Here is a 72,089-nt window from a genome sequence, read left to right as displayed (position 1 = left end):
TTAGTGCAGAATAATACTATTCTGAGGCAAGATATAGTCTCAGCTTTATCTGGATTGGCTTCTGTGGTCGTGAAGTTGGACTCCAGAGTGGAAGAAGTTGCAGACAAAGTAGATTTCCTTGAGTATAAATTCCAAGATACGGAAAAAAAGATGGAAACCTCACAAGATGATATTCTTATGTCTCAGTACAGACAAATGGAATATGCTTTGAGAATCAGGGGTCTTAAAGAAGATATGAATCAAGATCTGATGGAGATGGTGATGAATGATTTAGCTGTCGTTTTGAATACAGATAAAGATGAATTACGTAGAGAAGTGGAAAAAATTTACAGAGTTAACTCCTGGATTGCGAAACAAAAGAATCTGCCAAGAGATGTGGTGATTTACTTCACTAAGAGGTCTCTGCGTAATGAGATTATACAAGCTTTTTATAACAAGAGATTCCAGATTGCTGCCCAAGATGTCATCATTTTAAAGGAAATCCCATCTAAAATTTTAAGAAGTAGAAAAGATTTTGCTTTTTTAGCTAATGAACTTAAAACAAGATTGATGCCATTCAGATGGGAGATTCCGATGGGTATTATTTTGAGCCATGCGGGGACACGTTATAGACTTAATACGGTTGCTAAAGCTAAAGAATTTTATAATACGGTCCTGGGAGCAGACTCATCTTCTTCTATGACTCAGAAAGCTTTGAGTGGCAAAGAGGTGGAACAGCAGTCTGAAGGATTAGGTTTGATGGCTGTTGGACAGGTGGAATGGCTGCGTCAAGCAGAGGTCAAAGAGCAGAGAATGACCCGTGCAGCACATAAACGTAAGGAAAAGGAACAACAGAAGAAAGAAGCTAAAGAATCTTCTCATAAGAGCGTTTCAATGCCGGTGGGAGGAGCAAGACCCAAGAGTTCTGCAATACATTCTTCAGTGGCAGATCTTCAGGCAGTCTTCTCCAGGCTCCTGGTTGAGGGAGATGGCAAAGTTCCTGACCTGGAATGCTAACGGTCTTAATTCCCCGCAGAAAAGAAAGAAAATCTTTCATTATTTAAAGCAACATAATAATGATATAATTTGCTTGCAGGAAACTCATATTTTACCTAAAGATCAAAAATATTTAGTTAATGCTCACTTGGGATCTCATTTTGTATCTCTTGCCCCTGGGAAAAAAGGGGGTGTGGTTATTTATGTCAAGCAAAGTCTACCAGCTTGTCTGGTAGAATCAGATCCTCAAGGAAGATATGTTATGATTGAACTTGGCTTATATGGTAAGAAAATACTTATAGTGGGATTGTACACACCAAACCAGCAACAGGAACAATTTTATAGGTTGTTACATCAGAAAATAACTTTGTTGGACTATAGGTCTGTGATATTAATGGGAGACTGGAATGGTGTTTTAGATACACAAAAAGACAAAAAAGGTTCTTCTACTTTTTTTAAACAGGCTAAATTACCTAAAGCATTTTTTGATTTGAAAGAGGACTGGGAGTTGAGAGACTATTGGCGTGAACGTAATCAAGAGGAAAGAGATTTCACCTTTTTTTCAGATAGACACCAATCTTTTTCAAGGATTGATTTCTTTTTGATTACAACTGATCTATATAACAGGGTGAAGAATGTTAAATTTTTTCCTAGGTCATTGACGGATCACAGTCCAGTCTGGATGGAATTGGCTGCTGAAAAAGAGGAGAGGAGATCTTGGAGGGTGAACGAGAATTTATTTAAACAAGAAAAAAATGTTCAAAAATTAAAGGAATGTTTAAAGGATTATTTTGTTTTAAATATGTATAAGGGAACATCAACGTCAATGGTTTGGGATGCAGGTAAAGCCTTTATGCGTGGGATTTTGATAAAAATGAATAATGTTCATAGACAAAAGCAGACTCAGAAACGTAAAGAATTGGAAGATGAGATTAAACTAAAAGAGAAGTCTTTGATTTCAAACCCTTCAGATGAAAAGGTTAAAGAAGCTATAAAGTTGTTAAAAACACAATTTAATATGTTGATGGCTGATCAAGCTGCAACTAACTTAATGTTTATGAAACAAAATACATTTTGTAATGCTAATAAACCAGGGAGATGGTTGGCTTATCAGTTAAGAAAGAAACAGAGACAGAGAATTATAGATAAAATAAACTATAATGGTAAATTAGTCTATCAGAAAGAATTGATTAAGAAATCTTTTTTAGATTATTATCAGAAATTATATAAGAGTACTAATGTACAAACTATAGATATAAACAACTACTTAAGTAATATTACATGTTGTATTTACCAAATTCTTATTTTTTAAAAAAATATACAGGTATGTTCACCATAGGTTTTATGCTATAAAATAATACAGTATACATATGATCATTTCTACAATATATTTAAAAGAACAAAACATTGCTTCTGCAAAAGATAACTAATGTTAAATGTAAAAATAGGAAATAAATAATAGTGAATGAAATGATTCCTAATAAAGATTGAAGTTGAATGCATCTGAAAAAATCGTAACATCAATAATGAATTTTTAAAGTCCCATTTATGGAGAAATGAATAACTCTTACTGCCCCCTCCTTCTGTCTTTTAATAGATTTGTATGCTTGTCCATATTCCATATAACTGCATACCACAGCTGAAGGAGAATTCATCACCATTTATAGCAGTCAAGTATTTGCTTTTTAATCAATTGCTTTTCTTTGGCCAAGACTCTAACATCAACAATAAAAGAAAACAATAGCAACAACAGAAAAGAACTTAATAATGATTAGTACAATTATGCAGGAGATAGTTTTATCAACATTTTGAAAGGGTCAATAAACATCAAACAATAGAAGCACCCAAGAAAAAATGTATATGTAGCAACAAAGGGAGACCTGTCTGACAGAAAGAGCATAGCTTTATCTACCCGACAGAAACAAAGGTGAAATATGCTTATGAATGTACAAACACACATTTTGTTCTAATAGGAATGCTACAAAAGCCTTTGAGATAAGTGAACCTTATTTGTAGCCGCTCTAAGGATTATTTGAAACTTTGGTTTTGTTATGCATGGAGCTACAAAATTAATTTTCAAGATGCAAAATACATCACTCCTTAAATTATGCATGTTTTGCTCTCCTGCATAAATACATTGCTATTATAGCAAAGACAAGATGTTTCTAAGTGAACCCACAGATTGGCCAGCCAGTATTGCTCAGCCTAATCACACTTCCTTGCCAGGAAGAGAAAATACTGTTGAAACAATGGGATTGAAATTGATCATCAGAACAACCTGATACCCTTTATTGAAATATAATGCAACTAATTTATTCTGGGTGTGGTGGATTTTTCTCCTGCTAGTATGTTAAATATGCATAATAAACTTAGGATGACTGTAATAGTGCCAATTATGCCTGTGATAAAGAGTCATTATTCTTATGAGTCACAAATCTCTTGGAATGCTTTGATTTCATAGTCTTTTAGACTTATTGTTTTGGGGAAAGATCTCTTTGTCTATATAACACTTGCAGTCTGTAATTTTTTTCATTTGATGAAACAGCATTAGACTGTGAAAGCTTGTGTGACAATAAATCTTCAAAAGCACATTCTTCTTTTAATTTTTATTGATTAATTGCTGCAGCAGACTAGTACATATCCCCCTGGCATGTGAGAACATATATTCAGAGGTTTCTTTTAAGCCATATTGGAATCAAAATTTGATGTATGATAAAATAAATGCAAACTCAGAAAAAAAAAACCAGCTCAATAAAAAGGAATGGGGATTTTCCAGCAATGACACCATCTGTGGAAAATACTATTCAGGACCAACTTAAGCAAACATGGCATCGCCAAGACACACAGAACCTTTGAGCCCTGTCAAATGTCATGACATAGATTCATGGGAAAATGCCTTCTAACTCCTGGGAAGTCTAGAACAGGCAAATCTTTTGACCATATCAAGTCCATGTCCCACTAGCATCTGTACTGCATGATAGAATTCATAAGGCATAAAATATCAATCAAAATCTAGGGAATACCTGAGGTATTTAGCCAAGTTTATTTTAAAAATAAAAATTTTGGATAACATTATTGCATGCATTTTAGAAGTCTAAACAGAATGGTTTGCTTTTGTATACTACATCACTTCTTATTTAAATTCCTGAGAAACAAGAAATGTAATCCATTGCAAGGCAAAGGTCTTGAAAGACCTCATCCTGAGGAAAAGCTAATACTAGATCAGTATCAAAGCAATATCAGTATTATAGAGTAAAGTAAGGAAGGACAGGAAGTATCATTAGTTAAATATCCCTTTAAATAAACTACAATAAACTGAAAACAAGTTTTTGTTTTCCTAAAAGCCCATCATTATCAGGATCAGACTTGCCACAGCAGCAAGAAACATTTCTAAATATTGCAAATAATGGGAAGAGAAGGCAGAAATTCTCAATGAAATTTGATTGTTATTGTAGTTGAGGTGAACTTAACATCAGTTAATTAATGGCTCTAACAAGAGACTTTGGAATGGGCAGAAGAACAGAGTCAAGCAACAGGCTAAGATTGGGAGAAAGAAACTAAACAGAGCAAATAAAAAGGAAAATGTCACCTGGAGCAAAGGAAAGAAGGAGCTTTATGTTGTTAATTTTTCATATATTTTATATGGTTATATTGTGTTAAATTATGATGTTAAATGAAAAGAGATAAGAACAAGTTAGGTTATTTGGATACGGCCTTTATGTGAATTTTAGTCCCCAAAAGATATGCATTTTTAATCTGTGAGACTCTGCTTCAAATTATCAATATGACCAATCATTTAAATAATTATGTGTCTAAAATGGAGAGTCAGCTTTCTGGCTGGAATCGAGGGTTGTCTGGCACTGCTTGAGAATTCTGTGACCTCTCAAAAGTCTGTTTATTCCCTACTAAGACCTACATTTTGAAAAGATTCTTTCTGTCCCCATCTGTCTCTCTTTCTATATGTAAGCATGTGGGCACAGACACATACAATATGTACACATTCACAAACACATATACTGCTGATGATAGTTAATGTAGGTTGAATAAGTCCTCAGACTTTGGGCTTTGACAGACCAAATATAATTTTAAAGGCTACAGAATAAAGAATAGAATAGAATAGAATAGAATAGAATAGAATAGAATAGAATAGAATAGAATAGAATAGAATAGAATAGAATAGAATAGCTTTATTTGGCCAAGTGTGATTAAATACACAAGGAATTTGTCTCCAGTGCAGAAGCTCTCAGTGTATATGCAAAGTAACATAATAATGATAATCCTCCTCCTCCTCAACCTCCTCCTCCTCACCATCATCATCATATCAACAAGAGGGGGTAGTAAAAATAATAAGAAGGATAATGATAATACTACATCCATATTACATGAGTAAATATATATAGACATTAGAAGATTAGGTGTTCAGCAGAGCAATGGCATGAAGGAAAAAAACTGTCCTGTGTCTAGTTGTTTTGGCATGAATGCCCTATAGTGGAGATCTGAGGAGAGGAGTTGAAACAGCTTATGTCCAGGATGTGAGAGGTCTTCAGATATTTTCTCAGCCCTCCTTCTGACCCACACAATATACAGTTTTATGGAATTATTATAGAATTATTATGAAATATTCCATGGAATATGAGATTCATCCTAGATTTATCACTGTAAAAGCTATTTTCTCACAATCCTGTTTCACAATCCACAATCCAGGCTGGCTTGGTCACTCAACAGTGAGACACTTGTGAAGAGGGCACAGCAGCACCTACATTTTCTGTGTTGCATGAGAAAAGTACATTCTCTTTCCCCTGTCCTTACCACTTTCTACAGAGGGACGATCGAGAGCATCCTATCATAGTGCATTACAGTCTGGTTTGGAAGCATCACTGCTTCAGACAGGAAGGCGGTGCAGAGAGTGGTAAGGATGGCAGAAAAGATTATTGGCAGTTCCCTCCCTTCCATCCAGGACATGGCACATAAGCTTTGCTTGAGCAGGGTTCGCAAGATTGTCTGGAGCACTACACATCCGCTTCACAACATATTTTCCTTGTTACCTTCTGGAAGGAGGCTCCATGGTATCAGAAGCAGAACATCCAGATTCAGTCACAGTTTTATCCCATACATTGAACTTGTGAACTCTCAAGCTTCCTCGTCCCTTTATGTATTCAAGATAGACAGTGATTAATATTTATATGTTATTTATATGTAAGGGTGTGGGTTTATACATATGTTGTATATAGCATGTTTAAATGTGTGTTATGTTGAGAGCAAGCAACTAAATTTCATTTTTAATGTGTGCCGATGTGCCCACAGTAAAAAATGACAATAAAGTTTATCTATCTCTCTTGTATATTCAATATTCTTTACTGTAAAAGAGGGATCTCGTTTGTTTAATGGCTTCAGTAGCCTTTGTGAGTCACTGACACTATTAGCCTTTTTCTGAATTTACAGTAGCTGCTTTGAAAAAGTTCTAGTGAAAAGTTCTAGATACCACCATCTGAAGAACACTTGGCAGTGAAGTTAAGAATATGAGTCCTCCTGATGTTTTGGTTCCCAGCTAGCAATCAGGTTACCAAAGAAGGGGAATGTTTATGTATGCCTTCAGAGTTCATTTATCAAGAATTGGGGAGTTTTCCTGGCTGTTTGACAAGGACCTACAACACAGTAGCTGCCCAACTAGTCATGCATTCCTGCACTGAGAGGCAGAAGCATCACACTGAGCATGCATACTGCTCAGATGAAAAAGAAGTTCCTCCATCAAGTTAGACTTGACTCTTGATGATGTCAAGGGTATGATTGTGCCAGATTGTTTTGTTTGTTCTCTGGTAAAGTATGGAGATGATTTGCCACTGACTGCTTCCAGGTTAATAAGCATTAAAATGATGATAATGAATGCTTTGTCTGAAAGTTCCTAGTTTTTACTCTTGTATATTTAGTTGCAATACAGAACTGTAGTCTTCCAGTTTTGTTTTGTTTTTTTTTTTTAAAAAAATAAAAACTTTGAATCGAGTCAGATTTTTTTTTTTATCATGGTCACCAATTAAGCTCAGCATACATGAACATTATTGTTATTTTTTCTTTTTGGGATAAGCAAATTTTTGCACGGTATACAGAAGAAATCCAAATAAATAAAGGTATGAAAAGAAAAGGAAATTTGGCTACATCTTTTATGAGTGTATATAAAAGTTAGTAATGGCTGCATGCTATGCTCCGGTGAATGGTAATAATGAAGCAGCACTGCATTTGGTGGAAAAATTAGGCAACCTGTAAATTGAATTTCTGGGGGAGGGAAAGATTCCTTCAGGCAACAAAACACAGCAAAATAAGATGTTCACAGGCAAGGGGTGAGTTTTTGACAAGTTATTTCTCAGTACGGTCCAAAGGGAATGTTCACACTGAGTATGTTACACTGAGTCTCCACCCTGTGCACAGCAGTTAAGACTCATCAAACAGTAGTCTCTTGTTAGCACTCCCATGCTTTCTTGGACCAATTCTCTTTCTGTAAAAAATCAGCTCTCTGATTCTCGTTTTTTTATTAAATCTCTGCCTAGGACTCAGGGGCTGAATTTTATCAGTGGATGTAGGGACAGGATCTTGTGAACTTGAGGGATCTGTCAGAAAGGAGTCACTGGCTGAAACTCTCTTGCAACAGTATAGCAGCCACTGGATCCTTCTGGGTTTACTTCATCTCCCTCTTCCTCATCTGAAGATACATCCATGAGCAGTGCTGTAACAAGTTCTGGCAAGACATTGTTCCACACATCCTGATATTTTGTTGCCAAGATTGAGAAACACTGCTGTAGAGGATAGATATGTAAAGAAAAAAGCAATGACTGGGCTTTTCAACAATACATTAACCAAAAAAGATTGATCAATTTTTCCTCTTCACTGATAAAAGATCTGTTCGTGGATAGAGAAGATACACATCATTGGCCCAAGTGCATGTAGCAGAGTCCTTCCAATGAAGTAAAACAATCTTTTTAGTTATAGTCCATGCTCAGTAAATCTGGAGTTCTTCACACCGTATATGCATAAGTTCTATATTTCTGGTTTATAGTTCAACATAATTTAATGTATTAAAGTATTCCTTATTTCTCTTCCCAGCCCCATTCCTAATAAATTTAAGAATATAAAACCCAAATGGTACATTTCCAACATATTCAACATAATATCCAGCCTTTATTCATCTGACATATCTAGTAGCCTTGAGAGAAACTCTTTGTAGAACTCAATGCTTCTTAAGATCAAAAGGTACATATTTCACATTTAAAAAAAAACTTTAGTCTATTCCTCCTCATTTCATTTTTCTTGCAACATCACCAGTATCAATCTTCATAATGCTCTTCAATTATCTATAACAATAAATCTCGAGTTTAGAATCTTTCAAAATTCTTTCCAATTATAATAATAATTTAGGCATTTAACATCTGTTAACATCTCTGATGCAAATTGTGTAATCTGCACATGTTTTTACTGAATATTTTGTTAGTCAATAATTTGTATATACTCCAAGTTCCTTCTGCAATGCCACAAACGTTTTAAAAAGACTGAGAAAAAACTGTTTCTAAATTATCAATATTCTTTTTTCTCACTTTAAGGGGTTCAGAACATTGGTTTACCACCATTGATTCTTTCTACACAATCAAGTTACTTCAAAAAATGAATTCCAGGTTGATAACACATTTTTGTTTTCAGTTTAATTCATTCAGCATCCATCTTATATTTGCTCAATGTCCCTTTTCATGCTCTTTCATTCATAACTTTGCCAATCGCTTGTTTAGACACACTTACCAATCCAATCCCCTTGTAGTTTTTGCATTTATTCTTGTTACGTCCTTTGTGTAGATCTCCCAGGCATCGGGAACAGATGTAATCTTCACACCCACACAGCTGTTCCATATGCAAACCACATCCATATTTTGGCATTTCTCCAATTACAATATCTAAACTATCACCTATTTGCGTTCAGTATACTCTTGCAGCATTTTTTATCACTTTCTCACTGAGCAGTAACATTTATAGCATTTGCTTCAATTTTACTGTTTGGCATACAGTATTACTATCATTCTCACACAAAACTCTAAAATATTCCTTATAGCATTCTCTCAGTTCAGTTTCCCCCCCAAACCAATTTCAAAGCTATTATTTTTTAATTCCATTCATTCCACTGGAGGCTCTCTGTTTAGCTCTTTTCACTCGCTTCCTAATCATTTTTCCATCCAAATGGGATTTTTTTCCGGAACCTTTCAATCTTAACTATTCCTTGCTCTTTAACTATATCCCTTGCAACAATCTATCTACACACATTCTACAATATCGTTCTCTGTTCCTCATTTTTGAAGAAACTATTCACTTGCATGCATTATCTTTTTTCTTATTCACAACCTCTCATTTCATCATTCCATCACACATCGTATTTACTGTTTTATATTTCTCTCTTCTAATACCCTTTCCTAGAAGATTTTCTTCCTTTAGTTATTCAATTTTATTTGGGTCTTTCACTTCCATGTCAGTTTTCTCCCCCAAAAATCCATGCTTTCCTTCACTAAAAATGGTCTGACAACTTCTCATCACCCATATCCTTCGTTAATTCCTTTCATTTTTCTTCATAAACACATCAAATCAGTCCTTCTATTTGCCATGTGTGCTTATTCTTTCAGTTTCATAAGATGCCAGCCTACCCATTATTCTTTCATACATTTCATTAGTTCATTCATGCTTTTTTATCACCTACTCTTATTTATTGATTGGTTCTATTAATTTGTCAAATTTAGAGACCACCGATCTCACTCTCAGAGTAACTCTGGGCAGTGTACAATTAATAACATAAAAAAACATATAAAAGTATTATATCCCAATAAAAGGAGGCAGGTGAACCAAGGACAGAATAAATTAAAAGGTAAAAAGGCAGGGGGAGACTCTTCCAGGCGCTAACCAGACCCAAAGTTGCATACTCCTCTGTGAGCCCTATGCAAGACAGCAGAGTCTGGTCTTCAAACTCTTCCGAAAGGCCAGGAGAGTGAAAGCTTGCCTCACCTCTAGGAGAAGGATGTTTCAAAGGGCAGGAGCACTATCAGAGAAGGATCTCTTTCTGGACCCTGCCAGTCAAAATTCTTTAGGTGACAGGGTCCATAACATACCTTCTCTGCCTGGGCCACAGCAGTCAGCAGCAGAACCAATAGTTTTAAGTCTCCCATGCCCATCGTGGCTTTGGTTAATCATGGCTTTCAGTGTTGAGCTGGCAGATGATTAATTGGGGGCCAAAAGTCCACGTGTGAAATGCTAGCTCCCCAAAAGGGCAATTTGATTTTATACTCTTCTGTTTGTCATGGCTGTGAGGCCCAGGAGGGCAGTATGGCTGCATCTGATTGCTGTTACCCATTTAGCACCACCCAGGGAGCATGTGTAGCTTAAGGATTGCTACGGACATGGGCAACTTTTACTTTTACCTCTCTTTTGGCATCATAAGCTCAATAATAGTGGCATTCAATGAGAGAAGAGAAGGTATCAACTAAGTTATAGGTGCAGTTAGAAATGTATTAGGTAGATATGCCATCCTGAGTTTACAAAAAAAATAATAATAATGGTAAGATGAAAGTAAAAAAAAAACAAACAAGCAAAGAGCTAGGTAAATAAATAAGCAGTATTTCTTCCCAATGAAAAGACAATACCAAATCATTACCAAGAATAAAAGATAAATAGACATTATTAGCAAAGCAGCAGCTTACAAAAGTGTTGGGACTTTAACTACACTGCTGCACCTGTCATCTTGCCTCTTGTAACTCCACTCCCATGGATGCTGTGGCAACAAGCCATAAGGGAAAATTGTAATGAAAACTATTCATGAATTTGTAAAATTAAAATATAATGAAAGGAAATTTTTGGCCATTCCCAAAGTAATTTCATCACATTGATCAGAAGGAAAGTAAGAAACGGTATAGACCAGGGGTAGGCAACCCAAAACACTTAAAGAGCCACTTGGACCCGTTTCCCACCAAAAACAAAACACTGGGAGCCGCAAAACCCTTTTGATATCTAAAATGAAGATAACACTGCATATATCCTTTTTTACCTTTATTATAGGTGTGTGTTTGTGTGTGTGTTTGTGTGTGTGTGTGTTTGTGTGTATGTATATATATATGTATATGTATATATGTATGTGTATACACACACACACACACACACACACACACAGGTAAAAAAAAGGATATATGCAGTGTTATCTTCATTTTAGATGTCAAAAGGGTCTCTCTCTCTCTCTCTCTCCCTCCCTCTCTATCTGCCCTTGGTCTGCCACTCCTCTTCCCCCGCTCTCTTTCTCTCTCTCTCTCTCTCTCTCTCTTTCCTCTCTCTCTCCCTCCCTCTCTCTCTCTCTCTCTCTCTCTTTCCCCCCCCCTCCTATCTGCTGCTCACCTGGCAAGCTTCAAGCTGTTGTCCAATAAGCAACCTCGTCTCTTTTATGACTCATGGACTTCAACTCCCAGAATTCCTGAGTCAGCCTAGCTGGGCTAGCTAGCTCTCTCCTGCCCTTCCTGCTTCCTGCTTCCTGCAGAGATGCAGCAAAGGGAGAAGCTCCGCCCAGTAAGCTTTTCAGCTCCTCGGAGAATACTGTGAGTGCACTCTCTTTTACACAGACACACAGACACACACACACACACACACAGAGAGAGAGAGAGAGAGAGAGAAGCAGGGAAGCACAATTGCCTCTCTCTGTCTCTGTCTCTCTGCAAAGGCAGAGGAGGCTGGGAGCCACGGGGGAAGGCTCAAAGAGCCGCATGCGGCTCCGGAGCCGCAGGTTGCCGACCTGTGGTATAGACCAACCTTGATAGAAGGAGATAGCCAAATCTCTTCCTAAGGGTCACAATACAATACAAGATGGACTGTTATCTTAAGTCTCATGTGAATAGCCTCTTTGGATATGTAATCTTCCTCTACTTTCCCTAGGATAGTGGTTCTCAACCTGTGGGTTGGGACCCCATTTGGAGTCGAACGACCATTTCACGGGGTCGTCAAACAACACAGTCCGCCAATTTTTTTCCCCTTTTCCTTTTCTTGAATAGAGTCTAATTCTATTGACTTTCAAAAACCAATAGGAATTATCCAGGCTGTCTCTGCCCTGCTGAGCCCGCCAAAAGTCCCATTCTGCAAACGATGCTGCACCAGTTGAGTAGTCCTCGACTTACGACTGGTTGAGTAGTCCCCGACTTACGACCAGTTGGGGGTCACGGCATTAAAAAGGTTGAGAACCACTGCCCTAGGAAATTGCCAGAGTGAATTCAAACAAGCTAATGACATCATCCTGTGATATTTCAGCAAAGGGAGCAGATATACTATAAATGCTCAGCTGACCTACTACTGCAAATGTCCCAAAGGTGCTTTTTCAGGAGGCAACTGGACTTTCTTGTTTTTCTTTGAAGATGTTTCACTTCTTGTCCAAGAAGCTTCTTCAGTTCTGAATGGATGGTGGGGAATGGCAGGATTTATACTCCTTGCAGAGAGCTGGCCATTTGCATTCTTTTAGAGAGTTGTTGAGGCCATGCAAATGACCAGCCTGTCTAAAAGGAATATAAATCTTTCCATTCCCCATCATCCAGTCAATGCTGAAGAAGCTTCTTGGATGAGAAGTGAAACATCTTCAAAGAAAAACAATTAAGTCCAGTTGCCTCCTGAAAAAGCACCTTTGGGGCAACCATAACCTGAATGACTGAGAATCTCCACAGACATTTACTACTGCAAATCTATATATTTGCTGTCTGGATAGAGAGAGAATGGAAGTAATACAGACTAAATCCAACTGTTCTTTGGTTAACAGAACTCCATAACCCCAACTGTTTTAAACCACAGGCTGCAATGGCCCAAAAGCTACTATTAATTGACACAACTCCCTTGGCATATACAATGAATGGTACTAAAGCAGATTGATCTCCTTATTGTGCTCTGAGCAGTCTGATCAATAATGAATGCGATTCCTTTGTCTAATTTCCAGGTCTGCATTGTCGTTTTGCTGGAGACATCTAAAGAAAAGCCATTCATAAGCAGATCTTCCTCCAAAAGTTGCCTCAAACCACAAGATGGGCTAAACAAACAAACAAGCAAGCAAATAAATAAATAAATAAATTTTCCAGAACAAGGACAATCCCAAAAGTAAGGGTATTAAGCCATGAAGGCAGAAATTTCACTTTATTGAATTATTATGTTATGTATGGAATTATTGTGTTATTGAACTGATTCCAGTTGAGAGACATTTGATACAGTCTCTATTGTGCATAAAATCGAGCTTTAAAAAGTCTTTCACTACTACAATATGAGCTTGCAGTAGTGAAATCTTGCTGGATGGTAGATCACTTCCATTTCCCATTTTAGTGACAAAAAAATTGGGTGCACATCCCAATAAACATCCTGCACACTCATCCGTTTCTTAGTTCGACACTGCAGTCCAGTGAAAGAGAGCTGAAGATACAGTATAATAGAATAGAATTCCTTATTGGCTAAGTGTGGTTGGACACACAAGGAATTTGTCACCATACAAGTAATAGTGATAATCATGATCATAAACAACATGAAATATATTCATCATAAATCATAAAATATAACACTTCATCATAAATCATAAGATGCAGCACTTAGTGATAGTCATAGAATACTAGCTAAGCAAACAACATAAATCATACTAGGATACTAAAAACAATTTAAATTGTAAGATACAAGAAACAAAGTTATAGTCATACGAGAATGATAGGTAGGAACGATGAGGAGTATCATAGTAATACAGCTTTACTAAGTAGTTTGACAGTGTTATAGGAATTAGTTGTTCAGCAGAGTTCAAGGACTAAATCAGATGTCATTGAAAAGGAACTTAAAGTTTGCATTTGAGTTTTTATACTGTCCAGTTGTATTGTTGGCTTGCAGATGTCTCAAAGATGTTTTTTCCAAAAGGCAACTGAAGCATCCTCAGTTTTAAATAAAGTTTTTGGATGAGAAGTGAAACATTTTCAACGGGGAAAAAAAACAAAACAAAAAAGTCCACTTGCCTTTTGGAAAAAGTACTTTTGGGACAACTATGACCTGGATGATTGAGAATCTCTGTAGACATTTAGATCACATGTTACCCACACCTATAACATGTATTCTGGCATAACTAATCTTCAATAAATGTATTTTAAAAATCTAGCTAAGGTGATTTCTTCCTCCCTTCCTTCCTTCCTTCCTTCCTTCCTTCCTTCCTTCCTTCCTTCTTTCCTTCCTTCCCTTCCTTTCTTCCTTTCTTCATATAACACATAAATCTGAGAGATAAAAAGGCTGTATTTTGTCTGTGTATAAGAGATATCATCACTGATTCATTTTTTTGTGGGAAATGGGCGTGGTCTGGAATATGCCAGCTGGACAGAATTCTTTCCAACATAAGTGCCAAGCAACAGAGGCCAAAGTCATGACTGTTAAACATTGAAGTCCTCCTCGTCTACTTCCCACCCTGGCCAGCCACATAAGGTCAAATATCCCTATTGTTCTGTTTGACTCTGCAAAAAGAAAGTTTAAAATGTCAAATATGTCTAATTCATGTAAAAAAAAACAACAAAAAATATTATTTTAAAGTCTAGATTACTCTTGACTCGCCCAGCAAATCCTTCTTTTTAAATATTTAATGTATCCATACTCTAAATTTAGACAGGGGCATTTTTATTTAACATGTGATGTGTACAGGTAACTCGCCATTCAAATGCATGAAGCCAAAAGCTCCTTTTAATGTAGGTACCTTAGCTGAAGCACCTAAAATATTATGCCATTTTCTCTGTTGTGCAAGCCTTGATTATTTTAACTGGATAATAGTGGCATGTCTTCACTATTCTTTAATATGGTGGTCATAGAACAGTGGTGGCGAACTTATGGCATGCGTGCCAGAGGCGGCACTCAGAACCCACTCTGTGGGCACCTGCACCATGCCCCGGAGATGGCAACCGTCCTCTTCAACCAGCCGCCCGCTAACTCGACAAGGTCCCACATGGCCGGATGCATTCCAGCACCCATGCGCTTGCTGGCCTCTGTGTGCAGGGGCTGATGGTGCCAGGCCTCTGCCTCGCCCTGAGACAATGGCACCCCCACCCTGCCTCGCCTTGCCTCACCTCACCCTGCAGGACCAGCCTCCTGCCCACTGCCCCACCCACCAGAGACCCCTTGGATCTCCCCCAACCCTGCCCGGCCCGCACAGGTGTCCCTCCTCAGGAGAACATCGAGTTGGCCACGCCCACCCATCTGCCATGACCACTGTAGCCACACCCACCCAGCGGCCATGCCCACCCAGCACCTGGCGATACCTAAGTGGGTTTTGGGTTGACGTTTGGGCACTCGGTCTCTAAAAGTTTCACCATCACTGTCATAGAAGCCTAATTAGGAACTTGGGGCCGGGGCTGAATATTACATTTCTTCTAGACTTTGAGGAGGGGGGAAACAACAGCAAACCGAATGATAACCAGGAAAGAAGGACAGGACTTAATCAGATAGGATCAGCCAGGAAGAAGGTAGGATACTTTGTAGTTTATTCAAAAGAAGCAGGGAGCTCTTTTTAAGCCAAAGACCTTTGGGTAGCATGCTGGGGGCTGCTGTCCCAAAAGCAGATAGGAATTGGCAAAAAAGTGGCCAGAGCCAAAAAAACAAAACAAAAAAAAAACAGATTTCATTTATATTTAATTAAATGTAATTAAAGTGAAGATGAGAATCAGTCTGATGTAATCATTAAGGCTAGAAACTGGGAGGCCATGAGTTCTAGTCCCACCTTAGGCCTTGGGTCAGCCACTCCCTCTCAACCCTAGGAAGGAGGTAAGGGCAAACCACTTCTGAAAAACCTTGCCAAGAAAACTGCAAGGACTTGCCCAGGCAGTCTCTGAGACTCAGACATAATTGGATGGAAGGGGAAAAAAAAGACTTAATGAAGTTTTCTTTGTGCTAAACTTGCATCTTAGTGACTTTATGAACACCACAATTCCATCTCCCTGGCAACAGTAAAGTAGTGGCCTTTACCAATCCCTTCATCTAGAACAGTGTTTCTCAAACTTGGCAACTTTAAGATATATGGATTTCAACTCCCAGAATATCCCAACCAGCATGCTGCCTTCCATCACTTAATGTTTGATCTAGGCCACCTCAGATTTTGTGGAGATCTCCCATCCATCCACCTGAAGCCTTGTTATACAAGGTCTGGCTGGGGTTTAAGGAAATGGTTCAGGTTAGGATCTGTTTGGAAGCTTTAGAGCAGGCATGTCAAACTTGCGACGTCACGTGATGTCACGCAACGTATCGGGCCGGTTTTGACATTGCCAGCAATGGGGTGGGCGCGGCTTCCAAGTGATGCATCCGACCCATGGGCCAGCAGTTTGACACCCCTGCTTTAGAGACTTAAAAGGGTTTTAGAAAAAGATGTTTTTCTTTTTCTTTCTGGAAAGGAAAGATAGATACATTTCCCAAAAGAATATTTTCCCCGTATAAGTCAACAATCCTTTAGCTTCCACATCTGAAAAAGCAGGGAAGAAAGAGGGCAGGTTGATGCCAAGCTTAAAAATGAAGAGGTACTTGGAAAATTTCAGCCATCCCAAACTGATTAAATCATATTAAGTTAAAGGGGGAGACCACAAAAAAGAAGACATGCACAACATCCTTGCTTGAGCGTGTTTCTATGTGTGTTTGAAATACTCAAAATAAAATCGCCATTCCCCATGAGACTTTTAATATATGTATATATTAGGGCACATCAAAAAGGAAATGAAGAATTTGGCACATGGGAATTGCTACATCCTTCTCTCTAACTCACAAACAGCTCTACCACATGTACTGGGCAAAGAAACAGGAACAAGTTGGAACGCACAACTTGAACTTCTTGTCTTCAGTGAGTCAGGAACGTTGTCTGTGATGGTGATGGAAATCCTCCTCTCTTCCTGCAGGGCAGGAAGTACCTGTAAACATCTTGGGGGGAAATTCATCTCGGCGGACATTAAACAAGACGATGTCATCTTCCACAAGTGATGCCTTGTAAGGCTAAAGCTTCAAAGTAACCTTGAATTCAACTTGGGGGAAGACATGGAGGAGGAACTGACTCATAACCAGAAAACGGGGACAGGATTTAACAAAAACCAACTAAGATCAAACAGGAAGACTGAAAGAAGGAAGACCGCAAGAACGTCACAACTGGAAATCAATTCAGGGTAGCAATAAACTACCAAGCCAATATCCCATCAGGGATGGTAACCAGCCCAGATATAAATAGGGAAGAGTAATTTTGTCTGTTTCCCCAGCTCTTGAAAAAAAAAAAAGTTATTTGGTATTTTCAACACAGTCCTGCCTTGGTTTGCTGATAATTGATGCCAATGTCATTATCTGCTAAATATGGGGACAAACAATGAAGTGCAACCACTTGGCTAAGAATGAAGAACAGGAACATATAAGAGGAAAATTACTCATATTGATGATCACTAGCTGCTCAGACCCCTTGGGGGTGTGAGACAATATTCCGGGGGAGGGGGGGGGTTGCGAAAACTTGGGTTTAGAAGTTTCAAAATTATAATGTATATGTATAATTCATTTTGAACTTCTGTAAGGGGTGTGAGAATATATCAGAAGTGTTCTAGGGATGTGGGGTATAGAAAAGGTTGGGACCCTGGCTTTATGGATAATTTAATTTCCCTCAGCACTCCTTCTGCTTCACAATTATTAATACATTGTACTAGAATGTACAATCAAGGACAACACTTTTAAGCTACTGTAAGATTCTTCCATTTCTGTCTTTCAGCCCTAGGAAGGAGGCCATGGAAACGCACTTCTGAAATATTGCCAAAAAAATTGCAGGGACACATCCAGGCAGTCACCAGGAGTCAATACTGACACAAAGGCACCCCCCCCCCAAAAGTCCATCACTACTTAGCATCAAATATAAATTATCATGATTTTTTTAAAAAAATGATTTAATAAAAAGGCCCTGCAGCCATGGAACTCAATGGAAAGTTTCTTGGAATTTGGTACTTTCTAGGGCAGGGGTAGGCAACCTTGGCTCTTTTATGACTCGTGGACTTCAACTCCCAGAATTCCTGAGCCAGCATGGCTCAGCTTGGAAACCTCTTCCTTTCCCCTCTGCATGGCTGGCTCAGGAATTCTGGGAGTTGAAGTCCACAGGTCATAAAAGAGCGAAGGTTGCCTACCCGTTCTAGGGGTAGGTTGAATGCAATCTGCCTTCTGTTTATACCTGCCATCAGATAAAGATGCTCTGAGGCAGCTGGTTTAAGTGGAGGAGGCTTCAGTGCCTAGAAAAGAATATGCTGTTATTTACATATTAGAAGAGTTTTCCCACTAATCTACAAAAAGGCTGTGGTCTACTCTTAAGGCACTTTACAATAATGGAACTAGCAACTATTTTATTTTCGCTTTAGGAATTGGAGTTTCTTTTTATCAAAAAGAAAAATAACTAAAAAAAAGTGTCTACACACAAATTATTCCTCTCTTGGTACTTTGCTTGACATCTGTCAGAGAGTCACTTGGCTTTGCTCTGAGTTGGATTCAAGCTTTACAGACAGGTCTTATGCAGGTAATTGAGCTCAGTCTAGTTTGCTTATCTGGAAAGAATTTGACTGTCATTTCAAATCAGGTGGGCAGGGTTATCAAGACTTGCATATTGGACCCATTTTCCTCCTGGTTGGCCAAATCTTCTTGGGAGGTGACCTGAATTTGGGTTTTAGTCGTGGTGAATTCTTCCTTGAGAGAACAGGTGCTCCAATCATTGCTGAAGGAAGCATGCTGGAAAATTGTCAGCCAGTTACCAACCTTCATTTCTAAGGAATAGGTTATTGAGAAGATGGTCATGCAACAATTCCAAAAAATATCTGGACTCCTTCCAATCTGGTTTCAGATCTGACCATGACCCTGAAATAACATTGATCACACTTGTCATTGGCCTTTGGTGGGAGCAGGATCAGAGTGGCTCATCCATCCTGGCTCTCCTTGATCTGTCAGCAGCTTTTAATACTATTGATCATGGCAGAAAAGTCTAGTTACACATGCAAAGATGGTCCACACAGACCCTAGGAATAATTTAAAGTAATACAGAAAAAAGTGAAGGCATCATTCAGAGAATTTTAAAAATCAGATTTGAAATGAAAGCACAATCCTTCTTTATTAGCCATAATTCCAGAACACATCAATTATAAATATCATAATTTCTTAAAATCCACATTCATGACTACAAAGACAAAGTTTGTACAACACTGGAAGAAAGACAGTATCAATGATACCTCACTGGGAAATTCGGAGGATATGCAACAATGACAAAACTAACAATTTATATACATCATAGATGTTTAACTAAATTAAGCAAGAATGAATCCCATGTATACTACATATCACGCACAAGGCAAATACAATTAGAGTATGTTTTCTAAAGTTTATGTTAAAAAAATAATATAAATCAGTTGGAGCACAAAGGGAAAGTAATCACTTTATTGATATATTTAGAAACCTGAGAATGGATTTCTTGGTGAGTTTTAGAATATATTGCATATCAGATATACATTTTGGGCTAATTTAATTTTCTACAGATTGGAGAACATTATGAATAAAAATCTTCAACAACTATGGATTCACAATTGTCACCAATTTTTATAGGAGACTTTGAGAAGAAAGCTTTAGAAGTCTTTGTTGTCTTAAATACATTGATCTGTTTTCATTATCTGGTAGCTTGGAAAAGAGAGTTTTGAAGGTAATGATAGGTATCTAAGCCATGACGTGTATAGAAAGATTACACATATATCTACATCTGTCAGAGAGTCACTTGGCTTTGCTCTGAGTTGGATTCAAGCTTTACAGGCAGGTCTTATGCAGATAATTGAGCTCAGTCTAGCTTGCTTATCTGGAAAGAGTTTGACTGTCATTTCAAATCAAGTGAGCAGGGTTATCAGGACTTGCATATTGGACCCATTTTCCTCCTGGTTGGCCAAATCTTCTTGGGAGGTGACCTGAATATGAGTTTTAATCATGGTGAATTCCTCCTTGAGAGAATAGGTGTTCCCACCATTGCTGAAGGAAGCATGCTGGAAAATTGTCAGCCAGTTACCAACTTTCATTTTTAAGGGGTAGTTGTTGAGAAGGTGGTTGTGTCAATGCTGTATCACATCTTCATCTTCAACAAAAAAAGGTCAGTTATTATGAATAAAGCTGAAAAAATAATGCAGCTAGCTAACCAAAGGAAACTTGACATCTACATGTGAGCCTCTGAGCAATAGATATATTATAAAGGATATAATTATAGGGAGAAAAATAGCAGAATTACAAAAGAGGAAAAGTAAACAAACCTTCCTTTATATCTCCAATGTGACTGATAAGATGAGAAACATATTGGGGGAAAAAAGAATATGGAAGTAAGCTTTGAAATGTGGGCACGATACAATTGTTAGTAGGGGTAAATTAATAAAACTATGAAGTGAAGGAATGTGTGAAATTGTCAATGTAGAATCAGTCAAAATGTTCCATAGAATGCAAAATTAAAAAAAATATGAAAGGAAAATGAGGATGAAAAGCATAGCACATTCAACATTGGCTGAACACCGATCATAAGGGCCAAATCACAAAAGAGACCTGGAGAGTGTTAATATCTCGCCAGATGTAACAGAATTTATGAAATAGGCAATAGAAATTTATAAACTTCCAAATCATTTAAAGAGAGAGGAAGATTGTCAACTGTTGTCCATCTGGCAGTTACTATTTCACTGCAGGCATTTTGCTCCACTGAACCATGGTAGAAATAAAGTAGATGGAAGATCTGTGGCCGAACAAAATTTCAGACTTGCTTTGATGAAGCCAGCAAAATGTCACTCACCTTCACTGTCTCACACAGCTTTATCTGGAAGTTATTTCACCAATTCAAGAGTTACTTATGATAATGTTTTGGTTAAAAATAATAATTTAGATGTTGCACAGAAATGCATTCTTACTGAATCCTGACACTGATTCTATAGAATAGAATATGGTAAGTCTGTCTGCTGTAAGGTAACTGTGTGCTGGGTTCTGTTACCCATGATCTTTTTTAAGGTGACAATTTATTGTCCATAGAGGTTAGTCTGAAGGAAAATGTCCACTGTGAAAAGGTATGGTTTCAAACAATTGCTCTGCCAGATTTAAGTACTGGTATCTTCCATTGAAGCACATCTCATCAATTTTCATGTTTCTGCTGTCTTTGCTTCCTCCACCAAAACAACAACAAAATCTGCTAAAAAGGAAAAAAAATGAATGTCTTACAATTGTTAAAGTATCCCAGATTTGAAATTAATCAGACCCAATGAATGAGCTTCTACCAGGCCCTTTTCACTCTCTCATCTTATGGTCCTTGAACAAGACAGAACTTCAAAAAGTGAAATTCTCTGTGAAGTAGCACAAATGACAAAAGCAGTCAGGAGACATTTATTGAAACTGAAATTGTATTTATTTACTGTCAGTGACCAGCAAAGACATTTATCGTGTCTTGATCCTTTAAAAAAAAATCTTTAAAATTGTACAGAATGTATCCTTTACTTCTCAGTGGCTCAGCAAAATAATCATAATAATAATTCAGCAGAAAAGTTATTATCTATCCTGTCAAATGTTGTTAAGAAATGTATGAAAGATGTGTGGCTATGGAAATCTTCTTACACCATGCTATAACTAAAACATGATTACATCTACTTTTGAAGAGAGATTCCAGGATCTTGAGAGGTGGATTTTGTAGATAAACAACTAGTGTATGAAATCCTGAAAAGAAAATAAACATTCACTCCTTTTACTTGTCCCCCTTGGAATAACATGATTTGATCTTCAACATTCTTCTTCTTTTTGGTCAAAACCACAGGCTTGTTATATATATGCTTGTGGCTTGCTTTAGAAAGATGATTAAGCCTGTAACAGTTTTTAAGCAGGTGAATGAATAATCAGATTAATGAATGCATATGCTATTATAGCTAGAAGCTTGTTGTATCAGGCCATGTTGTATTAGGACCCAAATTCCTTTCATATTTGTACTTACAGTTAGAATGCAGTTAATGACTTAATTGCCCCTTTCCTCCTTTTCTCTTCCCTGTCCCAATGTTCCTCAGGCATTATAGAAACAGCCCACGCAATTCTCAACAGTGTGGGTCTCTATAACTACTCTACCCATTCTCCATTTATCTGTCTTTCCTAAGAAGCCCTATAAAGATTTCTGTCACTTTCAAATTAATCAGAACCCTTGCTCGAGCATCACACTCCAATCTCTAACAGAATTTGTGGTCAGAAAGAAAACTTCACATCTGATCAATCAATCGCTATAATACGAACACACAGAGAGACACAAACACACACAGATTATTTGTCTCCTGAAATTACTTCTATGCACTGAATGTCTTTGTCTGGTGAAATAGCAGGGGAAAGGGTGTTCCATTTTTTTTCCTATACTGTACCTTCTTGTATTTTATCCCAAAAATGGGCTACATGAGGAAGGAAACAAGAATATTCTAATATATGAATGGATATCTGCTTATATACTGTTGGCTTTCTAAATGAGAGAGTTCATTAATAATCGACAATGCAATCTTTCTGGTATTGTCATGATTTGCTGTGAATGCGGCTATGAAGATTAAGGATAAAAATAATACTGGAAGAAGTCCCAGAAAACTAAAAGCTTTTCTCTCAATCACACCACAGTGCATGTCTACGCTATATCATCTGAAGACCTTCCAGACGCATGGATTTTACTGCTTCAGTATCCAGGGAATTCTGGAAGTTAGCTCACATATCCAGAAGAATTTCAGATTGAAGAAGGCTGTTCCAAAACATCTAAAGTCATTTTAATCCCAGCCGCAAGCTAGAAGTCAGATTTTGGAATGATACTATAAAAAGCTTCCCAAAGTTAAAAATCAAGGATCCAGTCAAGTGTCTTGCCTGCAAAAGTTGCTTAAAGACTGAATGGTCATTTTGCAAAGATACAGATCTTAACTCTTAACTGTTTTAATAGTAACTTTATTATTATTTCCTTTCAAAGTTGAAGGACTGTCTCATTTTATGCACATTCCTAAAGGTAGCTGAGTCTTGACTCATTTTAAAAGTAGGATGGATAACAATCCAATAAGCCATGACTGATCTAATATCCTTCATGTTTCTATATTTTAAAAACTGAAATACATCAGAAGATGCTTCTCCTATGGAATCATTGCCAAAACCACAGTATTTTAGTCAGATCCAGCAGTTTTATCTGCAAAGCAGAATATACATCTTTTATGCACAGTTCCCTCATGTTGCTCCATTCTGTTGTAAAAACCTGAAAATTCAAATAGGTTTTTGCCTTGAAAGAGGTATAATTTAAAGCATTAAACTATATTTTACCATAGTGGTCAGGAAATCCTAAACAACCTTGGACTGGGAGGATTCAGAGTAAATTTTGATGGTCCAGGATAAAAGGCCTAATGAATTTTACCATTTTTCCAAAAACCAAGCAGAAATGTTAGGTTAGGTTAATACTCAGGGATAATTCAACTTGTGTCTCCAGTCATGAAGGCTGGGGCCAGACATGCAGATTTGTCTGCCCATTTTCTCATCTGACCAGAAAATGGAATCCTAATTAATCACAGCTACTCCTCCTTCCCAGCTTTCAAGCAGTGATTGGTGACAATTTATACCCTAGGGATATAACTGAGAGAGGTTCATGCCTTCCTCCTGCCAAGTCTCTCTTATATATAACAACTTAGCTAGTCCATCCTGGACTAGATCATTAATAGTTTCTTTTCACTAAGTGAACTTTAATTCTCATCCCCCCACACACACACACACCCCTCTTCCTCTGTTTTGCTGAAACTCAGAGGACACTTGTTCAAAGATATATTTGACTTTCTGAAATAATTGTTATCGTATGGATAATAATTATTAGATATAAATAAGGATAGGGATAGGAATATAGAAATGGATATGCATGTATAATCAACCTTACATTGAATTCTGTTTGGTATTTGGTAAAAGAGGGCTGTTGTTTGGAGAAGAAAGTAACCAGTCTTTATTGTGTTCTGAGCTGACATACTTCATGGTGAATACAGGAAGTGGTACAGACTGAAATATTCCCTTATGTTATTTGTAAAAACTTGGCACTGATCCAAACCTGCAGTATTTAATCATACAACACTTTCATTGACTAAAGACTTGGCCCCTAATGTTTCACCTAAATTCCGTGGATGTTTCATATAAATTTTGGCAGGGGAATAAGGTGTGATTACAATGTGTATGTTTCTTGGATGGATGGATGGATGGATGGATGGATGGATGGATGGATGGATGAGTGGGTAGGTGGGTGGGTGAGATAAATGATTGATTGATTAGTGATAGAGATAGTTGATAACTACATAGCGAGCAAGAGAGAGAGAGAGAGAGAGAATAAATGGTTGATTAATGGGTTAGAGATATATAAATGATAAATGATTGGTTGATAGGATGAGATAGATTAGAAAGATAAGATAAGATAAGATAAGATAAGATAAGATAAGATAAGATAAGATAAGACAAGATAAGATAAGATACGATAAGATAAGATAAGATAAGATAAGATAGCAAACACATTTGGTTATGTGTGTTTGTGTCATGAGAGATCTATTTCTCTGTTGATGGAGATTATTTTCATAATCAAAGTTCTGACCACAACACTTTGTAAAAGTTATACCGTATACCTGCAGATGGAAGCACCTAACTGGCCTTGTCTGAACTTGGAAACTAAAGAAGGTGGGGCTGATAGAGCGCTTGGGTGGGAAAACACCAAGGAATACCAAGACTGTAGGCTAAACTGTGAAATAAAAAACAAATCCTGGAAGAGGCTATTGGCAAACCATTTCCATATTGCTGCTAAGAAAACAACATTAAGGTCAACCTTGACTCAAAAGATTTATTTTAAATTAAAGTCCACAAAGTCATCTAAAACAGCGAAATCCTAATAGACAGAAAGGCTACCTAAAATATAAGGATGAGGAGGATTACAAGGATTCTGTAAAGAATTATCTGGGTTCTATTTCACAAAACCGAATGACTGAAATATTGAGCAAACAAAGAAATGTTGGCAGGGAGCCTAGAACAATAATAACAAAGTAAGCCTGAGAAGAGAATTTTACAAACTCTAAGTCGTTCCATTTGTTTAAACTCTGGGAACAGGGACACACAACACGCTTGCACAGGAGAAGGCCATTTCTCAGAAAGAAACACTTAATACGCATTGTGCTTATGAGAATATTGCATAAAAGATTCCAAAAGAGGGAGAAGTTGTAAACCCATAAATATTCAGATGTGCTTTATAGATTTAAACAATGGAACAAACATAATACAGGCATTAAAGGTGGTATAAAGGCAAATTCCTACATGTATATCCTGACTATACTTAGGGCTATTATTATAACTCTGAAGGCTTACTAGACAAAAGTTCAATTGCATGCTTAAGATCTGGGGCTTTAAAATGATATATTTAACTGAGAAATAAGTATGATTACAGTAAATGTGATTGTACCCTTAAGCATATGCATTTAGGTATATTTAAAAAGATAATTATTTTGAAGATAGGGAAGCCAGGTTGCGGATGCATAAAATCTCAGTAAGGATCCACTGGTGAGAGGTTATTGTATCCCCTGTTATAGGAGAACAACTGTTCTTATGCTGCAGGATTGTTCTGTACTTAGCAAGTTTGATGTACTCTGCTGTAGTATCATTAAAATGGACCGGCACTATCTAATATAAAACACATCTTATAGCAATAGCACTTAGACTTATATACCGCTTCACAGTGCTTTACAGCCTTCTCTAAGCAGTTTACAGAGTCAGCCTATTGCCCCCAACAATCTGAGTCCTCATTTTACTGATCTTGGAAGGTTGGAAGGCTGAGTCAACCTTCCATCAGGATCAAACTCCTGGCTCTGGGCAGAGTTAGCCTGCAGTACTGCATTCTAACCACCACAACACTACGGCTCTTATATCTTAATCTGTCTATGCTAGAGTACTATATGATTGAAATGGAAGATTCTGTCGACTTGCTTTGGAATTAATCCAGTGGTAAGATTCAAATATGTGAACAACGGTTCTCTGTGTGGATGCCACTTCCGGAAGTCTGTCAAGGCCTGGGCAACAAAAAATTAGCTACTGGTTCTGCCGAAGTGGTGCGAACCAGCTGAATCCCACTACTGAATCAATCCCACGACTGAATCAATATATTCATGAGCTTTCTTAGGGCACCTTTGTAGGAAAAACAAACTTATTGTCTCCCAGCTAGTAATGGAAAAACATCCTCTGAAACAGAATCGCTGCTCAATTCTGTCAAGATATTGCAATGGAATTTGGGCTGAACAAATGTGCCATGCTCACCATCAAATGGGGAACAATAGTTAAAACTGAAGGAATCAAGATGCCATATGGAAATAACAGAGTCTGGATGAAGACAGTCACTATCCATCCCTGTGCATCCTTCATTCAAGCTGACAATATCACACACACTGAATTCAAGAAAAGCACTTGAGCAATTCCAATCATTAGATACACAGCTGGAAGAATGGACTGGATTGAAGCAGAGCTAAAACCCCTGGATAGGAAGAGCAGAAACACAATAAAGAATTATGCTCTTCATCCATGCAGTAATCTTGACAGACTCATCAAAGAAAATAGAATGTTGCAAGCATAAGTATTACATGGCCAATACATTTTTTAAAAATAATAGGCAGTCATAGAACAGAACAGAACAGAATAGAATAGAGCTGGAAGGGACCTTGGAGGTCTTCTAGTCTGTCCGCCTGCTCAAGCAGGAGGTCCTATACGATCTCAGTCAGATAATTGTCCAGTTTTTAAAAAAACTTCCAGTGATGGAGCGCCCACGATTTCTGGGGGTAAGCTGTAAGCTGGTTGATAGTTTCTCCTTAATTCCAGGTTGCTTCTCTCCTTGATCAGCTTCCAACCATTATTTCTTGTCCTTCCCTTTGGTGCTCTGGTGAACAACCTGTCCCCCTCTGCCTTGTGGCAGCCCCTCAGATACTGTAATACTGCTATACCCAAGTTCCGCAGCCATTCTTCATACGTTTTAGTCTCCAGGCCTTTGATCATCTTAGTTGCTCTTCTCTGAATTTTTTCCAGTCTCTCAACATCTTCTTTGTAATATGGTGACCAAAATTGGCTGAAATATTCAAGGTGTGGTCTTACTAGGGCTTTATAAAGTGGTACTAATACTTCGCATGATCTTGATTCTATAATAACAAGATCAAGTTGTATAAAATGACAGAGGGGCTAATTCTGCCAGCACAAGACCAAGCTTTAATAACAAAGTCAGAATTGAGAAGATAGCAACAGACAAAAAGTGCCACCGCTGCAAAGAAGCTGAAGAAACAGTGGACCACCTGGTTAACTATTGCAAGAAGATCACACAGAATGACTACAAACAATGGCATGACAAAGTAGCAACAATGGTGCATTGGAAGATCTTCAAGAAATACTATTTGCCTGCAAGCAAGAATTGATGGGACCATAAAATAGACAAAGTCATAAAAATGAATAAGCTAAAGTACTCTGGGACTTTAGAATTCAAACTGACAGACACCTGTCACATAACACCCAAGATTTAACAATTGTCAATAAAAAAAGACAAAAAAAGTCTGGATAGTGAACATGGCAGTATCTGGAGACAGTAGAACAGAAGAGAAAGAACTGGAGAACATTACAAAATAGAAAGACTTGCAAATAGAAGTAGAATGATTGTGGCTAAAGAAAGCCAAGATAGGACCAATAATAGTAGAAACTTTAGGTTCCATCCCCAAACATCTGAAGTATCACTTGAACACCAGCAGCATTGACAAAATCAATTGCAAAAGACAGCTTTACTTGGAACCATTCTCATTTTGCAATGGTTCATTTAACAACATCAAACATAATCAAGTGCCTACCCTAGGTTCTTGGGAAAGGCTCCATAGTTGGATAAAAATGCCAAATCCAGTCTGAACATCTGATTGACTGTGCGAAGAAGCATAGTAATAATTTACTAAAGGTGTATGTCACCTGACTTTTAATGACACTAGGTGACTCACAATAGTGAAAAAAGTAATCACAATAAAATCAGTAAAACATAAAAAATAAAGGTAAAATGACAAACATGATGAAGCGAGGAGGGTCCCACTCCCTCACCAAAAACAAAGTCTTTCTCCCTTATTATCAGGAAACTTGAGGATTTCTCTTGTTTTTGATTTTCATTCTTGGAGGTACAAGGGACGACTATTAAAATGTTTTATTTCTGATATACATTTTTCCATCACTCTGAAGTCTCCCTAGCCACCCACACTTCATAAGCTTAAAAACCACAGGAGGAATACCCTTCTCCTGAAATTCAACTGAAGCATGGTAAGCATAACAAATGACATATACTCCTTGGCCAACGTGTAGCTAAGTAAGTTCAAGAATATAGCATTCCACCACATTTGCAACTTCCTTCTTATTCTTCTTTGAAAGAATTTCTAAAACAACTTCACTTTCATCAAATTGAATGAGAACTGGTATAAAAAATGCAGCATCATTTCTCTGCAAGGCATCGATTCTATCACGATAAAAACTTTATACGAGTTTTATACCACAACAATGGAGAATCCAACAACTGAGAATTTAGCAGGCAAGAGCTACTGGTTTGTGATTCAAATTCTACCCCTTGGGAAGATTTGAGTGGGCTTGTTCTTCAGTGAGATTTCTAAATAGCAAGTGGTTTGGAATTTCATTCCTGGATGACATTTTTAACATTTGGAACATAGTGGCTTGCTAAACGTCTTAGGGTCAGAAGGCATGTTAAACATACATGCTTAACATATTCATTATCAATTATTGTCGGATCAAAAATACAAAGTTTGGCTCCAATGATAGACATTGCTCATGGCCAAACTTTCAAATAAATCCACTTGTTTTTTTTAAGGCACTGTACTGCAATTCAGGTAGGGGATTTTCATGCTGTCAAACCCTCTTTTCCTTGGCAACCCACAGTGTTACTCATGCTAGGTATTATTTCCTTTGTCCTCTCTCCAGTCTGCATCTTGCTTTCTGCAGGACTGAGTCACAGCATCTTCCTTTGTCAGGAAAAAAATGGACCTTCCTTTTCAGGTGTCACCAGGAAATACAAAATAAAAATAACGCTAGGAAAACCACAAGCTGCAAGGTTTTTCGCCACTTCTGTGAGATTTTTGAACAACCTTCTGGAATTTTGTTTTTTAAAAAAGAGGTTTTCATCCATTCAGTGCATAATAATTCTTAGCCCCGTCTGCACTGCCTGCAGGATTTTAGAAAGCCCTAGGAAAGATAGTTCATTTGACCTCTCTACAGTGCAATTTATTTAGAAATAAGCCTTATTAAGTTCAGTGGGGACTTATTCTCAGGTAAAGGATTGCAGCTTTCATCTGCTGTCAAATACCAGCCCTGTCCAAACCTTCTAAGAATATATGTATCAAGTAAAATATTGACAACCTCTGTCTCAAGATATCTGTTTTATACTCAGTAAAAATGCAGAGAGACAGCTGCTTGAATTACACAAAGTTAGGATCTTATACTCTATGGCAAATATTTGTTTTATTTTATATTCAAATGGGAAAATTCTTGTCAATTAGTTCTGTGAATCATATCCTAAAGAAACATAAAACTATGAATCACATACAGTGTCTTTTGGTAATACATTTATGGTTGTAGTTGAATAGGAAGATAACCTTGAAGAAAGTATGTAGCAGCTATTAGGAAAACATCAGCTTAGTCCATAAATACAGGAAGAGGTGAGACGGAAAATCAAGTTTATCCCACCTTGACTCTCTTTGGTGTAAGAGGGAGGAAAATGAGAAACTTTGTCAGGCTTTCAAGATTCTATTATTATACCTAAGGTGACCAACTTTTTTACAATGAAAAGGAGGACACAAATAAATTGAAGAAAAAAATATTGTAAATAAAAGAAACATTTTATTCATTGCAACAATAATACAGAATACACTACAATATGATAAATGCATAATAAAAGCATTTGTAACAATAACATTTTGTACTGTAATTATGCTTACATGTTACGCCCCCGCCCGCAGCCACCCCAACAGCACTGCTGCCCCATGTGTAGAGCGGGCCCCACGGCTCCCAAAGCACCAGCTGCCCTGCCCACAGCAGCCCCGCCATCCCTGCCTCTTGTGCCCACAGCCATTATTGCCCTAGCAGGACCGAAGATCAAGAGAAAGTTACTGTGGCGTCGCCGCTCCAGTCTCCTCCAGCTATCTTCGGGACTAACTAGGAGATGGTGTAGTTGGGTAGCCGGGAGGGGTGCAAAATTCCTGCCAATTCGCCTTCACTGCAGACAACTTACATGTGCAAAGTTTGCCGGCCGGGTGTTTTGGCGCACTCAGCAGAAATTCCTATTGGCTTTCAAAAGCCAATAGGGGGAGTAGCACAGCTCATGCAAAAGTTGAAAAAAAAATCAAAAAAAGTGCCAGAACGCCGTTCTGAGCGTTCTATGAGAAAAAAAAGCCCTGCAGATTAGTCTTCAAATATCTAAAAGGAGGATATGTAGGAGGGCACTTTTCGAGGGAGGACAGAACTCACAAAAGGAGGACTGTCCTCCCTAAAGGAGGACAGTTGGTCACCTTATTATACCTTATAACAAGAATTGTAGCTGTTCTTATTTCATCTGTACCTTAACTTTGAACAGCTGACAACAGTGAGCATTAACAAGCTAATTGTTTATGGAGATTCTCAGGTGTGGTTTTTTTCCAAAGAGGCAACTGGACTTTCTTTGTTTTTTCTTAAAGATGTTTCACTTCTCATCAAAGAAACATCTTCTGTTCTGACAGTCCAGTTGCCTCTTGGAAAAAAGCACCTTTGAGTCAGCAAGCTAAACAGGATGCTTTGCAAATTCAGGCAAACCATTGCTACCATCTGGTCTATTTTTTTTCCTAATCTGACCCTCACTCCCCACACCACCACTCAGGGCATGTACTAAAGTTAAGGCTCACCTGGAATTTGGGAGGTCCTATCATTATCTATTAGATTGACCTCTCTCACAGTGCCTTTTTCTGGCAGTCTCTACAAAATGTAATTTGAGTGTGCCTACCACATTACCTGTAGTCCCGTAATATCACCACACTACTGCTGTTCAACTCAGTAAGAGAAAGTCTGCCTTCATTTTCCCTTGTACCTGTCTACTCCAGGGCAAGGGATTTTCTTCTTTCTGCCAATCACTAATGCTTCATGCCTCACTAATGGAGACAGGAAAATATCCAGCAGGCTGAACAATACAGAGCTGCTGCTATTGTGAGCTCATCCTGAAGTTGTCCAATTAGAAAGACTGGCCATTGTGAACTCATTCCTTGCCTGAAAGAGAAACAGGCCATTGTGATGTCATGCAATGCAGAGAATCCACCTCTTTTAATCTCAGATCAATGTTATAGCTAAGGAAAGAAGAACTAGCTGTTGTACCATCTGTCATCTGATGTTCAACTGAAGAAAAACACCAGACTCTCCTTGGTCGGCAACCATTTTCATACTAAAGGTCTGTTTTGAACTCTGGAACTGATTCAGATTTTGATCCTCTCATCCTCTCAAATATTAATTGTTGTTCTCAGATAGATAGGAAAGCCAGTCCCACTGTTTATCCTTTTTTGAACATTTATCCTTGAGGGCAACCAGAAAAGGTGTCACCAGTCTCCTTTTCATCTGATAATAAATATTTCAGGATGTGACATCTGACATAAATTATCAGAATAATGTCATACAGAAACCATATAGAAATTCAAGATTTTTAGTGCTGATAGATAACATAAGTGATCCCAAGAACAAACCCTTTCCCTCAGGTACTTGGAAAAGAACATCTTGCTTTGTAAATTTTCGAAAGTAAACCCTATAAAAAGATCTGCAATGGGTGCCCATATGATGCAGAGTGGACCAAAAGGCATTGACTTGAATCTGTCTGACCCAAAGCCCTCCAAGATGGATTTTGGAAATAAACCTTGGAGATAGAGAAAGACCTGAGTTAGCCCAGAAACTGGTGTTACATATTCTTTCCTGCTGACATCAATTGAAAAAATGTACATAACAAAATATTAATATTTAACCTCTTCCATTTCCTATGCCACTAGCATTAGCTAAAACACATGACAAGGTTGTTCCTCTGACTTGCTTTTTCTTTCTTTCTTTCACCTGTCCCATAATGACAAAAAATAAGAAAAGTTTTTTTTAAAAAGGGGGCATTTGACAATCTTAGTACAACTATTCAAATATATTCATCATGGAATGCTCGTTTTCACTGAAAAGATTCCTCAGCAATTCTTTAGTAAAAGAGATTCTAAGGCAGTTACAATTTCTGGAACAAAATTAATCATGTCACTGTCAATAAAGTACATTAATACGTCAATGACAGCAAAGAAGAGGCTGATGAAATTACTGAAACTTCAGTAGTTTAAAGTAATCTCTTAAAATGTGGAGGAGGAGGAAGAGGAGGAGAAGGAGGAGGAGGAGGAGGAGGAAGAAGAAGAAGAAGAAGAAGAAGAAGAAGAAGAAGAAGAAGAAGAAGAAGAAGAAGAAGATGACGACGTAGTAGTAGTAGTAGTAGTAGTAGTAGTAGTAGTAGTAGTAGTAGTAGTAGTAGTAGTCTAGTGGCATCTTTTCAAATTATCAAGTTTCATTAAAAACTTTTGTGAGCCACTCTGATGAAATCATTTGCAACAAATTAAATTTATTAGTCAGAAAAGGTGTTTCGGGGCTCCTATTATTTTTTTTTATCTATCATAGACTAATACAGGTCTTGTTTCCTTTGTAAAAACTTAATGTAATACAAGGTAAATCACTGGTCAAGTTGACTTTGATTCCTGAAGACTTCACAAATAAAGCAAGGTAGTTATGGGCAACAGAACATCATCTTTGTCAAACATATTTTCTGAATTTCCCTGTCTAGCCTCCATACTGGTCTTTCACAAGGGACTGACATCCAAATATTAACCAGGTCTGATGTTGCATAGCTTTTCAAGATCATCTATAGTGGTTCTGGGTGCCACTGCCTAACAGAGTCTTCTCTAGAAAAACAGTTAAAAGTACCTTGCTATCTCTCTGAATTGAATCTCAAAGCACACTGCAAGTTGGCACGATATGAATACATTTAACAGCATCCAAATTCTGGTGGCTGACTTGGCACTAATTGAAGTTGCATCCAAAGATAGCTCCATGTATTATACATTACAGCAGTTCAGATGAAAATTTATCAGAGCATGGTGAATGTAAAAGAGCAATTTAGGAGAGAATAATTAATTTCATCTGTTCAGGACAATTTCCCTAAATTCCTTTCCTTTCAATAATGATGGTTTCAGATACCCAACCAACCAAATCAATAAAATAATTTTAAGCTCTCAAGGCCAACTGGACATTCAGAGACATCACTGCATTAAAAACATTCTTTCTTATATCAAACCCACCCTTTAAATGCCATCTTATCCAGAAACAGTTGAATATTTATTCCATAGATATGGGAATCAGTTCCCCAGGATTATACCTGTGGGATCTTACAGAATCATGAAACTATTAGTAGGCCCTGAAGTTAAATACCAACCACTTTATAGTTCATTGCTGTAAAATAGAGATGAACATTGTATTTCTCACTTTCTGTCTTAAGCCATCATACATACTCAATCACATATAATTAATATCATCAACAATTTTACATTATTTGTGAATCATAATAGCATTTTTTTTAAAAAATGTCCAAATGAAGAGAAAAAAATGTTTCCAAAGAATAACTCATATCCAACAGAATATTATCAAATACTTGTAAAAGGAAAAGCCAGAACAAATAAAAATATAAAAACTGTAGTGGTGAATTAGGTAAAAAAAAAAAGCTTGCATTATGTAAGAAGAGGTAAAATGGCAACTCTCACCTGACTATTTGACAGTACAATACAGATGGGTAATCAAAATATCACTTCTTTTATCAGCTTCAGCAACAACCTAACAGTGGCAGGAATGGTACAATAAGGTTGTTAGGGACTTGCTGTCATTAACACTGTGATTGTGTGAACTCAGTCTCACCTCAGGACAAGATATCAGTGACATCTTTTCAATGATCCCGACTCTGTCAGAATAAGTAGAGGAAAAATAAAAGTTTCTTTATAAGGAAATTTATATGAACATGTGTGTCATCAATTTTTCTTCTTACACATTACAAAATAATTCAAATATAAAGTAGATTGTCTTACTTTTTTTTCTAATTCCCACCACCTGTACTATAATTTTGCCTAATCTTCTTGTGTTTATTACAGTTAGGACTGACCCTTCTTGGGATTTGCAGAACTAGATGTCTTTGTTCCTAGCTTTGGACTTAGATTACTGTGCATATTGAATAGGAGATCAGAATCAGGACCAAACTGAAGTATTGCTTCACAGTGCAGAAATCAGAATATGTTACATTAATACTCATGAATAAAATGCCAAACTTCTGAATATTTTCAAATGCTCACAAGAATTAACAGTATAGTTTTTTAAAAAATGTTTTAAAATTAGAGACATTTTTTACCTAATGAAAGGGAGGGGAGAAACTAGAGTCTTCCTTCCTTCCTTCCTTCCTTCCTTCCTTCCTTCCTTCCTTCCTTCCTTCCTTCCTTCCTTCCTTCCTTCCTTCCTTCCTTCCTTCCTTCCTTCCTGTCTCTCTCTTTCTCCTTCTGTCCCCTTTTTAGGTAACACTTATTAAAGATGCTAAAAAAAGAATATAAAAACTGAAATTTGCATTCACTGTGGAATGCGTTCCATTCTAAATTGGAGAAAATAATAATAGTTTCATCTCACAGCCAGAGCAAGTAGTTAAGTAAAATCACACTTGGTATGACTATGAGATGCTTTGATTCAAAGATACAGTTCAAAGGCCATTTAAATTGAATAGTCACATTGATTTGAGCCTTTCTATGGGCCCAGCAAGTTTTTTGTTTTACTTTATTTAAATTGAATATTGGAATTGGAATTGATAGTTGGAATTGATAGTTCGACTGAATTAATTCTGAAAACAAATCACACATTCAAATGGAATCATCACTTTGGGCTGCATCTTGCCTCATTTGCACATTCCTATTTTATCAGGCACAAATTGTTCCAAAATACGAAATAACAGTTTATGGAGTCTGTGCTTTGCTCCGAGCAAGGCAGTGTTGTCTAATCCAACCTTTCTGAGGGAGTTATATAGTGACAAATCTAAGCATTCATCTAACCAGGAAGTTACCAGCTATTGATTCTGCAGAAAATAGCTGCTTATTTAACAAGCTTAAGCATGACTACTTTAATGACTTTAAAAGACATTTCAGCTTGATGCATTGGCAGTTTTCAGCAGGATCAGATTCAAATAAAAGCAGCAATTTTCAGGAGGAGGGGGTAAGAGTGAAGAAGAGAAATTAGTCTGAGGTATTATTAATTTTAAAAAGCATCATTCTCCTACATATTCAGAGTGGGAAATAAGGCCAAATGGAAGATGGGAGAAGGAGCTTGTTTGTTTTCCTACATAAAAATTTATTTCAATTTTGCATCTCTGTGCTCTGTGCTTGTGTGTGTGTGTGTGTGCTCTATGCTTGTGTGTGTGTGTGTGTGTGTGTGTGTGTGTGTGTGTGTGTGTGTGAGAGAGAGAGAGAGAGAGAGAGAGAGAGAGAGAGAGAGAGAGAGAGAGAGAGAGAGAGAGAGAGAGAGAGAGAGAGAGAATGTGTGTTTTCATGATTTTTCCCAAGTCTCCACAATGCCTATAGGAATCTCCATAGTTGAAAGGTCTCTGAATTCTTGGAAGTGGTTGGCAGTGACTCAAAACAGCCCAGCTGGCGTTTAGCCCAAGGCAGGATTAGATCACACAGTCGCCTGGTTTCAAGATCATTGCCTTTAACACCTTACTAATTTAGTTTTCACTATCACTGATAAGAGTTGCCAAATTCTTACCTGCAGTGATTTCTGTAAAATGGTATAAAACATCCTAACCTTGGAATGTTGACAAAGTGAAGTGTTCTGTTTTGTCCTGTCCTGTTCTGTGTTTTACTTTGCTTTAATTAATCATTCTCTTTTTAAGTTTTAACTTTTAATACCATATCTGACTGATTACACAGCATGTGTTGTATTTGGCCAATGCTTGTGTGTATTTATCTTGTTGGCTATTTTTAACTATAATTAAAAAATAATAACAACGGTTGTATAGATAAGCCCATCTCCTATTGTATATTTTATTGTTCTGTCACCTGCTTTTCCCCCCCAAAGATATTTTTTTACTAGTAAACAATTAAATAGCACCAACAATATGTTATGCTGCTAACTCTAGATGAATTTTTCAGCAGGCTCCATTGCAATGTATGTGGCTGATACATGAGGCTTATTATACCCAAGCGCATCTGCCATTCATTTAAGTAGTTTGGACTGCACAACTTTATTTATTAATCCCATTTATATGACTGCCCATTTCACTGAAATGATTCTGGGTGGCATACACCAATCAGTAAAAACAGCAAATACATTAAAACATCCATTATAGAAATATAGAGTAATTATAAAAAATGCAAAGACACTATAAAAAATTAAAATATTCAAACCACACGGAGAGAGTAAAAGATCACCCACAATGGAGCCATCTAAGAATATTCCAATTCCCTGAGACACCCCCCCCCAAGGTCTGGTGACATAAGAACTTCCTGTAAGACTTTATCATGTATGTATGTATGATATATGGTACAAATAAAATACGAACACCAGGAGAGTATAAATATAAAAATATACTTTACTAAAAGCTGCCAAGCTTTCGTTTGGAAACTCCAAACATCATCAGGGCTAAGGAGCCAGTAAACAATGATGACTTAAATGGGTTTTGCCGGCATCTGCACCCGGCTCATGGACCACGTCACCGGTCCCGGCCAGTTAATTAGTGTCCCAGATGTTTCTTTATTACTCTCCTTACGCTTCCTTCTATGGTTCTTCCGGATCGTTCCTTCCACTATCTCATTACTGGCATTCATCTCCTCCACCACCCCTTTATTCTTATTTCCTTCCATAGTACTGACCCTCTTCCCCTTTTTGTTTTCATTTTCCACCCTGGGGGCATCTGTTTCTCCTCTATCAGTGTTACAAGCTTCCCTGGGCTCACAGACGCTCCCCCCCACACACACTTTTCTCAATCCCTACTCCACACCCTTTCTTCTCACTCCTCCACTGTCATGAGTAACTTTCATACGGGTGTTGCATATTTGGGGGTCTATGCCCTCCTCCTCCATCCTGGCAATCTTCGTGTCGACAGTTCTCCACCGTTCCATTTGTTTGCTGCGTGATCGGGTGCTTACTCCGTCTCTCAATTCATCATCCCCCATCCTCCCTATCGCATGCTCTTCCCCATTGCTGATAGGAACGGTATTCAGGCGGACACCAGGTCTCCAGATCTCTGCATTCTGATTCCCCACATTCTCACTCTCCTCTCCTGTGCTCGTCTTTGGGGGGACTTCAAAGTGTTCGTCCCGGGGGGGCAGTATTGTTGGTGGGGGTATTCCTTGTCTGCAGAGGGTCCAGGCAGAACACCATGTCTCTCCCTTTCACCGTATGCCTAGGCAATTGAGCCGTGCTTTTGTTCTTCTTCTCCCCCCCCCCTTTTTTTTTTTTTGATCTCTGTCGACGTTCCCCACAGCGTCAGGCTGCAGACTCCTCATTCTGGATCTTCCACACTCTCCACAGTTGTTGTTAAGTATATATATCCTAGATAGATAATGTCATGGCAAGGAAGACAGCAGCTTTGTGTATTCATCAGATGTTCTCCATATGTCCTGCCATGTAGCTATTTTTATCAGAGTTTATGGGACTGGGGTTTAAAAACTTATCAAGGGCCTCATTTTTCCTATACTGTCATGTGGCCATCTGAAAGAAATCCCAGATGCTATCCTTCACCATCATTACATCACTCTAAGACAGGGGTGTCAAACTGCTAGCCCACGGGCCAGATGCGTCACCTACCCCAGCTCCAGCAAGGGGAAAAAAGTCACAATACATCGCGACACATCACGTGACATGGTGAGTTTGACACTCCTGCTCTAAGACATCAACTAATGGCAGAGGGGAGGACACTTAGCATGTTGTCTAAAGACAATTGTCCTACTTTGTAAATTACAGTTTAGGAAATATGATGTTATCAGTACCCAATCAATTGTGATTTATTCCAGCAATCATGGCTGGGTAAAGTTAGACTGTGAACAGTTTCTGCTTCTCTCTCTATCTCCCTCTTCCATCTCTCTTGCATACCGGAAAAAAAAACAATAACTCTTATCCCAAAACCAACTTGCTTCCTTTTTTTCTGCAATCAAAGGCTGCTAAATCATGTTTTTTTGAGGTCAAACCTGTTAGAACTTTGGAATGAATGAGACACATGTCTGATTCTTTTGCCCTCACTTTTTTTTAAAAAAAAAAGCAAGTTGGTAAGTTGGCTCCAATGGGATAATTGGTTTTAGGTGCATTATCTAGCAGTACCTTGGAACCAACAGCACAATTTTACGTCTCTTATTTAAGCATAATTGTCATGGAAGAAAATAAATGAGATTTAGTTCTAGAATGTATAGATTGTGGCCTGGATATTCATTCCTCTTTGATTGTTATTCATTTTTCTTACCATGTCAGTTTGGTTTGTAAGGCACTGATAAATGACTTTCAGTGTATTCAAGTCAGGACTATGTATGACCAGAGTTCATAGGAGCTAACTGAAAGAGGGAGAGAAGGCACACAGCTTTCCAGTGTTGTTGTTGTTTTCCATTTAAAAATCAGTAGGAAGCCATTTCAGCCAATCTTTATCAGAACAATTAAGTACTTTCTAACTGTTTTATATTATTTTGTAAGCAGTTCTTACCTGCAGTGCAGGTAAAATGCAGCAAAAGCACCAAATGAGCAATATTTTCTCTGAACTCTCCATTCTAATTCATTTTAAACATGAATTACTTAGCAAATTATAGTATGAAGTTACAACATGAAAAGATATGCAGCTATCTATGTTACTAAACGCTAACATGATTTCTAGCCAGATAGGTTAAAAAAAAACATAGTATGTATTAACAATTTTTCATGTCTGATGAGCAGTCCATTGACCTGGTTCCAAGTAGTGAACCTCTTTGATCTTCTACCTTCTGTCACCCCACCATGGCATCTATGTGCTCCATTGTGCTTTTATTCTTCACTGAATCTTTTTCAGGTCCCACCCTCAAGTTCTTCACTGACTTCCCTCTACCAAGAAACAGAAAAGCCTTCAACAACATTTTGTGATTACTAGGCACTCTTCTTCTGAATTAAAACCACCAAACCCTCCACTAGAATTAAGTCCATTCTAGACATTGTAGCACCTTTAGCTACCTGCTATCAGTTCCATTTACAAGTTTCTTCTTCTTCAAACTTCTTCCCAGAGTCCTTTTATGGTGCTTGCTTAATTCCTCTTATAATGGCAGCATTGCATCTGATATTAATACAAATGGGCCTTCTTTGTCCTGTGAGGGCTTTCCTATGAAAATCAAGGTTAACATTTACTCACAAATCCTTATCAGCAAAAGCGTCTGCATGAATGGGATTATATGGCTTGGGCTAGGCCATTCACACAGGACTTTTTGAAGACTGGTTTTAAGGGCACATTCTTATGTAATATCTGTGCTACTTCTAGGCTGGTTTCAAATCCACACCTTGATGTTATTTTTTTTACAAGTCTTTTCCTTTTGAAGTTAACGGCCCCATCAATGGAAATTAAATGGGGAAATCAAAACTTGGAAATAAGTTTGGGGATTATATTTGATGTCTTAATTTATACTTTAGGCATACATTAAAAGCACCGATCCATCAGATCATTTCAAATATTCAAATATCTTTTCAAATATCTTCAATAGTATAAATGACCCTGCTCTATGAGGGGAACTTAGGTGATTTATCTCCAGTAAGGGGGAAAAAAAACAGTCCTGGGAACGTCAGCCTGAGGTGTTATGTAAAACTTCTAAATGAATATGGGAATATCACTTCCCTTCTAGCCAATCCCAGCCTTCTTTCCTTTGAAGAAAAGAGAGTGCAAAACCAGACTTGTTCCTCTTAATCACAAGTGACTTATGAAATGACACATTTAGTTAATTTCATTTAGCCACTAAAGCTTTCCCACAAGAGAATAATTACTTACTGCCCTTCTACCTTCCAGAACTGCCTTTCATATCCATTCTGAATTCATTAAAGACTTGTGATCTGAGGAGGAACTTTTGTGGTCCTTAATTTCACTGAGGTTGACTCCATATCCTGGCCTGATAGAATAACAACTGGAATCTCAGTACATCTGCTGGAACTGGAAGTGGCCTTAGGTACACAAGCTCTCCTGCTGCCAAGGCAAATCCTAGTATGTGACCCTGAGCTCTCTGCTTTGAGTTTACCAAAAATTCTTCCTTTGTTTCAAACATGAGACGGAGAAAGCCCTTCCCCAGGGAACATATTTTACATGTGTTCCTTCAGTTTGAAGCAAGTTCCCATAAAATATTTTTCAGTGAACAAACCGTCTCACTTCCTACATTAACATTCCTCTACCTGTGGGGAAATGAGGCTCATTTTACTCTCTCTCTCTCTCTCTCTCTTTTTTTAAGCAAAAGGGTTAAGCCATGTGACAATTAGGAAAGGTCACGGAGGGCCCTCATAAAGTACCATACAAAGACAAATTAGAGAGAGGAATTTTGCCATTTTGCTTTTCACTCCACCTGAAGCAGTTTAGGGCTAAAATATTACCAACCTAATTTTAAAATGAAAATTGTAAAACCATAAATTAAAAACAAGAGAGAAGAAGTGAATACATGTGGTTGAATATGCATGCACTCCACACACAATCTAGCCTAGCAATTCTCCCCCCCCCCTCTCTCTCTCTCTCTCACACACACACACACACACACACACCTGCTCCCTGCCCGGCCATTCTGGAAATGATTCCTGCATTGCGCTGGTGGAGAAAAAATTAGATGTGATATTCATTGTGTTAATCAAATAACACATTTTCTTGTTCTAATACACACACACATTCTTTCATCCAGTTATCCAGACATCCAGTTATGTCTCATTCTCAGAGACTGCCTCGACAAGTCCCTATAGTTTTCTTAGCATTTTCAGAAGTGGTTTGCCATTGTCTTCTTTCTAGGGCTAAGAGAAAGTGGCTAAAATAATCAGCCCAGGGTCATCCAGATAGTTTTACCCCACACACACCCACACCTACACAGACAGGCAAGACACCAGAATATAAACTGACAGTTAAAACCATTCCTTCCTAGCATTGAGGATGTTACCTAGGGTAATGAAAGGTCTGCAAGAAAACAAGCAAGCTCAGATAGTAACGAGGACCCCTCAGATAGTTTTATGCCTAAAACAGGACTAGAACCCATGGTCTTCAGTCTTTAGCCTGACACACTTAATCACTTTATATTACATTTATGGTTCTATATTTAGCTGGATTTAAAACTATCCCTCAAGAATGGAAAATTAGATAGAAAAAAAATGTTTATAACTATCATCCATACCTATCAAACATTCTGCTGATCTAAGTTGATTTTCCCTTAAAAAATGCTTTTCAGAGGAAAACTTCCTTGATCCAAATTGATATTTCTCCCCAAAGATTCACAAAGTTTATTTTTTTTTAGAAGTAGAACCTGATAAGGAGATAAAACAACAAGAGAGTTTTATAAAAACTTAAATTAGAAGGTGTCAAAGAAGGACAGCCAATGCCAGAACTTCCCTGTATTGCGCTATTCAAATTCAATGGTAAATTACTAAATTACTATACTATACTATACTATACTATACTATACTATACTATACTATACTATACTATACTATACTATACTATACTATACTATACTATACAGACATGATGGTTTTATTGCTGGAGGAGGGAACGGAGCAAAACTCTGGGATGGGACTAATGGATAAGCACAATATCAAAGAACAGCAAAATAAAATAAATCAACATATCAAATCCATTATCATCACCTGAAAATCTGATGCTAACTTTTCACATCATGCTTTTGAACTACAGGGATAAAAAAAACCCCTAAATAAATAACCTCTTCAAATTGCTGGCTTCCAGGTGTCAATGGATAGCCTTCTACCAAAAGTGCTCTGGATACAATGCTCTAGGCCAGTGGTGGCGAACCTATGGCACATGTGCCAGAAGCGGCACTCAGAGCCCTTTCTGTGGGCATGCACGCCATGCCCCGGAGATGGCAATCGTCCCTCTTCAACCAACCACCCGCTAACTCGGCGAGGTTCCACATGGCCAGATGCATCCCAGCACGGCTGGTTTCCTTCCCCCCATCCCATCCCTCCTGGCTTCGCATGCTCTCTTTTTCCCAGACACGACCCATTGCATCGCTTCATCACTGTTGGCTGTGTGTCCAACTCAGAGGCGGCTACTCTGAACTGCTGATGGTGGGCTGTGGAGCCCCAGAGTGCACCAGTTGAGGGGCTGGCAGGCTGTGGCTATTGATGGACACTGTTGGCCCCCATGTGTTCATTAGCCTCTGTGTGCAGGGGCCAATGGTGTCAGGCAGCAGCCGCCCCGGCCCCTGCCTCGCCTTGCCCTGTGGCAATAGCACTCCTGCCTTGCCTCACCTCACCTTGCCTCACCCTGCAGGATGAGCCTCCTGCCCACCACCCCACCTGCCAGAGACCCCCTGGATCTCCCCAACCCTGCCTGGCCCCCGCAGGCGTCCCTCCCCACAAGCAACATCGAGGTGACCACACCTACCTTGGCCGCACCCACCCAGTCTGCCATGACCATAGCCACACCCACCCAGTGGACCACGCCCACCTGGCACCCAGCAATAAATAAGTGGGTTTTGGGTTGCAGTTTGGGCACTCGGTCTCTAAAAGGTTCGCCATCACTGCTCTAGACTATCCAAGAGTAAGATTTAATCCAAAAGAGCCCTTAACTAAAGCATATAACACCTTCCTTTCTTTTGGTTAGACCATCTAGAATGGGTTGTCCACATATTGCTCAGTCTAGAATAATCTTCTGCAGTCTGGTGCCCTCCAGATACATAAGACCACAGAACATGGCTGAAATATTAATGGCATAGAATTGGATCTAGAGCCTTGGGTTGCTGCAAGTGTTACAGCTAGCAAGAAGGAATTTCATTGCAAAATGAGACATTGGAAAGAAGGAATTGAGTGATGGAATCAAAGATAAATGCATATGTCAATATTGCTACCTTATAAGGGGTTAGAAAAATTAAGCAGGAAAAAAAAATCTAAGATTGATTACAAGAGAAAAGAAACACTAATTTGATTATAGCTTTCAACTTGCAAAAAACTCTTTGCTAGGAAAATGGGCAACAAAACCAAACCACTGTAGTTTCAAAAATAGCATTTCCTTTTAAAAATACTGCTCACATCCATAAGGGTACATTTAATATATCCCTTCTCAGAGAAGACCTTCATTTCCTACCTCTAGCCTTTATCTTCTAGTCCAATTGACTTTTTCCCTTTGCTTCACCTTCTCTCCCAACTCCAGTGGGAAGCACCCTTTGGTCTTCAGAACCCACCTTTGTCTTTTCTGAACCCTGGTCTATTCTCTGACACCTGTCTAAACTCTGCTGCACATGGTAAAAGAGTGGTAATGTCCGTTCTTTTATGGTGCCTGATCATGGAGCTGATACTAAGAAACTTCCTAAACTGTTGAATCCATGTGTCTGTTCCTCTCTGCGCTGGGGGTGGTAGGGAAATAACTCTTCTGCTGTGGGATTGTTGAGTCCCGTCCCCACCTCCCTGACCCCACTTTCCTAGCTGAGACTTTGAAGCCTGTCAGACTCTAAATCCAAGGTCTGCTTGATCTCAAGCCAAGACTTTTTTTTCTGATAAGAAAGATTGGTGAAACTTGCCTATGAGTGTAAGTGTCTTAGAGGAATTTAGCAACAGTTCTTTACGATAATGGAGTTTGATCTGAAGTCCAGAGACCTATTAAGGTCTGGAATCTGCAAAACTGACAGTTTATGAGAACCAAGTGTACACACACACACACACACACACACACACACACACGTACAAACACAGACACACACACACATAGACATACACTTTAAAAACTTAGTCCACTCTTAAGTTCTTCTAATCATCATAAATGAAGGCAAATATATGTGTCCCAGGATAATGTTGCAGGATCCAATCTGGTTCAGTCACCGGGACCAGAGGTTTAGTCTTCCGAGCTTTTAGACTCATTGAAATGTGTTTGAATATTAGTCTGAATATTATTTCAGACTTGTGCTGGAGCCCATCTTCCGGGAACTTTCCTCCAGCATCCTATCCACCTTTTAAACAATGTTCCAGTCCTGACAATAACCATAACAATTCAATAAGATTCAAAATATCTGTGAATAAAATAATTCATAGATTGAAATGCATCAAAATATATTTGGTTTTTTTAATCTACAGCAGTCAAGGTTCAAGGCATGCATATTAGTTGATGCGCTGCACAAAAGGCCCAAGTAGAGTAGAACTCTCCATACTAATAAAAAGAATGTGACGTAAACTCAAGCAGAAAATAGATTCACGTATGCAAACCTCAGTATGAATGCATTATGGATATCACTGTATTATAGAACTGGAAAGGTAACATAAAACTGAACACATTTCTAGCAAGCGGCACCTTCTCTTCTTTCTTTATTTTAGTGAGGGGATGGTGGTTCTTCATTATGAATTGATTTGAGGCCTGTATTTGGATAAGTACTGACCTTTGTTGATTTCACAAAATCTAAGCAAGGCCAGACTAGGTTGAAGCCTAATGGGAGAGCATCAGGAAGTCCTAAGCCTGTCAGCCATGCTAGGAACCCAAAGCAATATTCTGAAAGAAGATAATGGCAAAAAATTTCCTTACGATAGCAAAAGCATCTTTATGGACATGTCCATGGAGTCCCCAGGAACTTCAACTCAATGGAGACTTTAATAATTTTGCATTTCATCCTTAGCATTTAATGGTATTGAACATCATCAGAGTCACTGCAGTTGGGTTTTTAAAAAATCAAGATTGTGGACATGACGACATGACGACATGACGACATAATCAAATCCCTATCGCTTTTTAACATACCGTATATTCCGGCGTATAAGGCGACCCGGCGTATAAGACAACCCCCGACTTCGGCGCCGAGTCACATGCCTAGAAAGTCGTCTTATACACTGGAAACTACCGTTATTTCTGGCGTATAAGACGATCCCCGACTTCGGCGCCGATTTTAACACTTGCGAAAGTCGTCTTATACGCCGGAAAGTACGGTACCTATAGCACTTGCATGTAAAAAGATTTGATCTAGTGGCTCTTTCCATTGACATTTTGATAGACACATATACCCTGCAGCTACCTCCTGTGTATTATTTCATATCAGGAATTATAAAACAGGGTATTTATTATTTAGAGATAATAAAGTTAATATTGCAAGAGTTATCATTTTATATAACTTATTTTAGTTTAAAAAGCCTTTGAAATTGGCCAAGTCTTCATAAAGTTTAGATTTATTATTGATTTCACAGAAGCCCTTCATGTGCTCTTTAGGTGGCCAAAATGTAATTCAATGAGATTATGTGATTTAGTAGTACACAAATGCAGTGCCCCCAAAACTTCAAAATCAGCTTTGTAAGACCCTCCACAAATTATTGCTAAATTATAACTTTTAAAGTGACAGAAGGAGAAAATTAACACATGGGAATGGGGAATAATCATGATTTTAATTAAGCTAAATATTTTTTTTTATTTTGTCCTGACCCTACCCATTTTTTAGAATGGAGCCCCTGACATACTAGTCAAACCCATGGGGCATTTCCCTTTCCCAATGTTAATTACTTCAACATAGAATAGGAGGGTCACATTACCCTATATTTTTTTCTCCAAGTCTTTTACACAGGCATTATATTTGGACTTATTTTATTTTAATTATTTATATATCCCAGTTCATTGCCCAATTATGATTTTTTTTTACCAGATTCTCATACTGAAATGTTATATAAAGTGAGTGATGGGGAAGGGGGGGAATCATCTTTTAAAAATCATTCCTTCACCAGTCCCTTAATCAGAAATCAACTTCTCTTTCAATGTTGTTAACAATATTGATGAGACTGCACTTTTTTTTTGTTATTGAACTGTTTCTTCAATGTTTTAGGCAAAAGCTGGATTCCCATCAAGCATAAGACCAGAATGTCTGCCCTTCTACCTCCTGTTTCTAATATGCATTCAATAATAGTCATACCAAGAAGAGATACAACAAATCCTACCTATCTCTTTTTTATTCTGCTCACACATTATTGATTTGAGACATGATCAACTTGATTTATTTGTAGCTATTTTTCTGGGAGAATCAGAGACTGTTTTTCAATAGCTAAATAAAATAAAGCATGGTTATATTCCAGCAGTGGGTGGTTCCCTTTACACATATGAACAAGAAGAGATTGGAAATGAATAATTTTTTTTGTTGACACATGGAACCTGCCAACTGATTAAAACTTTCAGTGGATTAACTATGCAATCTTAACAAGTGACCACATGATTAACCAGTACAAAAAAATAACACTGTCCAAAGAAAACTAAGTAAACATGCTGTTGTTGCTTAAGTGAGCTCTGCTCTTACTTCTTAACAAATTTGCTGCCTCTAGCACAGTGGTTCTCAACCTTTTTAATGCCGCGACCCCCCAACCGGTCGTAAGTCGAGGACTACTCAACCGGTCATAAGTTGAGGACTACTCAACTGGTGCAGCACCGTTTGCAGAATGGGACTTTTGGCAGGCTCAGCAGGGCAGAGACAGCCTGGACAATTCCTATTGGCTTTTGAAAGCCAATAGAATTAGACTCTATTCAAGAGAGTCTATTCTATTGGCTTTCAAAAGCCAATAGAATAAAAGGGAGTAGCACAGCTAAGGAAAAGAGGGGAAAAAATGGCGGACTGCGTTGTTTGGCGACTCCCGTGAAATGGTCGTTCGACCCCCAAATGGGGTCCCGACCCACAGGTTGAGAACATTGCTCTAGCAGTCTTTAGGACTAGGACAATGGAAGAAATGGATGCATATGTCTCCCTATTTAAGAGCAACTTAAGAATAGTGATTTTTCCTGGGCAAAATGACACAGAATAAAACTTAAAGATAATCCCTGTTACATAAACTGAGTCTTTATAAAGTCCAGTTACTAGACAGAAGTGGACTGAGATTTGGGCAATCTCTGCTCCTGATCTATTGTAGTTCAAGAGAGGCAGTTAAATTATTATCTAATCCCCTGAATTGCATGTCCATAGTTTGTAAAAGTTCAGATGAAGTCTCGAAGTCTCCCACTCTTAAAAATATTCCTCTTTCCAGAAGACCCTAAAAATATCATCCTTCTCTCTTTCAAGGTTGTCACCATCATGTCACTGGAATGCTTTCTGTGAATTTCTGGCTGCCTGAGGTGTTAGTGAGGGCCTCTAACCCAGAGAAAATTACCCATTTCTGCCCTACAGCAAAATTGGCAACCCACAGTCTATAGGTCCCATCCGTCCTGAGAGTTTTTCTTTCACCTTCCCAATTCCTGAAATTACAAAGTTTTATTACTTAACAATGTGTTTAATATTTCAAATAAAGAAAAACACCAATCTGCAAAAAGTACAGTTGCAAACACACATACAAACACACACACACAATGTTCCTGTCTTAGACTATCAGTGGGATATAAACGTAAAAACAAGTAAGAACAAAGCTTGTAACATCATTGCCAAGAATGAAGCATCTCACGAAAAATGTTGGTCCAAATGATACCAAGAACAGTCATTGGTGAGGCCAGCAGAATTTTAGCCAGCTGAAAATGTCCTCATCTAAAAGAGGCTGGAAATTTTTTTTGTTCACTCAGCTGGAAAACTGGATAAAAACAATGGGAACCCCCTGAAAGCCAGATGCGGCTTCTGAGCCCAGCTTTTTGTAGGTAAATAAACTGCTCAGAATGCACCATGGCCTGTTTTCTAAAGGGCAAAGAATACCACAAGGTCATGCATTTAATTTGAAGATTAATCTCTCCAAGTCACACTTCTTCCCACCCTTTACCCCCCACCATTCCTGGTATTGGCAGATTTAATCAATAAGTGGACCAACTCTGCTTTCTCCCAGATATTTATAAAGGCCTCTCCTGCTGCGATTACTGAATATGCTTCCTTCAACACAGCAGGCTCCTGAGGTGAACCCGGTCATGAGTCATTAAATTTTCCCAGGCAAAGGGAGAGAGAGAGGGAGAGGGAGAGAGAGGGGTGGGAGAGAGAGATGAAGAAAAAATATTATTTTTTCCTAATGGTAGCTGGTATGTTAAAACTATGCAGAAGCCAAAATGGTGGAGGGACTGTTTAATATTCTTAGTCATACTTAAAATATTATCTAACAGAATCTAAAAGTCAAACGTGGATGCAATTAAAGGCTGACATATTGCTGAAATAATGCTTACGAGGAAGAGATTAGGATTCAAGAGCAGTCAGGGTCAGTGTTGCAAACTTCATTTCCAAAGATGGTGATTTTAAAACATCCTTAGGATTTTTCATTGTCATAATAACAATAAAAAACAACAACAACAACAATAATAATAATAGCAGCAGTAGCAGTAGTTGCAGCAGTAGTAGTAAAGTTGGAAGGGACCTTGGAGGTCATCTAGTCCACCCCCATGCTCAGGCAGAAAACCCTATACCATTTCAGACAAATGGCTGTCCAGTCTCTTCTTAAAAACTTCCAGAGTTGGAGCATTCACAGCTTCTGGAGGCAGGTTGTTCCACTGATTAATTGTTCTAACTGACAGGAAGTTGCTTCTCTCTTTAGTTAGTTTCCATCCATTGTTTCTTGTCCTGCCTTCGGGTGCTTTGGAGAACAGATTGACTCCCTCTTCTTTATGGCAGCTCCTGAGATATTGGAACACTGCTATCATGTCCCCCTTATCCTTCTCTTCATTAAACTAGCCATACCCAATTCCAGCAACTATTCCTTGTAAGTTTTAGCCTCCAGTCCCCTAATCATCTTTGTTGCTCTTCTCTGTACTCTTTCTAGAGTCTCAACATCTTTTTTTACATTGCGATGACAACAATTGAATGCAGTATTCCAAGTGTGGCCTTACCAAGGCATTGTAAAGTGATATTAACACTTCACATGATCTTGATTCTATCCCTCTGTTAATGCAGCCTAGCACTGTGTTGGCTTTTTTGGCAGCTGTAGCACACTGCTGGCTCATATTTAAGTGATTGTCCACTAGGACTCCGAGATCCCTCTCACAGTTACTATTATTGAACAAGTTACTACTATTGAGCAAGGTACCTCCTAAATTATACCTGTGCATTTGGTTTTTCTTGCCTAAATGTAAAACCTTACTTTTTTCACCATTGAATTTCATTTTGTTAGATAATGCCCAATGTTCAAGTCTGTCAAGATCCTTCTGTATCTTAAGCCTATTTTCTGGAGTGTTGACTATTCCTGCCAGCTTGGTGTCGTCTGCAAATTTGATGAGTTCCCCATCTATCCCCTCATCCAAATCATTGATGATGTTGAAGAGCACTGGACCCAGAACATAGCCCTGGGGCACCCCACTACTCACTTCCCTCCATTTAGATGCAGTTCCATTGAGGACTACATGCTGAGTATGGCCAGCTACAAATCCATCTGTTGGTGATGCTGTCTAACTCACATTTTTCTATTAAATAGTAGGTTGTGATCTACTTTATCAAATGCCTTACTGAAGTCCAAATAAATTATATCCACAGCATTCCTCTGGTCCACTAATCTTGTCACTTGGTCAAAGATATGTTTTTGACAAACCCATGTTGGCTTTTGGTAATGACTTTGTTCGCTGATTCATTGTTTGATTATCTTTTCCAGAATTTTCCCAGATATTAATGTCATTCAGACTAGAGATGTATAGCTGGATGGTAAACAAGAAAGGCAAAGCAGTTAAGACTGTTGGGTTGGAACTACCAGTGGGTCACATAGTGGACATACAGACCAGTTACAAGTACCTTGGTATCCCACAATCACAAAGGAACCACAACAAGGAGGCAAGGAAAACAGCAACACTGAAGTACCACCAAAGGATCAGAGAGGTCCTAAAGAGCCAATTCAATGGTAAGATCCATCCATCAACGTTTGCTCTGCCAGTCATCATATACCCTGCCAGTATAGTAAGCTGGTCAAAGAAGGACATGAAAGCTGCCAATGTGAAGACCCCGAAGCTCTTCACAATGTACAGAGGTTTCCACCCCAAGCCCAATATCCTGAGACTGTACACCAGTCAGAAAGAGGGTCATCGGGGTCTGGGGAGTGTCAAAGCTACTGTCGTGGATGAAACTCAGAGCATCCAGGAGTACTTTAGTAAGATGGCATCCAAAGATGAGTTGCTTAGAATGCCTGAGGCAGCAGCAGAAGTGGGAGAAAGATCAAGCAGAAGAAGAGTTATGACAAGACACAACCCCGCGTGGGATATACCATCAACAGATAGCTGAGGTCTATGGTGGAGAAATCCTATCAGTGGTTGGAAAGAGCTGGACTAAAAGACAGCGCTGAGGCACTGATCATAGCAGCACAAGAACAGGCACTAAGCACCAGATATATAGAAGCAGGGTGCTACCACCCTAAACAGGACCCAAGATGCAGGCTGTGCAAAGAAGCCTCAGAAACAATCCAACATCTTAACAGCAGGGCATAAGATGCAGACAGGAAGAGCATATACCAGGGGTCTCCAACCTTGGCAACTTTAAGACTTGTGGACTTTGCTGGCTGAGGAATTCGGGGAGTTGAAGTCCACAAGTCTTAAAGTTGCCAAGGTTGAGGACCCCTGACATATACTGAATGGCACAACAAAGTAGCTGGCATTGTGTACAGGAACATCTGTACAGAAGATGGGCTCAATCCTCCTAAAGGTAGATGGGAAATCCCACAAAAGATTGTGGAGAATAAGAAAGCTAAGATCTTATGGCACTTCCAGATCCAAGTAAACAGGCAGGTACTGGTCAATCAACCAGACATCATAGTAATAGACAAGGACCAGAAGACAGCAGTAGTGACAGATGCACAATTTCAGGAAGAAGGAGTATGAGAAACTGGAGAAATATCAGGGCCTGGAGGAGGAACTGGAGAGGATGTGAAAAGTAAAAGCTAAAATGGTCTCAATGGTGATAGAAGTGCTTGGGACTGTGACTCCTAAGCTGGGGGGGGGGGATGGCTCCAACAGAACCCAGGAAAAACATCAAAGCTCTCTGTCCAGAAGAGTGCAATGCTAGGAACAGCTAAGATCCTGTGCAGAACTCTCAGACTTCCAGGCCTTTGCTAGAAGACCTGAGATTGTGGAAGAAACATACCACTTATAAGAGAAAGAAGGGAAATTTTAATATATACAGTATACCCATACACACACATGCATTCACACACCTAAATGAATTTTAATGATTGAAAAATGGCAATTGTTTTTTCTTCTCAATAATTCAAAATAGATATTTTGCCTTCTTTTCATAACAGTTGTACATTGGGTTTCTGCAATTTGCTATTAAGCAGAACCCCAATGTCAATCAGTGCCCCCCTTTAAACCTATGAAATTGTTTCAATATATTATGTCAGTTTAGAATTTCCTGCCCTATTATATTAGCATAGGCCTGTGATAATTCCTCTGACAGCTTGTCCTCTGTCATTGTGTCAGGGTTTCTTTAAATATTAAGAAAAACATATGTTAGCTGTGGATTTGAGATGATAAAGAAAGCTAATATTTCTTATTAGAATGCTTGGAAGCATCTGCTATTTAGCTTTGAGCAATAAACATCTTTGCCTGTTTAAGCAAAACAGTTTTAATGGGACAATATAGAGCATTACACTGGGTATTACATTGGTGCCCAGAGAAACACTGAAGCACTTCCATTTAATGTGCTCTGCATGATCTTGCTACTCAGTGAACTGCTACATGTATTTTTCAAAATTATTTGTTCTCATCATCCATTGTTAATCTAGCTATGTGTAGTAGAATAACCTTCAAGTCAAGTTTAATTCTTGTTCACTACATAGACACATCCATGTTTGTTTGTTTGTTTTCTTGGCAAAAGTACAGTAGGCTTGCTACTGCTTTCTTCCAGTCTATAGTTCTGGGACTTTCCAGTGCTTTCCCACTGAAGTATTAATCTGGCCTGATCTTGGTTTAGTTGTTTTTGAAAGCAGTCATGAAAGCGAAATACTGTCCTTTACTAAGAGCATATCAAAATTCCAGAAATATCATTTGTCTAAGAAAGTGAGTTTACAAATTGCCTCACTCAAATGATTGTTTTCATGAGGAAGAGAAGGGAAGGGAAGGGAAGGGAAGGAAGAAGGGGAGAGGAAATGGAGGGGGAAGGGAGAGAGAGAGAAAGAGACAGAGAGAGAGTTTTGGTCACCACAATGTAAGAAAGATGTTGAGACCCTAGAAAGAGTGAAGAGAAGAGTAACAAAGATTATTAGGGGACTGGAGGCTAAAACATATAAGGAATAGTTGCTGGAATTGGGTATGTCTAGTTTAATGAAGAGAAGGATGAGGGGGGACATGATAGTAGTGTTCCAATATCTCAGGGTTTGCCACAAAGAAAAGGAAGTCAAGCTATTCTCCAAAGCATCTGAAGGAAGGACAAGAAGCAACAGATGGAAACTAACCAAAGAGAGAAGCAACCTAGAACTAAGGAGAAATTTCTTGACAGTTAGAACAATTAATCAGTGGAACAACCTGCCTGCAGAAGTTGTGAATGCTCCAACACTGGAAATTTTTAAGAAGAGATTGGATAGCCATTTGTCTGAAATGGTACTACAGAGTTTCCTGCCTGAGTAGGAGGTTGGACTAGATGACCTCCAAGATCCCTTCCAACTTTATTATTATTATTATTATTATTATTATTATTACATTCTGATGTCCTCATTGTAGATCTGTGTCAAGTGGATCAGTGAGTCAATATCTTGTTCATTCATTGCCTACACCTTGATGTCATCCATGTAGAGGAGGTGGCTGATGGTAGTTCTACTATTGAACTTGTATCCATTTCCAGTCTTTGTGATATTATTATTATTATTATTATTATTATTATTATTATTATTATTATTATTATTATCATTCATCGCACAGTCAGCCAGATGTTCAGACTGGATTTGGCATTTTGTCTACCTATCGAGTCCTTACCCAGGACCTGGGATAGGCAGATGTGGATGTTTGATGGTATTACAGGTATCGTCGCAGGATGGAAGCAGTTCCTAATAAGGCCGCCTTTTGCAATTGACTAATAGCAAATTTGTCAATGCCAATGGTGTTCAAGTGGTGCTCCAGTTGTTTTGGGATTGCACCCAAGGAGCCTATGACTATTGGTACTACCCTTGCTTGCTTTTGCCACAGTCTTTCTATTTCTATTTGTAGGTCTTTGTATTTTGTTATCTTCTCCAGTTCTTTCTCTTCTATTCTGCTGTCTCCAGGCACTGCCACGTCCACTATCCAGACTTTTTTGTCTTTCTTATCGACAATTGTTAAGTCTGGGGTGTTATGTTGCAGGTGCTTGTCTGTTTGAATTCTGAAGTCCCAGAGCAGTTTAATTTTATCATTTTCTATGACTTTCTCTATTTTATGATCCCACCAGTTTTTGCTTACAGGCAAATGATATTTTTTGCAGATCTTCAATGCACCATTGTTGCTACTTTGTCATGCCGCTGCTTGTAATCAGTCTGTGCAATCTTCTTGCAACAGCTTACCAAGTGGTCCACTGTTTCTTCAGCTTCTTTGCATAGGCGGCACTTACTGTCTGTTGCTGTCTTCTCAATTTTGACTTTGTATGCATTTGTCCTTAAGGCTTGGTCTTGTGCAGCCAGAATTAGTCCCTCGGTCTCTTTCTTAAATTTTCCTGCTCTTAGCCATTGCCAGGTTTTATTATTATCTGCTTTCCCAGCTATTTTTTTCATGTATTGGCCATGTAGTGCTTTGTCTTCCCATGCCTCTATTCTGTTCTTCATTTGGTCTTTCTTGTAGGCCAGTTTGGTCTCTCCAGTAGTTAGTAAGCCTTCCTGATATACTAATTTCAGTGCATCTTCATCATTGTTCTTCAGATGTTCTTCCAAAGTCATTTTTTCTTCTTCAACCATCTGATGTACTTGTAGCATTCCACGCCCACCTATTTGCCTTGGTAGATAAAGTCTATCAATGTCACTGCGTGGATGAAGGGCGTGATTCATTGTCATTATTTTTCTGGTCTGCTATCCATTGCTTTTAGTTCTGCTTGAGTCCAGTCCACTATTCCAGCTGTGTACCTAATGACTGGGATTGCCCAGGTGTTGATTGCCTTTATGGTATTTCCTCCATTGAGTTTGGATTTTAAGATCTTCTTCACTCTCTTGATGTATTCACCTCTAATCTTTTTCTTGACTTCAGTGTGCTTGATGTTGTCAGCTTGAAGGATACCCAAGTATTTGTAGTATTCTTCCTCGTCCAGACTCTTAATGTTATTTTCGTGGGGCATCTTGATTCCTTCAGTTTTCACTATTTTTCCTTGTTTGATAGTAAGTGTGGCACATTTGTCCAAGCCAAACTCATTATTATTATTATTATTATTATTTGCACAGTCAGCCAGATGTTCAGACTGGATTTGACATTTTGACATTTTTGTCTACCTATCTAGTCCTTATCAAAGGCCTGGGATAGGCAGATGTGGATGTTTGATGGTATTACAGATATCGTCGTAGGATGGAAGCAGTTCCTAGTAAGGCTGCCTTTTGCAATTGACTAATGGCAAATTTGTCTATTATTATTATTATTATTATTATTATTATTATTATTATTATTATTATTATTAAATTGCTTACTGAAGCATTCATGTAGTTCATTAAGAACTAAGCATCATGAGAGGTGAATTGATTGATTGTCTCTAATTGTAGGCAGCTCAATAACTCTAATTTGAGATTTGTACTGATGATATTAAAATGTAACGGAATTACTGTGCTCAGCCGCTACGTTACTTTTCAAATATGTAAATGTAATATTGTAAAATTAATAAAAAACTTGAAACTGAAAAAAAAATAACTTCAGGCCTCTGAAGATATACAAATCTCTGAAAACATTACAAAAAGCATAAAACACATTTAAAATATATATATTAAAAACAGTGCAGTTCATAAGATATTCTTCTCAGTTGGAGAGATTTTTATTTGTGTCTTTTTCTTAACATAATCCTTCTTTTTAATCCAGTTCAGAATATATTGCTTTATAGAACAGAAAGTAAAGATTGATCACTTCAGATCCAACCCTTGATAACTGTACAGATGCCTCAGTGCGGCTTTTGCAGCAACAGTTTTACAAATCTTTTACTAGATGCTCACCAGTCAGAACATTTAGCAGAGTGAGTATCTAGAGTAGATTGAGACATATCATTCCCAAGAGGATAGAAAGAGTTTCCTCAGATGTTGGCTGAGCCAACATGTCTGCTTGAAAACTAATCAGCATTTCAGCTACGCAGTTTTCCTTGTGTGGGCATGAGCAAAACATTTCTCTTTCTGCTTTCTGCTTCATGGCTGAAAAAAGCATTGAAAACTAACAGAGCACTTGCACTGAGGTATCAGTCAAATCCCACAGGTTGCCACCACTTTGAGAAGACAGCAGCCTGGGGGCTCTAAGGATTTGATATAAAAGCAGTGCAAGACATCACTTCAGGTTTTAAAAGTCATTTTATTAAGAAACATGACTAGGTAGGCCAGACCATGTAATCAACTGGAACTATCTGTATTGAAATTTGCTATAATAATAGAATCTTGCAAGTCTGATTGTGATGCACCTGTCGTGGAAAAACCCAATGGAAAGAACAAGAGACAGCAACACAAAACAATAATTCTTACTTTAAGATTCAGAGGTTTATTTTTCTAATAATTCAGAACATAGCATAATAACATAACATCACTTACATTAACAACCCATTACAATGAGGACCATATGGCATAGCATATTCCAAAGGACAGCTTTGGACCAATGGCCCCGAACCAGACTTAAACCAACATGTTTATACTTTTCTGCTACCGATCACCCACTCATAATTCTTACTTTGCAAAGACAGTTCCCATCTGAAACTTCTATACATTTGCTACTTTCACTTCCTCTTTTCCCACAGGTAAAATACTTATGTTCCAAATATATATATATAGAACTACCTACTTTGCAATTTATATTGCACAAAGCTCAGCAGATTACAGAAAGTATGTCCTTATTGGGAAATAGCATAAAGTTCAAAGCTTCAAATCACTTCTGTGAGGGCCTATTTCAGGTTTTGTTCTAGCCCTATCTTATTATATGAGAAGGGGGCTATATTTTCATCTCCCACAGTCCCCACTTCTTGCCTGTAAAGACAACACACATGATTAGTGGATAGTATGCAAGAAGCAAATCATTTATAAATCAATCATCCTTCATTTAAGATCAAGGAGGAAAACTATAATTGGTAGGCGCTACAGCTAGAGAAAAAAGAATGCTTTAGGCAGACCAAAAAGTTGATGATCTGCGCATAGGAGCGTAAGTTGGGTCACCTGCAGTTAAGGTAACATAAATAGGGTCACCTGTGGTTAAGGTAACAGCTAACTGCGCAAAAGACCTAACAGAGGGAGCCCGGAAGTTTGCTGACTGCAAAGAGGGAGAACTGGACAAAGAGGAACGATGAGAAGATAAGTCAGGGACAGAAGCAGCAGCATGGGCATTAATTGTCATAAGAGGCACTGGAGAGGACTTAGGAATAATAGAAAAAATACATCTTTTAACGACGCAAAAAAATTAAAGATAAAAGGAAAAGGACAAAAAGGACAGATAATAAGAATAACACAATCTGGCCTTCCAGACCAGAAAACATGTTAGAGAAGATTCTCCTGTATAATTAATGTTAGTTTTATCTGGTTATTCCCTATGCACTAGTGTGGGGAATATTTGAGTATCTTTCCTGCTTCTGACTTTCTCTGTTATCTTGTACAACTAGATACCTAACACCCAGCAGTTCTCTCTCTAATCCTGTGCCTCTGTTTCTTCCCTCTTTCAAAGTAATTTAAAGCCCACCTACATAATATTTTTAGGGTTAAGTTGTGATGGAGTCCTTCCTTCACATGTGTGTCAGTAAGGATACTGTATATTGCTAGGAGCACTGCCTAACTATTTCCTTTGGTAATCACTCTTGAAAATCATTACCTTTGTTAATTCTTGTTCATCTAACAAATTCCATCAGGCAATTTTTCAGATATTTTGAAAAAGGAAGCACTCATGAGTCAGAATTTCCTGGAGCAACAACACAATGAAAATTGTTAGGGAGGGGGGAGAGAAAACATGTAATAAAAGCTTGCCGGTGCCAATGTTTTTTTTTTTTTAAAAAATCATATTAAGTAAAGGGAGTTTTCTGAAAATGCCTCCAAAAAACAGCAAGTGCTTGTTAGCCAGCCGTTCCCTACCACCACACATCTGTTCTTACAGGCCATTATCCTTCCACACATTGGGGAAATGGGCCAGATTCCTTGACATGTTGATAAACTCGCCTATGCAAAAAAAACACATGCAAAGTAATATTGTTCTTTGAATGCTAAAGACATAACAAGTTGATCATAGTGAACATTAAGTCCTTCTACTTGCCTTGGCACATGGAACACAGTGTCTTGTTTTAATTAAAAATGCCACCTTTGAATCTATATAATTAAGGAAAGAGGTGGTCGAATAATTGCTATCATGTGCCTTTCCTCTTCCTCTGAATATATTTGAGGGTTTGCACCATAACATTTGCATGTCTAAAGCTGCCAAGGTTGTTTTTGGTTGGGTTTTTTGGTGGGTGGGGGGGGTCTATGCATCTTCAAAAGAGATAAATAATTAAACTGGTGGCACGGTGGCCTGGCAACACATGGAACAAAGCTAGGCCGGAGCCAAAAATTCCACAGTGAACAGTTTGAAAGTTGAGCTGTTGAAGGGGCTGATAAGCTTGATGAAACATCCTTTCCTTACTAATTTTATTTATCCTTCACCATCTGTACATAGCCCTAGTCAGGGTAGTAATTAAGGCACATGGTCAGCAAAAGCAACTAAAAGGATGTCTTTACTGAGTTTGGGCTTTGAGATATCATCATGTGGCCATGTGTGATTGGCTACCAGAGTGAGGCATAAAAAGGAAAATGTGTTTTGCTTCAAATTTAGATGCAGATAAAACAACCCTCACTGAAAACACTGCATTAGAACACTTCAAGTTGTTAGAATTCCCACAGAACAAAACTCAAGATGACTTAAATTTTATATTTCAATAAAACACTGTAAAAACTATATCTACCAAGATAGGATCTATAGCAGAGAGAGAGGGAGGGAGGGAGGGAGGGAGAGAGAGAGAGAGAGAGAGAGAGAGAGAGAGAGAGAGAGAGAGAGAGAGAGAGAGAGAGAGAGATTTTGCATAGAAAACTTCAATCTAAAGCATTTTTAAATCTGAAATCCTGAGAGTATCTGCACGCATCCTTTTTTCCAGCTGAGGATCACACTCAACCAAGGGCATCCTCAGGGGGATCTAAAAATCAAGGTGGCAGCCATAACCATGATTGAAATGTTGACTCTTTTTAATAAGTGTTATAATGCCTATAAAAAAGGGGCAAGACTTTGATTGTGTGGTGGCAGCTGCCATCTATGTTTTTAACTCCCACTCCATGAATGACCTGCACTCAGTCTTCAAAGAGGTCTGAAAAGGGTGACACGAAACAAGGTTGAGCCATGAAAAATCCTAAATTAACTAAATACAATGGTTCCCCATGTACTTTTTAATGTTTTCCTTCCATTGTTAAAAAATAATAATAACATTCCACAGAGGGGCCAGGCTTATTTCTGGAGTGGATCTAGAGCCATGTGAAGCTTTTAGAGGTTGTATGCAGACTTAGCACTGCACGGTTAGCATCTGTTATGCAACAGTCTGTGGTAGCTGGACCTGCCACAGTACAATCTCAGATTGAATAACCTCCCTGTGGGGAGAGGGCAGGAGATCACTTAAGCAGTAACAAAGCAGAGTGGGAGTACTGATATGTGTTACCAGGTCATACAGAGGCAAAAAGAGACTGAAAGGTTTTTCAGAAACATTTTGCTATTCTGATAGTTATAAATTTCAGCCTTATAAGCCCCCCACCCATGTACTCAAATATCCACTCTGGTGGATATCAATAGAAATCTAGGTGCAGTGATGGAGTGCTATCTCGTGCGGTCTCTGCTCTGTAGCATGTGGTCATGACCTAGATTTTGAAAAAATGCACTTTCTCTATTGACAACTGTGGAGATTAATATTTCAAACAACAACCCTTAGGATAAGCATTTTGCCAGACCCTCCCTAGAAAAAGGCAACTTGCTTCTCTGCCTTTCTTCCATCCTTGGAGCTAGTTGTTCCCTTAACTCAAACACACATCTTCTGATTTTCATCTGTCAACTGTTAGAGGGCACATGCATTGGCTTTGTTCTGCCTTGGCTAGCAAAGTGGGTTCTCAAGGGACAGTGGGAATCTTTTTTTTTTTTTTTTATTAAAAGTTTTATAAATTTTACAAAAAAGAAAAAAGAATACAAAACAAGAGACAACATATGCAAAAAAATAAAACTAAACAATACATATATAAGAAAAACCCCCCATCCCCCACCCCTCCCAAAAAAAAAAAAAACCTCCCTTCCCCCCCCCCCCCTGAGCTTCCCAGAGCAGAATATAGGCTTAAGAAATAAAAATAAAAATTAAATTAAGAACTTTATATTTATATATATAAAAAAATTATCTATAATATATATGAAAATAAAACTTATGAAAAAACTATATAATATTTTTGTATACCCAATCTAAATTGTATAAATTTTATCCATTTATCCCAAACAGCAAGAAACTTCTCTTGCGTTTGTTGATTTAAGAAAGCCGAAATCTTTGCCATTTCCGCCAGATAAGCTACTTTAAGAAACCATTCCTGCAATGTAGGCAAAGAGTCCTTCTTCCAATATTGTCCTACTAACAGCCTGGCGGCTGTAATCAAATTTAACATCAATACAACCTCCTTTGTATCACAATCTGTAACAATGCCTAACAAAAATAATTGCGGAGTAATTTTTACCCTCCTTCTAAAAATTCTCTGGATATTCCACCATATTTTGATCCAAAATGCTTTTATCTCTCTGCATGACCACCAAATATGATAATAGGAAGCCTCCTTATAACCACATCTCCAACATTTGGGTTGCACGTCAGGGTACATATAAGACATTTTTTGTGGATCAAGATGCCATCTATAAAACATTTTATAAAAATTCTCCCTTAAGTTCTGTGCTTGTGTAAATTTGACATTTCTCACCCAAATATTTTCCCAGGTGTCCAATGAGACTGGCTCACCAAAATTCTGCGCCCATCTTATCATACAATCTTTAATTAGTTCCATTTCTGAATCCAATTCAACTAAAACCGCATAAATTCTCTTAATGTGGGTTTGTCTTGAATCCTTCACTTGCTTAATAAGATTTTCATCTTCTCTAAGAAAACCCACCTTACAATCCATCTTCCATCTGTCTAGTAATTGCCTAGATTGGAACCAAGAATAAATAAAGTTTTCTTGTGCTAACTCTTCCCGTGATTTTAATTGCCAGTTTTGTCCATCCCATTTAAGTAACTGTCTGTAAGACACCATATCCATTTTAACCCCTCTTTTTATTGCTTCTATAGCATGCCAAGGTATAGCCCATAATGGTACTTTGAAATCACTTTTATAATATTTTCTCCAAATCCTAAGTAAAGAAATTCTTAAGATATGAGATTTAAAAGCCCAGTCCATTTTTTTATTGAATGTTAAATAGGCATGCCACCAATAAAGTAAATCCCATCCCTCTAGATAAAGTATCTCAGAATTTGTCAAATTTACCCAATCACTGATTAGTGTTAAAACCACCGCATCATAATATAATTTCAAATTTGGTACCTTAAGTCCACCCCTCTCACGGAAGTCTTGTATAATTTTAAACTTAACCCTTGGCTTTTTCCCTGCCCAGATAAATTTATTAAGACCCTTCTGCCACTCATTTAAATTAATCTCATTTTTCAAAATTGGAAACATTTGAAACAGAAAAAGAAACTTGGGTAAAATATTCATTTTTATCACTGCAATTCTTCCCATGAGGGATAATTGCAACTTTTCCCAGTTCTTCAAGTCGTTCTGTACCCTGACCCACAACCTTTCATAATTATTTTTAAATAATTTTACATTAGAAACAAAAATATGGAACGCTTCACGAATTTGCGTGTCATCCTTGCGCAGGGGCCATGCTAATCTTCTCTGTATCGTTCCAATTTTAGTATATGTGCTGCCGAAGCGAGCACAGGACAGTGGGAATCTTTTGACTTGAACAGTGGCCAGGCATTTCTTCTTTAATCCTGCCCTGCACAGAGATAGGAAAGGAACTCTGAACAAGACACAGAATTTTCTTTTGTTCCCCACTCCCACTCCCGCAGGCTGTAAATACATGGCACATTATCACTATCCCTGTCAAAGTTCACCCCTGATAACTATTCCAAGAAGAGGAAAGGAAAAAGGGACACACAACCATTAAGGGGGGGGGGAGATTAGCCCTGCCTTGATAGCTCATCTCTTAGCAGAAGACTCACACAACACCTGCTCTTAAGCCTGGGATCTGGCATTGCTTAACTCAGAAGAATTAAGTTCTTTTCAATCTACTGCCCAACTTTCAACCATAAAAAAAGATGTAATAAATATTATTGTCTATATATTAGTCCAAAAAAAGCTTGGGATGATTCCAATCATTTCTTCCAAATATTCTGCAGCAGCCGTAGATGAGTTGCTGATCAACTTATTCTCCAAAGCACCTGAAGGCAGGACAAGAAGCAACAGGTGGAAACTAATCAAGGAGAAAAGCAACCTAGAACTAAGGAGGAACTTCCTGACAGTTAGAACAATTAACCAGTGGAACAACCTGCCTCCAGAAGCTGTAAATACTCCAACACTGGAAGTTTTTAAGAAGAGACTCGACAGCCATTTGTCTGAAATGGTATAGGGTTTCCTGCCTGAGCAGGGGGTTGGATTAGATGACCTCCAAGGTCCCTTCCAATATTATTATTATTATTATTATTATTATTATTATTATTGTTGTTGTTGTTGTTATTATTATTATTATTATTATTATTATTATTATTATTATTATATGAATTACGAGATAGCCAATAAGGAAAGGCTTTTCTGAAGAAACATTAGCTGGGTATACTCTGAGTTTAATGAAACGGGCTGCATGATGAACATCCAAGTTAGAAGTTTGCATCCCGCTATGAACCACAGTTAGTGTATCTATGGCTTCAGTCTGAATACCAAGATTCAATCCAGGAACTGTAATGTCTAATGTTTAGGTAACACTTTTTTAATAGATCACTTGACAATCCAGAAACTGAAATGGAAAAATCCTGGTCCTTGCTAACTGTTATTAGTATGACGTCTGAATTGACAATGTTAGACTGTTTCGCCTAGCACCAAGATGATGAATTGATCATAGTTTTCAAATAAAACAAAATGACTGGGTTCTCATAGCTCAGTAAACTATAGAACAAGGTTCAGAAGCCACTCTGACTGGCTTCAGAAGAACACTAATCCACAAACAGGCTCATATTTTGGACTTAGCATGTAGTGTTTAGACCAGCTATAGTTCCACCGTGGTTACATGGTGAAATTCACAGAACGTGAGATTAAACTATGAATAAGCAGAGCTTTTTTTCTCATAGAATGCTCAGAACGGAGTTCCGGCACCTTTTTTGGATAGAACCTTGTAGGGTAGGCAAGGCCGGTTGTATGACATGTGTGAGTTCCAGCACCATTTTTTTTATATAAAAAAAGCACTGTGAATAACAGATAAAATTTTAAAAGACAGAGGTTCTACAGCCCTGCATGTGTTTACTTGGATGCATGCAACTGCTTTGAGTGAGGTATGTTGAATAAGCAGAGGCGAAGCCATCCAGCAGGTGAGATCAGATCAGCCTTTTATTGATAATTAGGCTTCTTTCTGAATCCTAGGCAAATGCATCCATTAAAAAAAAAAGTTGCAATTCTGAAATCTGAACTCCACGAGTGGATATTATTCTTTCTTCTGATGGGCTTGTAATCACATCACTTGCCCATGGAGCACTGATTTGTGATCTATCCTGAAAAATACACAAATTTACTCTGAAGTAAGCTTTCTTGGGTTCAATGTACCTATGGTAAGTGATAGAAGGGGCGCAAAAGTGTCATTCTTTCCATTAAATATGTTTTGGCAGGAAAGGCAAAATGTTTTCTGCACACCTTCCCATTGTTTCTAATCATCACTTAAAGCTGGAGGCATGAGCATACTTTTTTATTTTTCAGAGTCTTGACATCTGGAGATACAACATTTACATTTGTGTTGAATATGCTTGCTTAGTACAATATTTGCATTTATGTTGAATATGCTTGCTTAGTGAAATCACAATAACATATTGTGCTTTTAAGATTCCCTCAAAGATGTCCATTAGAAATCACATGTCTATATATGCACATACTTTCTAAAGCATCATTCCGAAGAAACCAACTTTTATATGCCATTTTCTAACATTCCTGTTACATGGTTTAGAATGCCTACGTCTCACTGAAACCAGTGGCCTTATTTCTTCAAAGGCCAGATCAACTCAAATCTTTATTGCTGTCAAAGACCAGCATAAGGAGGGTGGGGTACAACTTAAAAGGCTGCCAGAAACACTAATAAATTTCAGAGGCTTTCCTGGAGGGTTCAAAAAAAAAAATCAAAGTAATCTAGCTACACCCAGAACTTTATATAATGTCCCTTCTTCTTTCCAGCTTCATATTTTTTAAATCATGTGTTAACTTCAGACATCTTTCTCACACACATGAAAAGAAAACTTGGATAAATAGTTGGGTTAACACATGAATTGACATTGGAGGTAGAAACATATATGTCTATATTCCTATACATTATTTCGTTAAAGGAAGAACTCTAAAGATCTTGGGAGAGTAAAATAACGATCCCCCCAAAAAGTGACCAACTTCCATATTGCTGTGAGGAGAGTGACAAAGATGTGCCCATGAAATTACCAAGAATCAAGTTCAGCCTGGTGCCTTTAAGTCTACAGACCCCTTTTCTGAGGTCCATATTTCACAGACTGTATTTGCGGGAGGGAAATTCATGGAAATGGCATCTCTCTGCATCTATGAACTGTTCTAACCACTTGAGCAAATGGTTAGACTGGAAGGAAAAGAATCCTCAGAGACACTCATCTTCTCCATGACTGATTCTCACCTATTGCTAGTCAAATGGGTCCCATGTTTAGGAGAGAAAAGGAGCCTCCTCTTTCTATCAAGATGTAATTTAGATAGAATAAAGGACATTTCTGTCTTCATGTATTAATAAATCTAGCTTTTGCTTCAAATACAATGCATTGAAAGTTTGCCTGCATTCATTGTTAGCTGAGCTAAGCCAATTTTCTGCATCCCATCCATTTTATTATGAACTTTTTTTTTAACAGAACATTTTGTCATTTATTCAGAATTTTTCAGCACACCGCTTATGTTCAAGAGCATACAGTATTGTCTAATGAGGGTGCCTATTGAGTATTAATCAAGAGTACTGAAAGTCGAAATTAATACAGGTGTTTATGCCTCAAAAAGTATATTTTGTTAAAGAAGTGACTTGCTGTTATAGAAAGTCACCATTTGGGGAGGGGGGACGAAGGAGAAAAAGAGGAAATGAGCTATGATCTATTTTTCCTGTAGGAAGCAGGCTGAAAGGGGAAGCCTAAAGAGAGAGCATTAGATATTTTGGGGACAGGGGTGGGGTGATGTAGGACATACACAAAAAAGAAGGAATAAGGCAGAAGACCATCACTTGTTATCTCTACTCCTGATTTCCCTAGCAATCAGTAGAATAATAATGGTAAAAGTGAATATTTCTAGAGATGTTTCTAACAGGTGCAATGTAGGTCAGCTTATTTATTTGTTTACATAATCATATCCCAACTTTTCTTACCTTATTCAGAGGCAAGCAGATAGGCTAGGCAAGCATTAACAGATGGTAAAGCATCTTAAAGCCAAGATGATGATGATAATGTTATCCATTCAGTCATGTCTGACTATTGGGCAATTCTACGGGCCAGGTCTCTCCACATTTTCTGATCTTGCACTATTTCTTTATCTAGGGCTGGTATCAGCTTTGATGGTGTCCAACCACCATGTTTTTTGATGGCCTGCTTTCCTTTTACCACCAACTCTTCCAAACATAATTGCTTCCTCCTTAAAGCCAAGAAAATCAGGCAAATAATATATCATTCAGTTCAAATTTTGCTAAGTTAGGAGATTTCAGAGTGAAATCAAGACCCCAGGTTGAGTTTCCAAGCTCAGCATTCTGTATGAAGGATCCTACAGTAATTTGATATTCCTTACTATACCGCTCCATCTAGTTCAATACAAATCTGCTTATCCAAAATCAAATAATATATTCATCTACCTCTCATCTGTTTGCTTCAGTCTTCTCTCTCCTGGTGCCCAATAAATCTGGAAACCACCTGGAGAACCCTGGTCTGTTCTTCACTTCAAGTACTCTCCAGGACTTGAGGGAGACAGAGGAGGTTTTCCCACATCTTGGACATGGTCTTTTATTGGAAATGCCACAGAATGAATGAGGAGCCACCTGGGTGCAAAGCACCATTGAGGCAGTGATTTTTCCTAAGCCTTGTGATCAATTGATCAATCTTGAACTAAAAATAACCACTCTGAAATGAGAATTCTATATATTTGTAAATATGTATTCAAACCTAAATAACAAAACATCTTAGCATGAATGAGGCTAGATAGTTGTCAGATTTCATTTGGCCATGTGCTCTTCTAGCTTTAAAAAGAAAAGTCATAAGGCTCTTTTAGATTAGGTATAGAGAAGCTGGTCACATTTGTTTTTGCTGATTCTCATTGTACCAACTCAGTCTGGTTTGGCTTCATTCACTCATTGTACCAACTCAGTTTGGTTTGGCTCCATTTATCTGCATGCTGGATTGTTGTTGTTTTGGGGTTTTTTTTGTGGATGTGCATGTTTCCCTTAACATATGCTTACGCACACTTCTGCTGTGTACATACTGTTTGTTAGCACATTTTTCTTAACCCAAAATTGTTCCCTATTTACTTTTTTAGCACATGTTCCCTTTGTGTGTGCATTTTGGGTCCATCTGTCTGAACTTGGGACCACATCACAACTTCTTGACATTTTCCATGTTTGTATGCCTTCCAATTCACCAACAGATCAAGAGAGGGGAGGAATAATAAATTGTTGACAAAAGCCAGCTTGAATTTTTAGCCATGCCATCTTTAGGACAACTTACTATTGTAGTCTCAAGAGTATGCAACACTTGCTTGAACGTGTAAACATTAAATACTGTATCTGAGAAAGGAAGACATGAATGCTGAATGATGGAAGTAGCACACTGAAATCTCTTACAGTGCCAGGTAGTCTCAGCAAAGCATAGATCAGGGGTGTCAAACTCAATTTCATTGAGGGCCGCATCAGCATTGCAGTTGCCCTCAGGAGGCCGGGTGGGTGTGGCCAGGGTGGGTGCAGCCTACTGGGTGGGTGTGGATGGAGTGGGTGTGGCCTACTGGGTGGGCATGGCTAGCTCTACATCGTTCGCGTCAAGGGTGCCTGTGGGGGCCTGGGCAGGAGTGGGACAGATCTGAGCGTCTCTGGAAGAAGGGGTTGGGACTGGGGCAAGCGCCAAGGCATGGTTCATTTCTTCATTCCTCACAAAGGGTGACACCTCCCCAGCATGCACCCAGGGGGCAGGGCCGATGCAGCAGGGGCTGGTTCCTCACTGTTTCTAGATGACCTTGTGGAGCTAAGACTGAATGCATTTCAGCATAGATGGCCACCACAAAATTGCACATTGGCTCCCAGCCGGCCTGAGCCAGGGCCAAGGCAGCGGGGGCCGTTCCCTCACTGTTTCCAGGATGGCTTCATGGGCCACATGAAACCACTTTGCGGGTTGCATCTGGCCCCCGGGCCTTGTTTTGGACATGTCTGGCATAGATGCTTTTGAAACTGTGAGCTGTTAAGGACAGCATTTAGTATGCCAAATTGAAATGGCTGAGTAGAAAAATAGCTCTTTAATCTAAAAGGCTTTGCTAGCACCCAGGAATATTGGTTTCAAAGCTTCACCTTCAGAGATCTCCACTCCAAATCTCATTCTTTTTTTCAGTGGCCTCCCTTTTTTTTTTCCCCCTTTCCTAGACTCTTTTCATCAGATTGTGTTTTCCTGCTGTTTATTTGTTTATATCTTTGCTGCTAGAGGCATGCAGTGGGAGGGGGAGGGATTAGGACTGAAGTATTTTGGCATATTAAACTTGCCATTTGTTATTAATATAATTTGCAGAAGTTACTAGAAGTCCAAAGCCATTCACAAGAGGTTTTTTTTTTTTTTAATTCCACTAGAAACCACAAGATAATAAGAAGAGGCTCCAAAAGAGGTGTGGATTGCCCACAAGAGGTCTGAACGACAACATGTATTTTTACTGGAAGTCTGCTTACTAGCCAAAACCTTTGGAAAGTCATGACACTAATTTGGCAAGGCACTATCTCCGTCTGCTTCACTGAAAACATCTTAGACAGCCTAATAAATAAAATGCACTTCGTTTTTGGGGGTTTTCAACTTGTCTTTCTCTTGGCCTGCAGTCTGTCAGCAGGCAGAGATTAGAGAATTGACTGGATCTTAGCAAATTTGGTTCGAGAGAAATCAGAGAGGTAGCAGAGGATAGGAGTGTATCTCCTTTCCAGCCACCCCGGTGTTGAAATATTGCCAGCAAATGCATTAAATACAAACCAAACAAAACCTCATCACCCCACCATATACAAAGTTTTTGAGTTTGTGCTCTGCGAAGTCTGCTGTAAAATATCAAAAATTATTTCAAAGGAAGGACCAAGCTTAGAACTTTTTTTTTTAAAAAAAAAAAGATACTCCAAACCAGTGGTGGATTCAAATATGTGAACAACCGGTTCTCTGTGTGGATGCTGCTTCTGGAAGTCCATTCTGGGCCTGGGCAATAAAAAAATAGCTACCAGTTCTGTCGAAGTAGTGCAAGCTGGCTGAATTCCACCACTGCCCCAAACTAATGCAGGAAGTATATTTCTCACAAAACAGGCTTTTTTTATAGCTAGATTTGCAATGGCGGAGTGCCAAAATTATCTTGGCACCACTGAGACATAGGATGGTACAGGAGGATTTCTTGGTGTCTCAAGTGCTTACCCAGATCAGAAACTTTCCCTGAATTTATTCTTCTTCTGATACCAGTTTTTCACTTGGTGGAATTGTTTTTAATTCCTGCCAGTGCAGAGATTCATGAGCTCTGACATTGGTAAAATAGTCTCTTGTTTGCTTTCTGTTGCAGGCAGTATTATTCTCCTTTTTTTTCACTTTGCCTCATCCGGCATTCTGTTGTCATTTAATCATGAAACTGATGGAACAAGTTGCATGAAGGTCTACGAGAAACTACCATCTTATGGTCTATAAGAGATGATTATAAAAGGAGGCACAAGGGTATAAAGCGATGTGTGAGGAATCAGAAAAACAAATGTGATGAGTATCTATGAAGATTCTCAGTCATCCAGGTCATGGTTGTCCAAAAGGTGCTTTTTCAGGAAGCAACTGGACTTTCTTATTTTTCTTTGAAGATGTTTCACTTCTCATCCAAGAAGTTTCTTCAGCTCTGACTGGATGGTGGGGAATGGAAGAATTGGGACAAATGTGATGAGGTGAGCTGATTAGAGTAAGAATCCATGTATATATGGCTCTGGAATATGATTCCAGAGAATGGCTCTGTAGGATACAAAACCTCAATTTTATAGATCTTTACCTGCCGGCCACCTTGCATCTTGGTATATTAGACTTCATGATAACTACCTCCTGTGTAGGTCTCCAGCCTCTGTGTTGTAGCTTCGATGTATGTTGTTATTTAGCATGGAGAAGGGGGAAGTGGAGGAAGAAAGGTCTCTTGTCTACTTTCCTGTCAGTGATTGAGAGGCTAGCCAATGGAAGAGGAAACTATTTTGGCAGATGAGATTTAGAGGAATGGCTTTGGGAAATGGAAATTCTTCTCCAGCCTGGAGGCTGGTCCTAAAAGGAGAACTTTTCAGAGGTGTTAAAAATTAGCCCTTCCTTTCAACCAAGCATATACATCCTTCCCCCTCCTCCTTCCCAAATTCATATTGAAGATGGCATTGTAAAATCTTTGTCAGAAAATTGACACTTTCCATGAGAAGGCTAATTTCTTCTACAGTTACTAAATAAGGATATTATAAACCCCTCTCCATCAGAAAAGTATCTGTTAGGGGGAAAAAAATCTCAGTAACCTGAAACATTTACAAAATCTGTTTCTCACTGCAAAAGGTTTAGAACTACTCTTAACACTGCTTTGCTATCTGATCAAATTGGGATTGTCAGGAGATAGAAAACAGCTGGAGACAAAATTGTAAGAATGAAAACACAGAAAACTACTATTCCTAGCTGTGTGATTATTTGGCTCAGTTTGAAGCACATTTATTGGTGTATTAGCTTAGCTCCTAGAAGAAACAAGAGTGCATGTGTAAAAATACTTTTGACATTGCAAAAACCATGGGTGGATCGTACAGTTGTGAAAATAGGATACTTGGTGATAATATTCTTACATGCTCTACACTTCTGAATGGCAAGCCATTCTTGGAAAAAAAACATTTCCGAGTGTAGTCATTTGCTATGGATTTAAGTACACTACAGAGTGATGAATTAAATCTTTTTAAATGGAGTGTTATGCAAACAACCAAAAGCAGAAGCAGGTGCAGAACTGACCAGGGATTTGCAAGCAGAATATTGGAGATGTCCACCTGTAAAAACTCAACATTTTTTTTTTAAAAAAAATCACATTTGTTCCTCTCCCCACTCCTGCTTTTTGATTAATGGAACAGGAAGTTCTGTTTTAGGAAGTTAGAGGAAGGGGAAGATTCCATCACTGTAGCTAGCTATACTTTGCAGATAAGGGTTATGCCAACTTAAACTTTCTTCTGATTCTCTGAAAATACTCAGACTCATTCAGATACTTCCAAGCTGAAGCAAGTCTCCCTTCTAACCTCAAACTCACAAGCACTGTTGATGTCAACAGTTGTTTAGAACATACCTGGAGTGATTTTTTTCACCATGGTCTATGGACTGGAACCTTCAGTAAACCAAGATAAGAAGCTGGCTCAGCATTGGACTTACCAGAAGCAAGAATCTGATGTTTATATAAACATCTGGCCACACCTGAAGAAGAGAAGAAAGCAGGAAAATAAAACTTTTTTTTTCTAATTGAGAAGCAAGTTAGAAAAATAATGCAAAGTAAAGCAGCATCTCAATATTTTCAGCTCCGCTGGCAGCTTGGGAGCTCTTCTGCCTTCCAAAGGCCAGTGAGACAGCAGAGTAACAAAAATATAAACAGAAATAAGTAGGAGTAAAAATGATGTCCCAGTGCTGAGGCATTAGCAAGTTTTTATTATTATTTAATTATTTATTTATTTTTATTATTTTATGTGCAATGATATCCTTGGGCTCCAACAGTTTTCGGGGGATGGTAGGAGACGTCCTGAAATGGTGGTTGTTTTGAAGGGGTGACTATTAAATAATTTTGTAATAAGAAAATCTTCAGTGACAATAATTTTATGAAGACACCCATTCCTTGTACACAAAGTTTCAGGTGTACCTCCCTGCGTTTGTTATTAAAATATACTTGGGTTCTGCATTAGTTTTTCACAAAATTTAATACTGCCTCTACTATGAACCTCTTATTCAGGAAATGTCCATAATCATCGAGAACATTTTTGTCCAAGTCTGATCAATCACTCACAGACAGAAATCGAGCCAAGCTCAGAACCATATTACATCTTCTGGGTAGCTCCTTAAGTACAAACATAGCTTCCGGAAACAACAGACTGCTTGGCTGTGCCCACACCTGCTCATGTGACTTGATGATCCTCCAGCTGGTTCTGTCTGCACTAAATTAGAGGTCATAATAGCTTTGGTTTCACATCACTGCAAGACTAAGCCAAGATTTCATGCAGTTGGACAGAACCCAAAAGCCTGGCAGTGCTTTTCTGCAGCTATCGTGCAGCAAGGAAAATCTTTTATTTGTTTTGCACGGATCAACACATGATGTTCAAGTGAACTGCTACCAGATGCAACTTCCCTGCAAAGCATGTGGAAATGCCAAATCAGACTTTCAAAAGTGGCATCAGGTTCTCTCTAGTGTACTTATCATGTTTGACTAAAGGTTATTGATAGATGCATAGATGGATATATAGAGATAGAGATAGAGTGATAGTGATAGTGATGATAGAGATAGAGAAAGAGATTAGATAATTGAGATAGATGATAGATGATAGATAGACAGACAGATAGATATGCTAAGCCACAACCCTAGATATTAACAAATGATTAATAAGGCTAAAGATGCTTGCAGAGCTACTGAAAAGGGCCACAGAAATAGTTAAGCTAACAGATGTTTCAGATGATTGCATGACACCACACTACTTCCTTCCCTATTTAAGTGGGAATGGACTTTTTTTTCTGGATCACATTCAAATAGGTAATGAAATCAGGGCTGCTTTAGCTTTTAGTTTGTAATGCACAGGAGGAGGTTTCAAGAGACATGGCTAATGCAGAGGATGTTTTATTGGAAAACTCTCTGATTATGAAAAACCATCAAACCATCTCATGTCTTCAGCCCATCAAGCTACAGTACTTATGATATTGTGGACTTAAAGTTTATATGCTTTCTCTGGGTAGAAAATTAATCTTGCATGGTTTAATTCCACATTTTATTGTCATTGCGATAGATTCTAAAAGAGATTATTTTCTCTTATATTCTTATATATATATATATATATATATATATATATATATATATATATATATATATAGAGAGAGAGAGAGAGAGAGAGAGAGAGAGAGAGAGAGAGAGAGAGAGAGAGAGAGAGAGAGAGAGAGAGATCCAAATCATCTGTGTGTAGGAGAACAAGGGTGAGGAAACAAGACTAGACAAGAAAAGCAGATTAAGGGGTTTTTTTTTCTGCTTAAACTGAAAAACAA

The 72,089-nt window shown here is 38.4% G+C and overlaps 1 long non-coding RNA gene and 1 other non-coding gene across 2 annotated transcripts; one reads left to right on the top strand and one right to left on the bottom strand.

Moving 5' to 3' along the window:
• The first annotated feature begins 31,409 nt into the window (after positions 1-31,409).
• Positions 31,410-67,928, top strand: LOC120297632. Its single transcript, XR_005553844.1, has 2 exons — positions 31,410-31,498; positions 67,430-67,928. It is a non-coding gene; the product is annotated as an uncharacterized LOC120297632 (long non-coding RNA).
• LOC120297636 lies at positions 61,198-61,304 on the bottom strand. Its single transcript, XR_005553846.1, has one exon. It is a non-coding gene; the product is annotated as a U6 spliceosomal RNA (small nuclear RNA).
• Positions 67,929-72,089: the final 4,161 nt, after the last annotated feature.

Source organism: Crotalus tigris, unplaced genomic scaffold (assembly GCF_016545835.1).
Source record: "Crotalus tigris isolate CLP2741 ecotype Arizona unplaced genomic scaffold, ASM1654583v1 scf7180000023639.2272817, whole genome shotgun sequence".
Lineage (NCBI taxonomy): Eukaryota > Metazoa > Chordata > Lepidosauria > Squamata > Viperidae > Crotalus > Crotalus tigris.
This window is presented reverse-complemented; position numbering and strand designations above follow the sequence as displayed.